Source organism: Aspergillus japonicus (assembly GCF_003184785.1).
Source record: "Aspergillus japonicus CBS 114.51 unplaced genomic scaffold BO86scaffold_47, whole genome shotgun sequence".
In the NCBI taxonomy this organism is placed as follows: Eukaryota; Fungi; Ascomycota; class Eurotiomycetes; order Eurotiales; family Aspergillaceae; genus Aspergillus; species Aspergillus japonicus.
In genome coordinates, this window is record NW_020291684.1 from 61,690 (window position 1) to 124,976 (window position 63,287).

Here is a 63,287-nt window from a genome sequence, read left to right on the forward strand (position 1 = left end):
TAGTTAGCTCTTAGGTAAGGTAAATGGTGCGCGGTTCGACCCCACATCATGTGACACCTCCCCCTCTCTCCCCCAATTTTGTCTTGTGACTTGTGCGGGACTGCTTTGCCACTGGCACAAGCTGAGAGTGTGACTGACTGACTGTCTGACTGACAGACAGTCACTGACTGGGTGTTCCTTTTGCCCCCCCGCCCCCCACGTTAAGGGGCTGGCAGAGCCCGCAGGAGAAATGAATTTCCACCGGGCGTTCCGTATCGAGTCCAATCCAATAGCTCCCAAACAGCTCTCAAGCTACGCCACAGTCAACGGGTCGGTAGTTACAAGTGCGCTACCGTGTCAGTTGAAATCAGAGAGCGTGATCTCCTCAAGTTCCTCGGCTATTTTCTGTTGGTAACGACGTCAGCTCTGGACTGAATGCGTCTATTTTTCTGGGGGGAGGGATACCCTCCCTCTCCAAACCTGCTATGCTGCCCTGCTGAGTGCCCTTTGCCCATGGCGCCCCGCGGCTGTTCCACCTGGACGGTTCGGGGCACTATTTGCTCCCTATACCTTAGGCGACCTTCTCGTCCTGGTTGAACATTTCTGAAGGTCATCCTGAACATGACGCCAAATTGACGACAGATCATCCCTATAGAAGAGATATCCCGTTTCTTCATGTTGCCTCAAATACGTAGGGAGATCATGGGATAGCGGGATCCTTATTTTCTCTTGTTTCATTTTTTCAATTTCTTTCATCATCATTGGCTTTCCCTTGATCGTCATTCGCAAAGTCCTTCGCCTTGGGAAAAAAAAAAGATGCGGCGGAGAGTTTAAGAAAGCATCGCTTCTGAATAGTGGACTGGGCTATCGTAAGCTTAGCCGGGGCCGAAGTACCGTGGATGTACTGTACCCCGTAAAATCCACCCATAGTCATGCCCGCCATGCATCGGCGCTCTCTTTTCCAGTAGTAGGCTTGAAGGGAAATCAGTCGAGAGAGTAGCGGGCTGGGGGCGCAGCTACGTGGCTCGCTCTCCATCGCTATTGTGGAAGGATAATCTGCAGGACAGGTCTGGCAGCTGAGCAATTTGGCCGAACTGATCATTGACCTGGCAGCTGTTGCCCACTTTTTTCTCTTTTCTTCTACAAGCACCGTTTCCACTTCTTCTGGAGTATTACCCGGTAAAGTATACGAGTTACGTGGTGGAGAGTTAGGCTAGGGGGAACGAGGAAGGCAAAAGGGACGCCCAAACGAAAGTGCAATAGTAATAAGCTCACGATGTTTAGCTAATTACCAACCTAAATTCAGAGAGGGAAGTTAGCTTCAGGCTACCCTTCTTCTTCTTCTTCTTCCCCGGGGGCCACGCTTCTTGGGAGGGAGGGAGCCTGGAGTGGGCCGGAGGTGTTGATATAGTGTATGTAGTAGGGGACGGGTGCAGGCGCCGGCGCGCGCACGCACACGCCGATTGACATTATTGTCTGCATTCGAGAGACAGACATGAATATGCACGCAGAAGAAGAACAGACGCAGTGTTTTGTAGGGTCCAATTATTCGGTCGACGATCTTGCTTTGACACCCGCCGATCGTGCGACTTGATCCAACCGATTTCCATCGGCCAAGGGGAGGAAAACATATACTTTCTCATTGACTACTTATTACCTTGGTTTGGGGTTTAGAGAGCTCGAATGCATGTATGTACTGTACTTCTCCCCTCCTAACATGAGGCTTTTACTCCCGTACATGGAACCATTCACCGTGAATTCTCCACCGGAAACATTGTTGTTCTAGGTGCTGACCTCTTCAGGCACCGTGATTGATCCAAAGGGATCCCGGGGTCCAAATGACCAGAAGATTTTAAACGCCATGCAGATCGGCTCTTTGCTCAACTCAACGTCTCTTGCGACTAAATTCGAGTGGGATATCCGATATCCTGCGAGGCTTACCCCTTCCTTCCATGGAAGGACTCGAGTTGGTAGGGTCATACACAATTTACTTCAGTCTAAATACTCCGTAGACACGAGATATCGCATCATCACGACGGCGGCGGTTCCTCCCCCCACCCCCCTTCCCTCCTCGGATTTCGCTCGGCTGTTTTCACCTACCACGGGGAAATAACGGGGAGCGGAGGACGAAGCCACCGTAAGAGATTCAAACGAAAGGGTGCTTAGAAGAGGGCAAGAGAGAAGGACAGGCCAAAAAAGCCCAAATAAGCTAAACGAGAACCGATGGAGGAATCTCTCCGCGTTTACGAGTAGCTTGAACGGTTGCGGTTGCGGTTGCGGTTGCGGTGGTGCCTTGGACTTCGCCTAGAAAAGATGAAACCAAATCTTACAACCGCCCATGTGAGAATCTCCAGGGTGTTGTTTAGTCTGTTCATTCAACCTCCTTCAGACCCTAACCTAAAGACCTAGAACCTGCCAGGTGGGAGCATCACATGATTACACAACGTGGGCTGACAGGCGAGGCGAACCAAACAAGAGATGGTTGTCAGCTAACCAACTCTCTGGTGTTCTCTCTCTCTCTCTCTCTTTCTCCCCTATCTTCATTGCTGTTGCTGCTCTTCCCCCTCCATCACGACAGATTGGGTGGCGATGATTGACTGATTAGACTGATTGATTGATGATAGTGAATCGGGCGGATCTTCTGCATCCCAGTTCCCCGAACCACTTACCTGGAGATCCGCGACGAAGGATCGTAGCTTGTGGCGTCTTCAGTCTCTCTGATTATACCAAGTATGGAAACAACGGATGTTTTATCCCCGAGGTTTTTCTGTTAAATCTTAATTTTCTTGCAGGGCCCCGTGACGTGAAAAAAAAAATAAAAAAGGGGGGGCGCGTTAATAGGAAGGCTAAACCAGATAGCCGGGTAATCTAACACCAGATCAATCTATAGAACGCCTGATAGTAAGGAGTAGTATTGAATGTCCGTTGGTGCTACACAATCATTCCTTCCCCTCTCCCTGGGGATATCCATGTTGGGCTCTTATCATCCATCGTCACTAATGACGAGAGAATTGACAGCTGGCAATCCTCCTATCTTGTGACTTATGGCTTGGGTTGGGAAAAGGGAAAAGTGGATGGTGGAATGAAGCCACTGTGATACTCGACGTATCTGGTCGCTAGCTGATACACAGACACACACACACACACACACATCAGCTAACGAATGGATCAATGTGAAGTAGATACGTCGGTTGGTGATTGGCATTTGGAACGATGCCTCAGGCTCGTGGGTAGGTACGGTAGTAACTTTGGCCCACATGATCCAAGCGTATGTACCCGTACTCCGGGGTTCTCCAATGCCTGAAGACAAACCAGGAGCAGAGAAGGGGGAAAAGAGAACATTCTAACCCCGGCATTGACACATAATTGCTGCAGACTGCAGAGGGGATAGAACAACAACAATATCCTTCACCTCCACCAGAAAGAGATAAGGTCAGTGCTATTTAGGTAGGTAAGACGATCAGCCAGATCGGAACCGCGGCGCTCTTCCCCGGTATGCGACTCCGCCTGGGGGCATTTGAGATACTACATACCACCGGCGAATACTTGCAGAGTACGTATTGCGTCGCGTACCAGCAAGGTAGTTTGAGGGGGGAAGGGGATTGTGCTCAGGCCATTTCAGCCAGAATGATTGTCCCAGGATACGTTGATAGATCATATGGCATCGCAATGTTTTTTTCTGTTGTCGTTGTTTGAAACAAATAACATACAGCGAGGTTGAATGGATAAGAAGATCAGGCAGAGATGCCTCGGGATCAGATCGAGGCCAGCTACGAAACCAGCTACCGACGATATTGGCCCATCTTCGGGAATAAAAACGTGGCTAGACCCAAGTGTCAAGGGTAGAAGGTCCACGGGTCTATGAAGCTGGATATGCACCCGAAAACTAGGTCCGTGGCGAAAGTAGTCGACAAAAACAGTGACAGTCAGCAGACACCAAAATGGCCACCGAAGAGGGCAGGTGAGAGATGAACTGTCAAATGCCCCTGATGAGGCGAGAAATGGATTTAGGCAGTAAGTGCCTAGAATTGACAGCGACAGGGGGGTGTGTGTGTGGAAGGAGGGAAGGGGACAATGAAAGGGGACTGAAGGGGACTAGAAACAATGATGGAAGTGGCTATATTCATTAGGTCTATCAATAGTGGTACTGTAGGCGAGTTGACAAGTGCGGAGTGATATCAGCAGTATCTTGTCTAAGCCAATCGTTCGGGATCCATGTTTGGGGGAAGTCAAGTGACCCAACGGAATTGACGGGGTTGAACTCATCCAATGTAATAATGTATGTATGTATATTCGGTACTCCGTCGTTAGGTTAGTTCTGTTAGTGAACGGAGGTTTCCCTCGCGACCTTAGTCAGCGGTAAAGCTGGTCACAGGACAAGGTGATCTTTTTTCTGAACGATTGTCTAGAACATCCCCTGCGCGGTGAGTGCTTTGCTGATTGTGATACGTAATGCAGTCACCTTGGATTGATTTGTATACTGGGAGGAAGTATTGAAATATCTTCCTGGCAGGAATACCTGCCTCTATCGCTCGAGAAGGTATGCCTGGAGGGTGGGAAAATCTTCCTTCATACTTCATCCGGTACCGAAATTAGCGAGAGAGTCAAGCCTCAGTCGGTTGCAGCCAAGTACAAACAAGTACAGTACTTGGAGGGAAGCAGAGAGAAGCCGCCGCCGCGTTCACCGGCCAAAGTTACCCTTCTGGTGGGAAGAATTGAGTATCATTCCGAGGTCGAATACAAATGGGTAACAAGTTCGTACTTTGTTTTCGTAGCCCCACTCCGGAAACAGACCGGTAAATTTACACTAGTCATGACAATGTATGAAATACCAGACGCGCTGCGGGGGTACTCCGGAAGTACCACCATTACCATTCCAAGAATGGAAAAATGCAAGAAAATAAAAATGCAAAAGAAAAAAAAAGAGAAAATCTATTTTCTTTTCTGAATTATGAGAAAAACAATCACACATTCACACACGCCCACCCACCCACCTGGCCTACCTACTATGTACAGTACCTACTCTCCCGCTCTCTCCATACATAGGTTCCGGATCACGGAAATGGAGGGAGGAAGAAGAAGAAGGAGGCGCGCCTAGGATCCCTTCCCTGTACATACAGTACGTACTGTACAGGGCATACAGTACCTACTTCTCGTCTCTTCTCTCTTCTTACCGCCATCCCCATTGAAACAATTCGTTTCCCTCGGTACTTGCTGTACAATACTTACTGTACACCTTTCATCGGACTTTTCTTTCCCTGTGGCCAACGTCCAACTCCCCCATATTTCCATACTTTCCACATTTTCCCATATTTTTTATTTCCTTCCATTTTCCCCTTGTACCATTACCAGTTCATACCGAATTACTGTTCTCTCCCACGCCCTCCTCTTTCCTCCCCTCCCCCCCGTCCCATAATCTCAAAGTCTCCACCGACCCGTCGTTTAACTATCTTCCCTTTCCTCATTTTTCTCGCCTGCTCCACCGCGTACTAAGTTTCTCCTCCCCCATATTCCTACGGTCGATTTTTCCCCTTCTCTCTCTTCTCCCTCTTTATTCCCTCCACGCCTCTCGTCGACAACCTCGCACCTTCCCCCATATACTCGACACCTCCTCCCTTTTGACCGGCGGCTCCTTTCGCGACCCTCCAATCCTCGTTCCCAATTGCTTCGACCATTCGTCGTTGCCGGTCTCTACCTTTCTGCTTCGACTATACCCGGACGGGAAAGAGAATTACCACCCGGTGGCAGACTCTCTATCCGAACTCGCCTCCGACCGTGCATCTCGCGCCTGATCATATCCCGCACCACAATCGCTGATATCTAGATCCGCTGCTATTTCGAAAGGCAGCTGGGGCGCCATCACTTGCTCAATCGACACTGCAATTTGATTGCGGACTTTCGAACCGAGAAACTCGATCCCAACGACATCCTGGAGGATCAGGGAGCTTCAATTCGCTACACTTCGCGCCGTACGACCACGCTCGGGGGAGACGGCGACCCCGAAAGTCCCTGGACGGAACAAGGAACACCTCTCAACTTCAACCGATTTCGAAATTGTGGCGTCGTTAAAATGCCTTCGCGTTTATCAACCCCCGTTCTGACAGTGGATACGGCCAAAATCCACAAGGTCGACACCGCCAATGCACAGAGCTTACATGGAATGTGGATGGGTAAGCACTGCCGGTCTTTACAACCAGTCTACTGTGTGATGGCTGATTAGGATCTTCGCACCAGTATTTTCGAAATGCGCCGACTACATGGAAGAGGGACGTCGACTGGAGAATCTCAGCTGGAGACTCTGGACCCGCGAGACATTTTGCGTGGAACCGGAGACTAGCAGCGATGCCTCGGTTTTGCCACTCCTTCGCACAGACACCTCGGACATGCCAGAACTTTCCGCCAGTGTCGAATCTGCCGCGTCCGACCAGGCTGACAGGATTGAGCAGCACATCAAGCGATCGAAGCTTGATCTCAAGCCTGCAGTTGTTCGTGAGGATTCAAGCCCTCTCTTGAGTTTGGCTCGCGGGAAAGAGAAGCATATCACATCCGAGGGTTTGGAACGTATGGTGCTGAACATTAAGGAGAAGAAGAGCTTGGAGCCTATTCCTCCCCAATCGATGACCACCCCCTTTCCTCCTGTTGTGGATATCACCCCACGCCCGTCCACTCCCACTCCTTCCTCCCCTACCATCTCTAACGCGAAGCGGACGCCCTCACCGCCACCGTATCCTCTTCACCAACAGCAGAACCAGTCCACGGAGTCGTGCTCCACTACAGCGCCCGAGGGTAACGAGAGCGACAACAGTGCCTGCGCTGCTGCTTCCGACACCAGTGTCTCTTCTTCCGGCATTATCCCCATGAGATGTGAATTAATCAAGTCCCCGAGCATCGTCCGTGGATTCTCTCCTTCGCTTGTATCCTCATCCTACCGATCGCAGCCGAGATTGGCACCCGAGCCTGGACCAGCCAAGCAATCGGGACAGCTTAAGCCTATGCCCTTCAAGAAGAAGGGCGGCATGTTCACACTTGGTGGCTCCTCTGGAGACGACGAGAGCTCCTTTGAAGATCGCATCACGATGCAAGGTCCTCACCGGAGCTCCCTATCGGACGAATTAAGCAAGCCCTCCTCGAGCAACCAAAGTCCGAAGAAGAAGGTGGCCTCCTTCAGAGACGAGAACGGAATCATCAAGCCCACTCGGGAACGGCTCGAGGAGCATGAGGACGCTATTGAGACTGATGATGAAGTCTCGGAGAGCGCCATCGAGGATGACTCTGATTCTGATTGGGAGGATTCGGTCACAGAAAGCGGCCGGTCCAGTGTTGAGGAGCGCGAACTCTTCCAACGCGTCGATTCTCGACCAAACCTCGTCTCCCGTCGCTCGATGCTGACCATGATGATGCATCAACCCACCAAAATGGGCGCAGCATCCCGGTCCACCCCGGCTCTTCAGCGGTCCCGCCTCACTTCACCCAACGGCCCCTCCATTCCGGCTTCACCGCCCGACGACGACGAGGAGAGTCTTACGATGCGCGGCCCCGATGTTCCTCGTTCCAAGCCGATTGTCATGAAGCCTACGCCTCAAGCCATCGCTCATTCGCCCCGCACGACTCGTCGGAACATGCTGGCTACTGAATTGACGGAGTCTCTCCGTCGCCACTTGCTGTGGGAGCGTCAGCAGAAAAGCGCCACCGCTAATGCGTTTTTGAAGCGACGCCACACCGCCCACGATATGGCCAATTTGCAGGAGTATCCTGGTCCCAAGGACGCCCAGAAGGGTCAAACCTCGGGCCAAAATGCAGGTCCCGCAACTAAACCTGCCAGCCAAGGGAAGGACAAGACCGGCTCTTGGAATCACTACACCGACTTTGGACCTTGGGAATACCATGTGAAAGGATGGTAAACACTTCCCTTGGATCTTACGATCGCTATACCTCGATCTTCGATTATCCTTGAATTTTCTGTCATAACACATCCTCTTATCTGGTGGATATTGTTCATTGACAGTGATACCCGATCATCGAACGCCTTTTTGTTTTTCTGTTGTTGTTTTTTTTTTGTTTTCACCAACATGTAAAGACCATCGATTGATTATCATCCTTGTGACACGTACCATCACGACTGCATTGCATATTGGCGCACTTCGGAATCATCTGGCCTTGCGTTTCGACCTGAACATCTTTTCTTTTGGGTCATTGCTATTTTGCTTTTGTTATCTTTACGTTGCATTGTGTGGCTGTCTGCTATCCTTATACACGGGCCACTGGGGGGATCAAGCGTCTTTTACACAATTAATCTTGTTGTACAGATGAACTTCTCTTCTACGGCGATGCACAGTCGGCGGAGACACCTTGAAAAAAAGGGTCTCTACTTTTCCTCAACTCTTATGCTTATTTTGGGTGGAATTGATGCGCGAGCGGTCCATTGGATTCCTCTTCATCGTTGATCCAGGCGGCGGAACAAAAAAACTGAATTGCGTTTTTGCATACTTTGAAATAGCCCGTTTGTTGATTTTCTTTTTTTTTACGCCTCGCTGATACCAGATACCACGTTCCCCGAATTTCCTTTGCTTACCTGGCCGGCTCTTGAGTCGGCCTGCACATGCCGTGTACGCTACTTGATACTTTTTTTTTTCTCATCTACCCAACCGCTGTGTATGGAGCAAGCTCCAAAAAAAGAAGCAAAATTTGGAATAAAAATTCATAACAAAGAAGAGCAACGTTTCCGAGAAGTAAGACATTTGCGTCGTATGTTTGATGCGTCGAGCCCATACAAGAATGCCATTGTTTGAATGAGGAGGTGGTTAAGTTTACTAGGTAAGTTAGATCTGGACAAGGCATTAGGTAAGTCAGTCGTATTCATCACCTTTCTGTCCCCCCTCCTTCCTGGGGCACAGACCTGGCCAGCAGCCCAGCAGCCCAGCTAACTATCCTATCTGGGGTTCCTCAAACCGTCCGCTTTCATTCAGGCAGGTAAGGAGAGGCCGGAACCTAGATCAGCATGTTACTGCGTTAGCATATTGCTATGTAGCTGAGGAGAATCAAAAAAGAAAAAAGAAAAAAGAAAAAAGAGGGGCCAGGACGGGCCAGGCGGGTGTGCGTGTGTTCTAGCCATAGCCATAGCCCATCGCAGCCTACATGTACAGTACACTACATATAGGTTACAAGATCAAAGCTCCTTGTGCTTGTGCCTGTGCTTACTGATGATTATACAGAGTACCGCCTAAGAATTGACTGCGACCATAATAATAATTAATCATTATCCCTGTCACGATCTAGAATCCGCACAGATCGCTTCTTCACATGCCGGGCGCGCGCCTCCCCTGTCGCCTCGCCGATATTACGATCCCACCATCTTTTTTTTTTGGTGGTGTGTGGTTCTCGGAGATATTCTCAAAGGACTTTTTTTAGGATTAACAAGGTAGAGGAAGGGGAAGAAGGGAAAGGAGGGTGCGGGATCAGTGGTTATGAATGAAATTGGGAAGAAACTCGATGTTATTTGTTACTTGAGTCAGTTTCGTTGAAAGAAAGTCAATCTTCCTTTGGTGGTTGGGTTTCGGTGGTTCGATGTTGCTGCCGTGGACCTCCCCCGGTGTTGCCATATTTAGGATTCTCTCTCTTCCTAGTTTGGGTACTTACCTTCACTCTGGGGAAGTGTTGTTCGGGCGGGAAATGTTGAAAGAAAGATACACTGATGATGTATTCTAAAGTCTGGGGGAATGACTCGGTGTAATTGACTGGAGGCGATTTCGGGGAGGCAGCAGTTGATGAACTGTCATTGACATAAGGGTATGACGGGATAGAAGAGAAGGTGAACCATAACCTCAACACACTGCAGATCGACAAAGTAGAGTACGTGCGTACGGACGGAAGAGCCGGTCGGGGAATTCACGGAGATGATCGTGTTTTTTTTTTTTTTTCTTTTTTGGCTTTCCTGGGTCCAGGGAGAATTGCGATAAATATAGTAAGTACTTCATGATGACACGGACAGGATACAGTGGTCGTCGATGTGATTGATGGCATGTCGGTGATGGCGGTGGATGGCTCTTCGGGAAGCGACTATCATCATTGACTTCAGTTTCAGACATGTTCTTTTTGTTTTCTGCTGTCTTGTTTTCTTGTCGGAGTCCACGAGAATTAAAATTGGATATTTGATCTTGATGAAAGTCTATCGGATTGTGGTGTGTTACTATATCGGTCGCAGTTCCAAAGTCTTGGTATATCAGCTGAGGGGGGGGGGACCGTGGATGGATTGCACCCCTTTTGATATTCGACCCCTTTGCGTCACTATGTCCGTGTCGAGTTCAGGGGACATACTGGGGTCGATTCTCGGGGAGAGAAAGCATCTTTTCTTACTCATTAGTCCGTTGGGTATTGTGGAATGTGGCAACAGACTTGACACTGACAAGCATGTGCTTGTGCGTGGAGAAGCATATGGGGTAAGAGTTGAGCTGGTTGCGGAGGGAGGGAGGCTTGGTCGTTCGTGGTAACTACTCGGTAGGTCGATACTATTACGACTACCTACTAGTTAATCATAGTTACGAAAGGATACATGGCCTCCAGACTTTCGATTCGATTCTTCTGTCGAATATGAGGATTTCGACAGGCGATCGATGCAACCACAAGTTCTAGACTCGAGGTGTAGGGCGGGAGACAAGTCATCTGCGTGCGTGTTGCATGGAGTAATTCCCGGGGAGCGCACAGAGATCACTCTGGGACCAGATCCATTGATCTACCTGGAGCCCACCATCTTAACTCATCCTTCTTCCTTACCCGGTAGTTGGGACTGCTCATGGTCATCGTCTCATACGTAAGTATTTTGTACTGTTGTACTATGCACATAGCGTAAGTCCCTTCATAAGTTCATAGTTCATACTCATAGTTCATAGTTCATAGTGACCTAAGCGGGGGAGCTAAATTTGATGTCCGCGTGCGCACTGACAATCTTGGTTGCTGAAGCACCCATGACGTAACCCGGGATCATTATTAATTGCTCTGCCCTGCCAACCAGTTTAAACACACCGGATCGCTGTCGTCCGTTTTCATGTCTTGAATTGCTGCTCGACTTGATTCAGGTCTCTTGGTCGTAGGGAAGGACATTCGGTGACTGTATCTCGTCTGCGTCTGAATATTGATAGATCCACTCAACGGCTGTCCTCTCTGAGAAATCGACTTCCCAATTGAACAATCAAACAATGGAAAAAGAAATGCAAAAATACAAAAAGCAAAAAGCAAAAAGCAATAAAAAAAGGCACGAAAAGCAGAACCTCGAATCAGAGGGCACAGAATCTCTTCAGGAAGACCCCACATATTCCTGGAATTCCCGATGGCTCTGCACCAATTGATTGGCAAAGGCACGAGGAGGGGAAGGTCCGATTCTGCCCGAAAACGTGGAGCAGCCGACCGTGCATCGCTTTGCGGCTGGTTGGTTTTTTTCTCTCTCTTCCCTTCTCTGTCTTCCAGACCAAGCCGGTGGACCCCGAGAACCCCAAGATGAACCACCGAAACCTTAGGCTGAAGGGGAGCTTTACCTGATCGGGCTTACCGTCTCGCTGCAAAGGTCGGGGCAGCGCGACTTTCCTCAGCTGGACTCGCTGGACTCGTTCACTCCTCCAGTCTCCCTCGGAGTCCCTCCAGACCTTATCCATATGTCAGTCTCAGAACCAGGTCTTCTCCTTTCATTGCGGATCAAATTACCTTACCAAGTGGGTCTTGTCTCTTGAGATCGGGCAGCAAGATGATTCGTAGTCGAGGGGCTCTTCTCCTCACCGGTTACGATGCATCTTGTTATACAATAACACCGTATCAGCCCTGACAAGATTGGTGGTAACCGACTATGTACTGTACGGTCGTACTGTACTACTAGGTACACCTCTCTTCGTTCCCTTCTCTGTCTGGGGTCCTGGAATCCTGAGTCAGCAACCTTCCGCGACCGGGAGGCCTCGCGGTGTAACTTCACCACAACCTTAATAGACACGAAACAATCTTGTTTTCATCTTGACTTGATCCAAACCACGAGGCCGGAAGTGGAGCAAACAAGCAGTGCGCCCATAATCTAATTCTTCGAAGAAGTGTATGAACTTTCCGAAGTCAATTACGTCGTTTCCCACTCTGCCCCTGGAAGAGATGTCATCGCGAACCGGTTCCCTTGACTCCGTACTCTCTTCCTTTCCTTGCAAGGCAGGGAAAAGTCAAGACTCGGACCGACTCCTGCTTTCAGTTCGGCATGCCGATGCACATCATCTCTTCCTGCATTTCAGAATGGGGTATTCTCGGCGCAACCACACACCACTGCAACCGCTGCACACACTTTATTTTCCTTGTTATCGTCTTCCCTCGGAGACCTTCTAGACCGGGCCGACCAGATCATTTTTCTTTGCCTCCGACGGAGTACATCGCTCCTTGGGCCCTGAACGCGTGACGGGGTCTCGGAGGTGGCCGCGGCCATCACCATCACCAGAAGCCGTAATCCTTAGCACCGCCACCTCAAACAGAAGTAAAACAGCCGCTCGTTTGTCGCATCACACCGCCGACAAAACAGTCCACTGTCCGCTACTGTATCCAGGTACTTCACCACCGGGCCGGTCGCGCGTCCTTTTCTGCCGTATCACGTGGCGTAAGCTCCTGCGTCCACCTGTCTTGGCTCCTTCCAGTTTCAAACTTAGTCCTTTGCGCGCCTCAATAGGAAATTTTGACACTATACAAGACTTACAAGCTAGGGGACTTCTAATTGGAAGCAAGGAGCCCGATTCGAGCGAGCGGGCCTATCCCGAGAGTTGGGCAGCATTGGCATCTTCAATCTTCTCATACCACTCGGTCGGACTTGACTACTATTCTAGTGTAGCCCACTTGCAATCTACACTACACCAGCCACTGGGGTATGCCGCGTTATGTCTAGGTCATTATGGTCATAGCTTGCACAACGAATCGGTATTGTTGGATGGTAAGGGGTATGTCTGACCCTGACTCGATACCAAGCCAATGTACGGGGCTCTCTGTCATCACTGGTAATACTATACTGATACATGGAGGGCTTCAGATACAGAAACAATGGTAAGAGCATGGAGTATCAAACACAGATCTTCTTAGATGCCTTCTTTCAATTTGCCAACCTACCGCACATGTCCGCAGTCTACGTTCAGACAAGTTCCCTCATTCTTCAGAATTCAAATTCCGACGTCAAATACTGAATGCAACCTATGTGTCAATGACTAGCAACCAAAAACCTGTTACCGAAGCACACGCCAAAGCAATGATTCGATGGCCCCGAGCCGCGGGATGATCACATGAGCCGAACATCCTTCATTCCACCACCCATCCAACACCACCTACCACCAACTAACCTACTCCGTAACTACATCCCCCCGAAACTTACACCTACCACTCTTCATTTCAACCTAGTCTTTCCTCCTCCGCATCCGATGGTCCTTCCGAAAAGATGCGGAAATTCTAAAATACCGCGGGTAATTTCGCTGAGCTGAGTTGCGCTTACTAGATCTCAAGCATCTTCCGCATAAGGCAAAGCAAAAATCGTACTACATCCAGGCTGCCCTGGCTATACCCAACCCTCGGGAAAAAAAATCGACTACGCAGTCAAGTGCGCCCTTGGGCGAATCAGAGCCCCAGAAACCCAGCATTTTTGACTTCTTCTGGGTCTGGGTTTTTCGTTCCATATTCAGGTCGGGCATTCGAGAAGTTTTCTAGAAGAGGTTTAGGCTTGCAAATCGGAATACTAAATCGGCTTAGATCGGTATTTATGCTTTTGCTTTTTTCTTTCTTTTTTCGTTTCATGGGTATCAAGCCGATGCGGTACTTGCGTGGGGCGCTGGGCAGCGGCTCGCAGATGGCTTGTCGCGGCCTTAGTATTACCGGATACCTGGTACCATCCATACCATCCATCTAGTACTCCTGGGTACAGTACAAGCGGTCACACACTTTTACTGGTATGTATTAGTACGTTGTCTGCGACTTTTCCAGGAAGAAGGATTGTCCGGATACAGCTCCATGGCTGAGGATTTTCTGTCCTTTCGCAATGGGCCAATGGAAGGCGAGATAAATGTAGTTTCCTTGTGTATAGCCAGAAAACCGTGGATGATCATTGATGGTCAGTCGCATCAATCGTGCCAGATGCCTCCCTCACATCCCGGTAGTTACTGTCCGTATAGTACTCCGTACAATTACTCATATTTACAGTTGCTGCTGGGGGGCTTGCAGACCGCCCTCGAGCGGTTCCTGGGAGACCAGCCGGGCGACGGCGGCGGCGGCGGCGACTGGCCGTGTATGCCCGTGTGTGTTTATTTACTACTAGCAGTTCAGCTGCATAAGCATGCATGTTGATTGACACGGGTGACCTAGACGAGAAGCATTGAGATCTCCCTCCCCCCTCTCTCGCACCTCGCCATGGTTGCCTTTCGATTAAGATAGTTTCCTTTTTGGATCGATATTTGCTTATTCCGGTCCGGGATGATTTGCTTTTTCGTCAAAGCTTTGCGGCAGACCATAGCTAGCGTTGGCGTTTTCGTCGGTGACTACCTAACTTATGGACTGGTCTATACTTCTGGGTTGTTTCTGGCACTGATATCATTTTCTTCCAGTTTCTGTTTCTTAAGTATGGAGGTATCAGACAAGCATTGCACAGAATCCGGGAAATTACGTAGTGGGAGAGAGGGTTTCAATGTCAGTTTCTGGGGTGAAGGCTGATGGGAGGGGGGGGGAGAGGGGAAAGACGGAGGACTTTGCTCCGAATTGGTGTAGTGAGTACAGCAGCAGCAGCAGCAGCAAAACCCCCGCTGCTTTTAGATGGAGTCAGTCATCAACACACAACAAACTAACTGGCTTGCATGATAATTGCATGTCTGACATTTGTACTGTACCTGTCGAGACTCGAGAGGGGCGGCCAACCTTTCCCCATTTTCAATGGCAACCGCTGGACTGAAGTTCAATGTAACAATAATTGAACTCGGGGGTAATCCGTGAGATCGGTATAAGGATGATTTTGGAGGGTGGATGATACACATTGAGGTGCGGTGCGGGTTGCTATTCTTCCCATTGATTGACTCGATGATTGGTGAGCATTGAGAAGAGGGACTTTGTTCGGGGAAATCGGATCTCTTCACCCGCGCGTTTTTCTTGATCACCAACTTTAGATTTGCGCCCTGTGTGCGCCAAAACTCTCTCTATCTTGAGAACCTCTTCTCCATCGGACTATGGCCGTAATGTACACCCTATGGGCTTTGTCTGTCCGGCTAAGATGAGTTGCTTCCCTCTCTTGCTTAAGGTTGAACTACGTGTACAGTAAGGACCCTGACCGGCCTCGACCAAGGGGATGTATGTGTGTATGGACGGAGTAATCACGGAGAAATAAATTCCTCGACTTCTCGACTTCTCCAAGCTTACTTCTGAATGTCGAGACGGTTCTGGACCGCGGGCCTTTTTTTTTTTTTTCGTGCTGAAGGAACAAGCTGGCAGATGAATTGCGCTTTAGAAATCGAACCACTTACAGCCTCTCGATTTTGCCTTTTCGTCCCTCTTTTTGCCGGAAGGAGTTTTGTCTGGTGACCTTTCGTTGAATCTTGGGATCTTGCATCTAAATGGATCCAGGCTGAGGGAGAAAAACAATCCAGCATAGACCAACCATCCGTAGATCTCAACCGTCCAGACTTGGTCGATTCCTTTCTCCGGGTTGAGGAGCCACCGGCGTGTCCTCTGTCCTGTACTGTCTAATCGAAAACATCGATGTCTCAACATGCGTATACGCGTGTCGGTCGTTAACTTAGTCCCCACATGGCCACAAGTACTTTGCACTGTACAGTACTTACTCGTTATTCGTTAAAGTGTGCCTTTTATTGTTGTTTGGATAGCATCGAGTCAGCTGACTCGGGAACCAGGGTACAGTACTTGCGTTCCACGTCGAAGGTCATGTACGGCACCGATCCAATTCCTCATACTAAGTGTATACTAAGTCTTCAGTGGGTCGATACTTCCGGTATTCACCTACCTATTCATACTAGATACACGGTACAGTACGAGTAGTCGCTCAGATTGATCCCACGAATCATGGTCGAAGAGAGCCCTGTGCGTGTTCCGGGAATGAGGGGGAGGTGGCGGCGGGCGGGGAACAATTCGATGACACAGAAAAAGGAGCCCTAAACCAGGCACGATGATTTGGCGGGGGGAGATTTTGGAGGGGTGGGAAGGGGGGGCAGTGTATGAGTGAGGCTTTTCCCCTTCCACCACCCGCCAGCAGGTTTAATCTCGAGATACCGGATTTTCTGGTGTTGTGGCTTGTGGATTGGTTCGGTCGGTCGGTCGGTTCTGAAGGTCGCAAACTACTCCGTAACTAAGCTAGCTAGCTACCAAAGAAAAGAGGTCACCTGTCGGGACTTTTTAGTGATACGGAAATGCAGCCCATGTCGTACCTGCCAATCGAAATCGGGAGTTTCTGTGGTCTGGAAGGATTTCCAATCCATCGGTACACCTGCGGGAGGGGGGGCCAGAGAGGAGGGGTGAAGGGGAGGGGGTGTTCTTTACTTCCAGTTGGGTTTCTCAAAAGTTCTTGTTTTGATTCTGTATTGAAACTCTCATTTACAAACAGAGGTACTTGCACTGTACTAGGTACGGAGGGCTATCTCCGGATTACTACTTGTGGTTTTGCTTGTCTGTCTGTCTGCCTGTCTGTCTGCCTGGCCCTAAGATCTACTGGAAAGGAAGAGAGATGAAGTCACCGATGATCGAATCGATCATCGTCATGTACAATTGGAGTGTTGCACCTGCCAGTCTACTTCTCGCCAACCAGACTGTTTCCTTCTCTATCATAACTATCTGCAAACGCATTGGCCGGGTCACCACTGTCCACTCTGTCTTTGCCCATTCATTCTTCATGCCACAACGATGCTACATGATGCATATGCAAGCCGGAGAACCCGACTCCCCACCTCCTGCATGCAACGGTGTTGTGAGTTCGGTGCACGGAGTGCACACACTACCTAAGGCTCATTTCGAGCGGCAGATGGGGGAGGGGGCATAGGGGCCATTTCTTTTTATCTTTTGTGGAGTCAATATAGCATTGCTTGTGGCTTGAAAGCCATTGCATCTAGACCAAGGCGTCATAGAGGCAAGAAGAAGAAAAAAAAAAGCAAAGTTAACCCATTAAAATGGTGGTGGTCAGCCAGCTTATCCAAAAGCATGTCATTTCATCTTCCATGCAGCATGAAGGTCGAAGCTCTCCATTAAGAATGGGGTGTTTCTTCCCTTTTCGCGCCTCAAGGTGGGTGACTACAGCACGATCCTGAATGCTATCACATAGCCAAGGTGGCAGGGACGCAGGCATCATCAGATGGCCCTCAATATTCCGACAGAAACAGTGGACAACGCAACATCGGTCGACGTTTGGGGACTGCGCAAAACAAAGTGCATCCCTCTACGTGGCAACGATCAATGGTGCACATGAGGGTGACTGCAGCATGGACTGCTTTCTTGTTGATAGCGTTCGCCTCGGAATCATTGCCTGTTCCAATCGGGGAGATTGTCTTTTTCTCGTGGCCGGCGTTGTATGGGATTAGCAATGCGTTGCCTATCTATCAGGATTGGATATTGCAGAGAGAGAGAGAGAAAGCATTTGCAACAGATTCTCAATTCGGCAGCAGTTCATGACCACTGCAGTCCCACTCCACGTCAGAGAGTGGAAGAAGCTGCGGTGGTTTCTGCTGCTTTCTGACAGATCGATCCACTTCGTTCACTAACTATGGTCACAATTTCCCCAGACTTCTTTTCCCCGCGATGCTTGATGATCGTCGCCTCAACGGACGTTTCGAGATTATCGCATTAATAAATGATAGATTTCAGAATGAAAATCAAGACGGAGCATATCACGGGGGTAGAACAGATGGTGACTCGATGATATCAGCAGCCATCACGTGGTCCCCATTCGGCGTCATTTGTACTCCCCTCCTTGACCTTCTTTCTTTCCTTCTCTCCCCTCTCCTAAACAACCTCAGAGTACAACAACAACAACAGCAACAGGAAACAAGAACGCCTCCCAGCGCCTCCCGTCTTCAAACCGAATCAGGTACTTTTTGTGGCTGCAGCTACTGGATCCCGGCTCTGTCGTCGTTGGCCAGGACCTGGCGACTTGTCGATCTCCGGGTCACCAGATCTCTGCGTTGGCAGTTCGAACATCGCGACGAGAGTGGGTGAGAGCAGAGCCCTTGCTCCCTAACCCCCGGGCTTCAACGCGCAGACAAAAAGTCGCCGTCAAAACCCATTCCGTACCAGCATTTAATCTTGCTTAGCGACCTTTGCGCCGATCGATACGGCATCTGTTCCCTTGCCCCCCTTCTCGGCCATTCCTTCGATCTCACGCGTGATCTCTTGGACCTGCCGGGGATGACAGGATGCCCTTGCTATTGATTTCTTTCGACAACTTACCACTTTCTTAGCTTTCGCTTCCCTTGTATACCAGCCATTGGGGATTTCAATCCCGGTCTTTCACCGTGTTCTCGCGCCAGATATTATCTAGATAGACCATGAGGTCAGCATCATCCTCCACGTCAACCAGACGATTGCGCAACATCGTCCCGCGTCATGAGCCTCTCTATAGTTCCTAGAGTCGGCTGGCTCATCTACACCGGTCTACATACTTCAAGTACCCTTTCCATTTGGCCTAGACAACCGCCGCCTCGGTTTCTAGATTAATGCGCCATTCGTATTCCCAGGTCCAGGCCTGGTCGATCGGCGCCTATTCCTTGTCCTTCCCCTCTTCTCAACCTCTTTACCCATGCTCGTCACCTCCCATGTGCAATATACTCGGTTGTCCCAATGAAGTGTTATAACTATAGTGCTCGAGCTTCAATCTTCCGACCTTCCACTCATTAAAGAACAGCACCAAAGAAAAAAAACCAAAAGATAACGAAACCGATCAATCCCCTGAGGATGGCTAATCATCCAGCCTCTCAGCAGACGTTTCTTCTCCCCGCTGTCTTTTTCTCACGTCACTTTCTTCATTTCTTTTTTCGTTTTTCTTTTATTTCTTTTCGCCGTCATTCCCTTCCAGACCCGTAGATCCGCGGAGTGAGGAAAGAAAAACAAAGAAAAAACAAATCCCCTGAATCCGACATATCGGCCCGCAACTTTTAAGGGTCACACGCCCTGGAACCAAACAATTCTTAATTTGACATATGTCGTGTGTCGGACAATTGTTTTACTCTTTTTTCCTTCGCCTTCTTCCCGCGGATAATCTTTTGGAGAGCGTTGGCAAACACTGTCCCATAACATCAGCCTCAAAGAGGGGCCTGGCTGGCTAAAATTAGCCGGCCGTGTGCGTTAGTTATGTATGGCATGGCTGTATAGTAGGGATAGATTGATGTAGAGATGAAGATGTTAGTTTTGGTAATGGGTAGATGAATGACTGACCCCCTGGGCTCTGTGATTGTTGCTGACATTCACAGATCGTGCCACCTCCCACTCCCACCAGAAACAGTCAAACCGAGCAGATGTCTGCCTGTATCATCTGGCATCATCTTCATAGATCGTAGCAGTGGCTCTAGAGCTACGGAGGGAAACAAGGCCGTCAATTCATAGTCAGAACGAACTGACTGTGGACTGCTTGCTTGCTTGACCTTCCAGACGAGAGTAGCAAGCTCGCTTGTTTTTCAACCCCAGAATCTGTGATTGGTAACCGTGCCATTGCAATCATGACCTGTACTCGAATATTTAATGCCACCGCACGGATTGACTGCCTGCCTAACCCCTAGCGCTACCGCGTGTGCGGAGGCTATAATCTCTCTCTCTCTTCCTCACCCTGTGACCTCAGCCTGGACAGGTACTACTAGTACTAGTACTGCTCTCGTCTTCGGCGCCGATGAAGGACAGACAGGGAGCGGAGGGATATGCGACTCTGGTTGGCGTTCTCGGGCGATGCGTCGGACAGGTGCGACGAGGGTTTGTGGTTCCGGAGGAAGGAAGGGGGGGGGAGGAGGAGGAGTAGGAGAGAAGTTCAATCCCTTGTTGGTGGTTCTTTACGTTGGGTGCTTTTTTTCTGGTGTTTGGCGGTGTATCTCCTACTGCTTTTTGTTATCTATCTTGATTGGGGAGTGATAATGTAGGGGTTGCGTGAGAGATATAGGAGCTTGGTTTTGGAGGGTAGGAGTGGAGGGAAAGGTTTACTGGGTATGAGGACTCGATTTGCGAGGGAGATAACATGGGACTTTGATTTGGGAGGGTGGGTTCGAGGCAAAGATTTAATGGGTATAAGGACTTGATGCTGGTGGGTTGCGTAGCTGGTATGGTATGTCTTGGGATGATATTTGTTCGCTGGAACGGGGCTGGTCCCCATTGCTAATGTATGGTGGTTTTCTTATGGTACATTGAAGGCGTTGGTCGGTATTACAAAGAGTAAGTAATGTAGTTGGCGGAGCTGAAACAGCCACGAAGAAAGAAGAAAGAAAAAGAGGAGTCATCAATCCGTCAGGTCAGACACACGAGAACTCTCCTATGCCCGTGGTGTCCTCAAGAAAGTGAGAGGGATAGGAAAGAGCAGCAGTCGTCTAGATTGCCTTCTCAGACCGACGTTCCCAGTGCACCATGGCTGGCTTCAGCGGACCTGAGAACATAGTCGAGTAGTCGGTTCCTGGAACTCCCTTCTTGCCCTCCAGGTTGTAGACCCGCAGATGGCGCACAAAGGTCGCAACAATCGTGGTCAGATTGAGGTAGGCAAACTTCTCGCCGATGCAGCGGTGACGGCCAGCTCCGAAGGGGAGATAGGGACTGGCGGTGCCCTTGGAGACGGCGCCGTAGCCGTAGTCAACCATCTCGCCGCCGTCTTCCTCCTTCTCAACCTGGTCGTCCCAGCGGCGCGGATCCCACTTGCTCGCGTTGGGGAAGAACTCGTCGCTCTGAGCGGTGACACCGGGTGACGCCAGCAGCACATGGCCGGTGGGCACCACCATGTTGGTACCGGGCACTGGCATGTCGCTCTTGACCTTGCGCATAATGGAGTGGATGGACGAGTGGAGACGGAGGGTTTCCTTGATGACACTCTTGTGCAGGGGCAGCTTGTCGATGTCCTCATACTGCAGCGGGGCGAAGGTTCCGTCCGCTTCGCGGCCGAGGTTGGAGACCTGTTCCTGGTAGAGCTCATCAAGGTATTGAGGTTCGGAGGCCAAGCGAAGCAAGATCCAGGCGCTGATGGAGGCACTCGAGTGCTGGCCCGCCAGGAGCAGGGTGATCATGATGTGCGCGATCTCATGGTCCGGCACCGGCTGTCCGTTCTTGTACGTGCAGTGCATCAAGTTCCACATCATGTCGGATTTCTCCTCATCAGGGTTCTTGCGGCGTTGGTCCAGAATCTCCGTGTAGATCTCGCGCATGCGGGCATGCGCCACGTCCCGCTGGCGGTTGTGCGGCAACGGCGCCCAGGGCAGCATGAAGTTGATTGGACTAAAGCCCTTTTCGAGGTCGTGGTAGAGGTCGGCGAATTCGGAGGTCAGTTTGCTGCGGACTTCCTCCCCTTGCAGGGCGCGCGCTGCGGTGTAGATCGTGAGCTCGGACATGGCGGCGGGGACGTCGAACACCCCGGAGCTTCCCTGGAACCAAGGCGAGGTGCGCAGGAAGTCCAGCGTCTCCTGCTCAATCAATTGCACGTGCGATTCGAGCGCGGTTTGCGTGAGACCGTACTTGACGAATTTCTTCTGTTCCATGAGCTTGGAGTTGGGGCAGTCGTACACCACATCGCGCCCGAACACCGGGGTGGTCAGTGGGGAATACACCTCCTCAGCGTTCGCGTCCTTGAGTTTCGCATTGAGGATGAATTCGTTGCCTTGAATACCGAGATACACCGTGGTCTTTTGTCCCAGCAGCACAAACGTGAAGATATCGCCGTACTGTTCACACCACCGTGGGTCAGCTCGTACAGGTACGGTAAATTGTCGCTGCGGAGGCACTGACCTTTTCTCGGTTGGAAAAGAAGAAGGCGTAGGGGTCCATGCCATAGGTGATGGTATTTCCCAAGAACGGAATCCAGTGGAAGACCACGGGGGGCTCATTCTTGTTCCGAAATAGCAATTGGCGCAAGACGTTCAGCGCAATGATGATCACGAATCCTGCGGCCGCGTAGGCGCTGGCGACAGCAAAGGATGTCATGACGGCGGAGTGCTCAGAGTTGAGTGGATTCAAACACAGAGCAGAGATGGTTAGAAGAGGGAAGAAATCATCATCTGGACGGGAAAAACAAGAGTTGGAGGGAGAGATGGAGATAGGAGAGGAAAGAAAGGCCAGGTCTTTAGCGTCTCCAAATAATCCAGAGCTCTCTGTGTTTATTAGTGTTATCTTATTAGCCAGAACTGCCAGGCACCAGCAGAGCCCCTGATATTGCTTGACCGACCATTCACTGGCCAGTCAGGGAACAAAGAGCCCGGCATGAACATGGCCCCAGAGCCGGGTCAGACCACTGGGACTGTGAACAACAAGAATAATATTAATGGCTGTAAAACATCGAACCATGCTTGAACCGCAGGCAAGGAGCCAAAAAGAGTGCCTTTGAGGGGGGAGATTTGGAGACCGGGCCGACTCCACAGTTGCCTGTTTGGGCCATTCTCGAAGCACATCCATCGTATTGAATACGCCTTCTTGTCATTGGTCTATGGTGATTGGGTGCCTGGGGCCATCCACTACTTCGTAAGGTAGAGAGGGGTCTGGCCGCGTACGGTGCCTGAGGCGGCAACAAGCATAAACTTCTCCATTGAGTATACAAAACTTAAGCCAAAGAAAGGGCTGGGTACTGCAGGACTAGCCTGTGAGGCAAGACACTCAGATTCACTCCTCTCAAATTGTGGCAAGCAAGTGAGTCATGGCCAAACTGTATGACTCGGCGGAGATGATCAGAATGAGTAATCATGATGATGACGCTGTGCCAGTCCCATTCGAGACTAGCTTCTGCGGAGCTTGATCGCCGCCGCCCTGTCCATATATCTGTGGAATGGGGATGTACATACAAATGTACCACAGTCCGTTATTGTACGTACGACAACACATCTGCCTGCCAGCTAAGACTAAGATTGTCCCGGGCATATATCATCATCTGTCAGAATCGAAGAACAACCATGAGCACCACGCAGTCCGGGAGCTCTGGCACTGCCACCTCTGGCTCACCCCACCGACCCATCTCAAAAGCAGAAGCATCGAATCCCAGAGAATTCCAGCTCAATCAGTTACGGCGTCGCTTTCACCCACAAGAAAGCAGTGATGACACGGGCACGACGGCAACATTTGGGCTCACCCCCTCTGATCCGGACTTCCCTTTCGAAATGGACAAGCTGCAGTGCATTCTACACGTCCCTCTAACTTACCCCACTCAAGGACGGCCCACGATCAAGGTCACCAATCCCGAAATGGGAAGCGCATTCCAAGAGAATGTTGCTCGAGGCTTCGACGACATTGTCGACAGCGCCATCAGAAGCGGCAGCCGTGGGACGCTGCTCAGCTACATGAACACTCTAGATCGACATCTGGAGCGCTTGCTGACGACTTTGGAACGGGGGCCTACGCTCAAATTTGTGCCTAACACGACAGCAAGTAAGCCACAGTCAGCGGCAGCTCAGAAGCTGACAAGAGGTATGGAGTCGCTAGCTGTGTCTCCGTCAACCTCTCAGCCTCGGACCCAAATGCTATCGACCCCCAAGCCTGCTCCGGTTCCGACTTACACCGCGGCAGAGAAGGCCCAGGCGGAGAAGCGACGCGCAGCTGAGACGAAACAATTGGAGGCTCGACTTGGTAGATTGTCCTCTTTCCAGAAGCTCAGTAACGGTCTCTCTTTTCTTATCCCCATTCAGCCGGCCAAAATTGATCGGCTACCTGTGCCCCTCCGATCTGTGAAGGCTGTCAAGTTGCAGGTGCCTCAATTGTACCCGCTTGAGCCAAGCGCCATCGAACTGAACAGTATTGAAGGCCCAGAGGCTCGAGCTGTCGAAGCAGGCTTCAGCAAGTGGGTTGAGAACAACCTAAACCTAAACCTGATGTCGCAGGTCAATTATCTCACTAGCAACATGCTTAATTTCGCTAAGACGCCAGTGGAGAACGCTCCCGCTCCAGCTGCGATACCCGAGATTCCAGATTCTAAGCCATCAGAGGAAGCTGTAACAGGTCCGCCGGTTCCAGAATCCGTGGCGACGGACAAACCGCATGTCCGTGTTGTGCCCCGACCTCCGGAATGGAACGTAGGTGGTGACAGTAGTGCTTCTGAGGAGACGGATTTCACCGAGTCTGACGAGGAACCTACGGAAGACGATGAAGATGGAGGCGCTCCTGTTCCCGACCTTCCCGAGCCTACCAATGTTGAACACGGCGTTGCTCTCTCCTTCCCATTTCTGGAACTTTACGGGATTGAGCTTCTAGAGCTCGTCGGTCTTTATATCACAATTAAATGCGATCGATGCAAGGAGACGATGGATGTGAGAAACATTCCACAGATCAAAGACAAAAATGACGAGCTGTCTCTCAAAGTGGAGACATGCAAGAAGTGTGCGAACACGATGAGCATGGGTAAGACGATCCTCTCAGCACTTAACGCTTTGGCTCAAAGGATGCTCATTTGGTTCGGCAGGATTCCGCCGTCAGTTGATGCATCCCACCGCGACCCGAGCTGGCTATCTGGACTTGGATGGTTGCACTGTAGTCGATCTCCTCCCTAGGTAAGCAGATACTCTGCTTTGAACGGAGTCCTCCCTCTGTCATCGCCTCTATCATACTAAAGGAAATGCACTAACAACCGCTGCAGTAGCTTTATACCCACGTGCGCGGAATGCTCGACGCCATTTCCGAGCCCTGGAATTGTGGCAGTTCGTGGCGAAAGCGCAATGGCCAACTGCCGTCAATGCCATCGCAAAATGGGTACGTGTATCTGTGCCAAGGTCACTTAGTATTCATTATACTAACCTGCACCAGTTCTCAAGGTCCCGGAGGTAAAGTTCCTCAAAGTCGGGTCTGCAGCATGTAAGCATTCCATGCCTCGCATTCAGGATCAACTTCTCACACGCCCCACACAGTCTCTTCTCGTGATCGTCCCCCTCCCCGCAAGAAGGTATGCTTCAAAACCCAGGTATATTCCCAATGAAAGCATACTAACACCAAATCAGCCCAAGGAAGTCCTCGGCATCGTCGCCGGCCAAGAACTCCCCCGTCGTGGCCGGTGCTCGCATTACGGGAAAAGCTATCGCTGGTTCAGGTACGCCATCGCCTAGCACCCACCCAAGAAAAACCGAAATAGTGTCCATGCTAACATCCTCCGCCCTACAGATTCAGCTGCTGCGCAAAGGTCTTTCCATGCGACAAGTATGACCAGGCTCAAACCCACCCTGCCGTCCCGTCCACATGCTAATCAATCCACAGATGCCACGATGCGGCCACTGACCACCCCAATGAACATGCAAACCGCATGATCTGGTAAGCCAGCAGCCAAGCAAAATTGAAACCCTCGCAATCAACGCCTCGAAGCTAATCGTCATACAATAAACAGTGGCTTCTGTTCCCGTGAACAAATCTACCGCCCCGAGAACTGCGGGATCTGCCGCGCCGTCCTGATCGGTAAAGCCGGCAGTGGCTTCTGGGAAGGCGGCAAAGGAACCCGGAATAAGACCCTGATGAGTCGAAAAGGTCCGTCGCGCGCGTTCTCTTTTGATTCCTCGGGGTTTACATGCCCCTCTTGTGAGATGCTCTGCTAACGCCGCACCAAATCCGACATCATATAGATCCACGCAAGTATAAGCGTCGTGGCGGCACGACGCCTGGCGGCTCGTCCAAGAAGACTTAGGGTGCTCGGGCTTGAGGCTTTTGGTCAAAGAATCCTCATCCTGCTAAGAGCTGGAGAGCTAGCTGGAAAAGGAGGCCCTGTGCAATGAGACACTTCGTTTTGAGGTGCTTGCTTGCGCTATCCCCCTCCCCTTCGTCTTGAACTGTCCTGGCTTGTCCGTGCGCTGGAAGCATTTGTTCGTTCTCGTCCCTTCTTCGCTTGGGTGGAGAAAGATGGAGTATTACGGCATTGTGTCGGATGACTACCGCTTCGGATTTATGAGAGATTATGCCGGGCTGGCTAGCTGCTGGCAGGCTGGCAGGCTGACATCAGGTGTCTTATGGGCTGGCTCAGGTACGTTATTGCCTCTGGGCAGCAAACTGCGAGACAGGTCATGGTTGACGAGACTTGAGGGCGGGGAACTTCCCGGGGAAGCTGTTAAATATGAAGTCGAGGTGTCGATGGAGGTGGCCATTTACGGAGTGTCAGTTGTGTATAGTGTGGATACTACCTATCCAAATATTCCCAACCTTATGGAACCACAAGTGAGACTCCGAAAATACTCATTCACTGCCGCTGTACAAGCATAACCCAAGGTAGTTTCTGTCCTTCTCACATGCCAGAGCCTTGAGCTGTACGTAGCGCGTACGTAGTAAACAAGCCTGAGAGACCCTGGTTAAAGGATGAGCAGATAGTTTTCGCGACGCACCTTACATCCAGCTCCTCTACTCGTCATCGATACTTCTGTACGAGCTGCAATATTAGCCAAAGCTTCATTCCAACTAGCAGAGCAACCAGACCAGCTTTCTCTCTTACAGCACCCAGAATCAATCATCTTTATATTGCTCAGAATGCTTCTAAAATGAAAGTCCTGGGCAACAACAAAGCTTGCTAAGCACACACCCCTTCACCTTCGCCAATCCTCCTATACCCGTCAAATCGACAAAATCACCCAGGGGAGCGTACACCCAACCCAGAAGCGCATACACAGACAACAGAGTAGGACAAGCCATGACCGTGTTATATATGGCTGTAGCATTCACCGTCACCCTGGTGGCAGGACAGATCGTATTATCACACTAGTGCGTATTGTCGTACCTGCGTATAAAACGCAGCAGTGCCTAGCAGATTGTCCGTACCTTGCGTCGTGACCGTCGCAGGCAGGGTATCTGTTGAACGTGTTTTGTTTCTCTTGTTTCTTTCTTCTTCCCTTCTCCTGTTGTTCTTCATCTCTCTCCCCAACTACAAATTCTCCTTTACGTTCTTTAACCTTGAACTGAGACTTACACAGGGCTGTGACAGTTGGCACACTTTTCTCGATAGTACGGAATAAGAGAGCCGTGCTCACAACGACTTGTCAAGGGTAAAGATCATTCGAGTTCACGTCCTGAAATCAAGACCCTCAGATAAAGGTGCCGGGTGATGAGCAGTGTGAGCCATCACACAGGGTAAGGGCTATCATGTCAAACCGTGGTAAGTATATCTTTCATAACCGAGAGAGTTCTCTCGATAATAAGGGGCTTTCTGCATTACCCCATATTCTTGTGGGATCTCTATCCTCTTTCAGCTTTGAAACTTGCTTTATATGCGTGTGATTATGTTGTTGGGACCGTGGGGTTCTCTTTCCTTCTGAAACTGAGACAACAACAAGAGATATCTGGATCATAAACAATGGTTCTGAATCAGATAGTCTGGCTGAGGGAGAATCTGATATTGCAGCCTCAATATCTTGACTAGGAGGGAGCCGAATTGATTGTCGGAGACGAATTATGCTAACTTATCTCGAATCAGAGAATAGACCCCATGCGCTCAGACGCAGACCATTGCCTGCTGTCCCGCAGATTCTCGAAGGCATCGAGCTGGAAGAGGTGGTCGACTGTCTGCCATCAGTTCACCAGGTTCTCAGAAACCGTGAGACAACCGATTCAGGTCTAGGCGTTGTCCAAAGATCGTCCAACAGACCAAAGCAGTTGGTGAGAGCATGCCTTTATCACTTCAGTCAGCCCCATTCTTCGTGATAAGATGAATGACTTACAGTTTCCCTTGTATCAGACGGTGGATGAAGCCAGTGTGGAGGCATTCGCAATCAACCGTTCCCCACATGGACAGCCCGCTAGAACCACGAGACTTCTTCCACCTCCATACGGCTCTTACTATCCACCCAGAGCTGCTCCTACGGTTACACCTTCCACTCACCCTCTCCTCCAGCAGTCTCCAGCATCCACCGCGGGAGGATCATCGAACCTGACGTCCGCACCGGCTGCTCCAGTCATCGTGGTGACCGATCCCGATGGTGATCAACGAGCCCTAAGCACCGAAGACGAGTTTCTCTATCCAATCCCTCTTCTGGGGGACGCATCAGCTCAGCCAGGTATTCCTCTTCCCCATGTAGCCGAAGAGCCCCGCGGACAAGCTTATGACATTTTAGAGGAGTTCCGGCAGAGGGACGACAATCCTCCGCCACCCCGCAAGTCCACAGTGCAGAGATCCCGCCTGTCCCCATTCTGGCAGCCTCGGCCCGTCCGCACTTACTCGTCGTTCGCCGGAGGGGGGTACCCGCCAGACAACGGGATGGGCTTTGCGAGTCGGTCCCTGTCCCTGTCCCCGTCCCCTCCCGGCATTGAGATCGTGACCGCGTTCGAAGACCAACCCGCGCGGACGGCGAAATGCGATGTGTGCGATGGCCGCAACACCTCCGGTATGAGCCGCTGTACGGTGTGCAAGTGGCAGTGTTGTCACGATTGCACCATCCGCCATGGCCTTCGCAGAGCTCACATTTGCGGGAACGTTTTGCACGTTGCGCCGACCACGCGGGAGGAATTACTGCGGAGCAGCACGGAAACCAGTAGTCGATCGACAGGCAGAACAAAGAGAAGGAAGCAAGCGAAGAAGGCGGGTGGTAGTGGTGCAAGGGCGAGTGCGCATGCGCATGCGAGGAACAATCGCGGCTTGGAGTCCCCGGTCAGCACTTCAGACGACGGCTCGAGCGTGGGAACAGCCACTGAGACAAGGTACCATGTGGAGACAGGTGTGTTCGAGAATCCCCATCCACGCGCGAGTACCTATCAGTCGTTCGTCGACGGGGACGTGATCGTACGAGATTTCGGAGCAGTGACGGAAGCAGAAGGTACGGCGGCCGAGGCAGGTGCAAACATTCGCACATTTCCCAAGCCCAAGCAGGCTCAGCAATTCGTCAGTACAGTGCATCCGAGCTACAGCCACGAGTGTATTTGGGGTCCGCCGCCTGGCCTCGATGACGCCTTCACCGCCAATGCAGCTCGTGTTTACATCTCAGCCACTCCATCGGGAAGACCAGAGTACAGTGATCAAGATATGGAGGATGCTGGCGAGCTTCTTACCTTTTCAACCGCGGCGACAGCGATAGAAGATGTAAAGCGAGGTATGCCCCCCTCCCTGGAGGTGAAGATTATCACAGTCCGGTACCCGATGTCTAACAAGGTATATATCTTGCAGCCGGAGGTATCCCAGATGAAGGTAGCATAATCGAAGACGCGAGCGCGCTGACCCAGCGGGAGATTGAGGAGTATAAGCAGAGCCGTGCTTCGGAAACCCTCGCGGGTATGAATCCGACGAACCAGCATCAGGGACTCGCGAAGCACGATGCTGTGCAGGTCGAAGCGGAAGATACTGTGGCAGCCCGCACTGCTGCACGTCCCATCTACTTCCCTGGTTCCAGTCGCTAAGCGTAAGTGATCCCATCCCCTCGTGGAAATTCAATTCTCCGGCATGGATGCTTGCTTATAGTTCCAAAGCAGACACTCATCTTTCCCGTCAACGTCGCCTATAAATTGGAGAAGCAGTCGTCGCCGAGCATGCTAGATCTAGTTTTCGATATAAGGGCTCTTGACTAGTTTTTTGGTGGCAAGGGTGTGGCTTTTGACCGGAGTAAAAATAGCTCGGGGATGGTAAAGGAGCGGTGGGTGTGGGAGGAGATCCTATCGGGTTTTTAGCGGTGTACATCAAGTTCTGAGTTTCATCCTGCAAATCTTCAATATCGCTACAGGATCGAGTGATGATGCGCAAGATAGCACTGAAAATGCAATGTTATTGTACAAAAAGAAAAACAACAAGAAGCTCCGAAAGTAGAGAGGACGATGGGTTATAAATACAACACAAGAGAAAATCAAGGAGCCACTTCAAGCCACACTGTGGCAGGGCCATACACATGCATTTCTTTCGTCAACGATCCCCGCAATCCCCATTCTCAGGGATATGACAGAGACATGATCTAGGCCTTCTTGGCGCCGGCACGAGCAGCCGCATACTGCTGTCTCAGCTGGAGTAGCTTAAATGTCCGGGTTGGGCGCCAGACACGGCTGCCCAGGACCAATACCCAAGTGAGCAAGAGAAGACTTCCCGCCTGGTGAGCGGAGGCCAAGGGCGTGGGGACGAGATAAAGAAGGGTCGAAATACCCAGACCGACCTGGCAGAAGGCGAAAGCGACCACGCCGTGAACGCCTCGGCGCGCCGAGCGGCCCATCACGCGATTAACCCTAGGGACCTTGCTGTAAGCCCACAAGGCCATAATGCTGGTAAATGTAGTCATTGCCAGGATACGGTGGTCAAGCTGGACCAGGGAGGGGTTCTCCAGCATGTTGCGCCACCAGAGATCCGAGCGATCCTCACGCTGGGAATAACGTGCGTCCAAGAGTTCCTCCTTGGGAGGGGTAAGTCCATTGCCCATGTAAGGGAACTCATTGTAAATGAGACCGGCGTCAAGACCGGCGACAAGGGCACCAGACATGGCGGTAACGAAGACCAGGAGAGCCACACCGGCCACAGAGCGACGGAAAACCTTCAGGTGCTTGGAATGGAGTTTCTTGAGCTGCTTCAGGCCCTTGTTCACATCGGAGGCGAGGCGCAGAGAGCGCAGGATAGCAAGACCGTTCCAGAGCATAGCAGTGTAGCAGACGAAGGCGGCGGCAAGATGCGCGGTGAGACGGTACTGGCTGACGCGAGGGTGGCTGCCGGGGGCGAAAAGGTCCTCCTTAAGTCCAGACGCAACCATCCACCAACCCAAAAATCCTTGGAAACCAATCAGGCCTGCGATACCAGCAAGGCGCAGGGCCATTGGCTTGCTAACCTTCCTTCTCGCGACAAAGTATATAGCCGGGAGCACGAACGAGATGCCAACGAAGCGGCCCCAGAGACGGTGAATCCATTCCATGTAGTAGATTGACTTGAATTCGGAGAGCGTCATGTTCGGGTTCAGAAGCTGGAATTCGGGGGAGGCACGGTACTTGGCGAATTCGGACTCCCAGTCTTCGTCGTTCATGGGAGGGATGGATCCGGTAACGGGGCGCCATTCTGTGATACTCAAACTATACACCAAGTCAGTGTATGCCTCCGCGACCGATCATTCACAAGACACATACCCTGATTCCGTCAGCCTAGTAAGGCCTCCGAAGACAACAATACCAAAGACACTAGCAGCACTAGCCAACAGCCAGTAGGCTACCACCTTGTGGGTGAGGATAGGAAAGAACCGTTTCGGTGCTTGCTCGGGTGCGGCGGCAGAGGCAGCAGACTGAGCCTGGGCGGGTTGGGCGGACTGCGAGGTACTGGCAGGCTTGGGAGATTTGGCAGACTTGGAGGACTTGGAGGACTTGGAGGCATAGTTTCTCAGGCTAGAGGCAAAGGCACCCTTGGCTCTGGCGCGCAGAGAAATAGTGTTGACTGCACTGCGAGCATTGTCCGGCGCAAAGAACTGCTTGCGCAAAGCGGACGTGGATGCATAATTCTGAGTCCTGATGAGGCATGGGCGGCAGGTGAAGAATTCCTTTGACAATCGGGGGGCAAGACTCCGCAGCAAAGGTGCGGAAGGCCCCAGGAACGCCATGGTGACGGGTGCCAGGAATAATTGGGACCTGATATGGATTGAGTCGGGGTGTTGATGAACCTACAGGTAGGTAAGTTGGCGGCCGATCAAAAGATCTCGGAAGGCGGAGGCGGAGCGGCCGAAAGGCACCATCCAATCAGATAAGAAGGATTTGTCGCGAGTCAATCAGCCCATAGTTCGGCACTTGTTGACAGTTACTGGGCATTTAAGATTAGCAATTGTTGTCTTATCGAAGTTGTGGTTAATGTTACTTATAGAGTGGCTGGTATTGACTCTAGTATCAAATTGACCGTAGCAGAGCTCTATAGACAAGGGTACTGTAAGCAAGCTTTCTGGCCTCAGGCACAAAGTCTTAGACCTTGTATAGTCCCCTTTCGACGGAGTACGTAACGTGGACATAGTCCTCCTAATCTATATTTGTCTATTTCTATTTCCATATAGACTATCCGCAATCCACAATCCACAAGTCAACAACCAACCCAGAGTAACCCTCTTCCATACCTAACCAATTGCTATTAGAAAGCCACATCCTGGCCCTTAACAGTAACAAAACGACCACCAACAGACTCTCTTGTTGCACCATCGATCTGAGTAGACAGCATGTTAGCATCGCCACGACAGATAAGAAGCGATCAACCACAAACCAGCTTGACTATTCCGTCCGCACATTCATCGACCTCACTAAACGCAGAGTCCAGTCCAATACTCTTGGCAGCAGCATTGCCCATGGCGGTCTTGACGAATCTGCACACAACCAAGTCAATAAACCACCAAAGCAACACTAATGCCCCGGCATCACCTGGCAAGGATATCCCCCACTCACCCCGGATGAATCATAAAGCTCACGAAACTCGGATTCTCCACATGAATCTTCCTCGTGATCCAATTCGCCGCCGCCTTACTGGCGCCATAGCCACCACCGGGAAAGTACTCCTCATCCAGCCCCGCAATGCTGCCCATAAAACTGCTGATCGTCACGAACTTTGGTTGGTGTTGCTGCTGGGAACTTTCGCCCAGCAGCTTGAAAACCGCCTGGAAGAGACGGAGTATGCCGACGGTGTTGACGTCCAGGTGGCGCTGGACTTTGGACAGCGGGACGTCTTCCAACCGGTAGTCGTCATCGTAGTAGCCCGCATTGGCAATCACGACGTCAAGGTGGTGGATGTTCTCCGCCTCTTGAAGGTATCGGATGGCTTCGTGGGCGTCGGTGTCCGATTGAGCGTCGATCTTGACTAGGAGGAGGCGGGATCCTTCGCCGGCGGGGAGGGCGAGGAGCGTTTGCGCTGCATCGGCAGAGGGATCGCGCACGGCGGCGATGACGGTGCAATTGGGACGCAAGACGAGGGTTTTGGCAAGGCCGTGGCCGATCCCTGTCATATTTCGAGTGCACATGGTCAGTATACAGAAAAGTGTGTGCGTCGAGGTGCAGTACCCCAACAACAGCTCTAAGCGGGCACGAGGCAGTCGTGGCTCTTGCTTGTAAACATACCTCGACTTGCTCCTGTTATCAGATAAATGGTCGATGTCATGGTGATAATGGGCCCTGGTGATATATTTCTTGAGTGACTTGTATGACTCTATGTAGTAACAGTAGAATAGAAGATGTGGGCTAAGAGCACGTCTTATGGAAGCATAGGAATATGGCTTATATACTTCAAACCCTCAGCCGACTAGCGTTCTTATGGTTAGGCTGTTTTTAGATAAGCCACAGATTCGCACCCGCGAGAACTACACCAGGCTCCATAATGGTACGCCTGAATGAACCGTCTCGAGACTCTCAACCCTCATTGCGAGTTCGTCAAATCTCCTTGGCAGGAAAGGCTTATTCGCAAATAGTTCCGAGAAGATACGCTCGAACTAGGATTACATGCAAGGAAATCGTTGCTAAAATCGTTGAAGCACTAGTTCTTTTGTTTGTACATACAGTACATGCCTTGATGCCAAGCGCAAATCCCTAAGACCACCCAACATTCTTTTCCTTGAGGGTCATTCATACTGAATCATGACTGATTAAAGGTCCCAAAAGAGAGGGGCACAGAAGAAAGCAAGCAGATCTTGAGAGAAGTGAAACTCAGATAAATGTGGGATCACATCTGAAGTTGATGTTCATGTCTAATCTTGATTTGGAGAAACTAGGTATGTGCAAAGTAGACGAATGCAAAGTCAAAGGAAGAAGCCTACTCCCAAACGTTGGAGAACAGATCATCAGCCCCGCCAAACCCGCCAGCCGGTTTGGAGGAGTTGGACGTATTAGATGTGTTATTAGAGGTAACGGTAGTCGAGGAAATCGGTGCCGCACTGGTCCAACCACCGAAGTCCTCGTCAGCGGCGACTGTGGGGGTTGGCTTAGAAACCGCGGCCGGCGACGTCGGCGCGCCCCAGCCAGCGCCAACATCGTGGGCAGTCAGGGTGTCCGGAATCTTCATCATTGAAGATGCAGCAGATGGAGTGGGAGCGGGAGCAGGCGTACTCCAGGCATTGCCTCCCCAAGGGTCAATGCTGGATGGCGGAAGTGCGCTGGCAACAGAGGCCGTTGGGGGCGAGAAGGCCGGTTTCGGTGCTGGAGCAGGCGCAGGAGCGGGAGTGAGATTGAACGCGGATTTCAGTTCGTTCTGTGGATTGGGAGCAGACACTGGAGGCGGGGGTGCAGCGGCCTTTGGAGGAGGGGAAGAGAAGCCGAGCAAATCATTTGAGAATGAGGACGACGGTGGGTTGGGTTTAGATGGAGCAGCGGAAGCGAAGCTAGTGAATCCTGAATCAAAGCCATTGGAAGAGAAAGACGCATTCCGGGACTGGGGCTTCGCTGGTGGCAGAGTAGGAGAAGTAAGGCTGTCGAACAGACTGCCGCCTCCTCCAGTACCGATGGAGAGAGTTGGTGAAGAGACCTTCGGAGCCGCGGGGGTAGACTTCATGCTGGCGAAGTTTGCAAGATTGGCGAATGGCGAAGGCTTCTCGGCCGGCTTGGCAGGCGGGGGAGAAGTGGTGGAGGGGATGCTCAGCCCGCTGAAAGCATCGGTCAACCCACCGAAGTTTGAAGATGAGGCCGACTGGGGCGGCGGTGAAGCCAGATCGCCAAAAGAGGACGTGCGCTCATGCTGCATCGGGCCAGGGGTTGGCTTCGAATAAAGGGACAGGATGGATTGCTTCAGATCAGGGCGAGACATTCCGGTCGAACCAGTAGGTGTGGACGCAGTGCTGGCCGGACGGCTAGTTGGCGCAGGCTGTGTGCTGCCGAAAAAGTCGAGTCCCAACAACGAATCTCCAGGACGGGCAGCAGGCTTAGCAAGGGGTGCAGACTGAGGCTGCTTGGGAGCCGCCCTAGTTGCAGGCTCCGTTGTACTGGGACGCGCGGGTGGAGAGATATCGTCACCGAAGAGGTCGACGGAAGCTTGAGGACGATGATGGACGGCAGGTTGACTAGCCGTCGCCACCCGCTGAGATGCGGAGCGCTCAAGTTTGGCCTTTTCCTGGACGACTGCGAGGGGCTGACGGACACCGAGGTCAGTTATCGATCTAATACGTGGGGTAGACTCCTAGTCCCTTACCACGTCGTCATCACCATCGCTTAGGGTCGAGGGATCAGGCATTGGACCGTCCATGACCCATCTCTTCGACTCATACTTGGTTCTGATGAAGTTCTCAATCTTCCTGTTGTCGTGGTGTTTGTCAGTCACGATATCTCCGCGAGCGATGGAGGGGTTCCGCTTACGCTTCCGAGGGGACGTGGCCGGGCGCCAACTTGGCTTCCCAATATCTGTCGATGACAATTAGCTATCTGTAAAGTCAATGCGATCCCAGGGAGAGCGGGAACACGAACTTGTTTGCTCTAGCATTGCCCCATTTCACAACACTCTGAAGCTGTTCATCCGTCCATGAATCCAGATCTACGGACTTGACCCGACTGATGTGCGTGCCCATGCCCCGGTGAATTCCCGAGCAACGGATACAGATGAAAATACCCAGATTCCATGATGCCCACCGCGGGTCTATAGTTAATATATGTTAGCCTTGCCGAGAGTTTCCAAATTGCCTTGCATTGAGTGTACAGTGCCGGGTGAAAGAAGAAGAAAAGGGCTAGTGACCCAAAAGTTCCGGAAGGTGGTCACATACGCTTGTTGCGCTTGCAATCAGCACATGTCTTGTTTTGTTCAAGTTTCAGCAGGCTCTTGATGACCTGTTGGTTTTGAGCAGCCTGAGACGGCGTGGCGCGTCGAGACATCACAGCGGAGGTCGCGATATCAATCAAGAAGCCGGGGTAAAGTAACAGCACTCGATAAAGGAGTTGAAAGGGGAGTTGAATCGGGGACGTCAACCGGCACCAAGTGGCGGGATGCGGTGGGCGTCGGCCTCAGGCATGAAGGCGGTAAGACCCAACTTGGTCTTCTGCACGTGCCAGATTAGCTTTGGATATTTCCGATATCACATGACACATAGATCTATAGCTACAGTGACTCTGCATTTATCCAACATGCTTCAACCGGACTTATAGCTTTCTATGAGTGTGCAATCCTACGAACCGCTGTACTTTTGTTACTGAACGCCTAAGGAGTTATATCACTCTCACCAGCACATGGTAACATACTTCTGGATCTCCAACGGCTATTCCCCGGTTGGAAAGCGCAAATACAGTACAGTACCTCATCTATTCTGATGGATATCTACCGCACTGTAGCATAATATGACTGAGATCTTAGGTGAGCTAGAAGGGGCGAGAAGATTAGGGAAAAGCGGTAGTATACAGAAGCCATGATGTTGACCTTTCAAAATACATCAGAGTCCCTTCTGACAGGGGCTACTTTTTGCAGTCGATAAAGTTCCGATTTGTGAGAAAGCTCTCAATCAACGGAACAGTATAACACTGTCTCACAGACTCCAATCGACCCAAATCCTGGAGCTCAAGAGCAGTAGACCATCACTCCAGACTACCATCGCCCACGCATCGCGCTAACGGATATGTCTCACCCAAGCAAGTCGTCACCACTCCCTTAACCCAGGACAGCGTTCCTCCCTCAAGGTTGAAGCTCGCGTCATTGAAGGAGTCGGCCTGATAATACTCGAATTGCCCGCTCCCCGGCTGGCCCGTGAAGACGTAGCCTCTCTTCCGATGGGTCAAGGGGTTGCTCACAATCGCGCCCCACTTGTTCGCTGGGATGGTCATGGTGACGGTGCCAGTCACGGTGCTGGTTGTCGTCTCCTGGTAGCTGATGCTGGTGGACGCAGATAGGAAGTCCTTAACGAGAGTGAAGTCGGCGGACGTGCCTGTGGTGATGCTATTGGCGATGGACTGTCCAGCTTGGATGGCCACCGTGGCGGCGGCCTGGTTGGCGTGCACGATGGTCGACATGGCCACATCCCATCCGAGGAAGTCGAGGTCAGGGAGCGGGATGATGAGCTCCGTGTTGGATCCGCGCTTTGTGATGTTGGATGGGGCTGCGTTGGATTTGATCAGCCGTGGGAAGGTGCTATCGGTTGCCTCCGGAGAAAGGAAGGTGAGGCCTTGCAAGTGCGAGGTCAACTCAGCCTTCTTGACGGTGGTTGTGGTGCCATTGCTCAGGAATATGACCGCCTCGTCGGGGCCACAGACAGCTGGCTGGGAGGGAATGGCCGTCGCAAGGCATAGCGTTGCAGAGAAAAGTGGAAAGAGAGGAAGAACCTTCATGATGGAATGGAGCTATATGCGACGGGAAAAGACCATGAAAGGGACAGGCAGTACAATCTTGACTGAGCTGCCTCTTTGAGCAATGAAGACCGGCAGGTATTTATATGCACGCATTGTGCACACAGGTAGTATCTATCACGTTTATCAATTCTCATAGAAAACCATACACTGGGCCATACAGAATATGGTCCTTACCGACCATCAGAGTAACAGAGTTCCATTGGAGTGCCGCTGGGAACGATCAGCATGCGGTCAATCCTCCGAAATAGGCCCGAAGAAATCAGGGATCGACAGACGTCGGATGCGAGAGATAGATTGAGTATGATATCAGACACTGCATGATGCTCGACTACACAAACCGCTCCCGGGCCCACTCGCGGAACCTTAATAGATGAGTTTGTTTCTCCGCCATTTCAACGGTCCCGGAAGTATCGGGTGCAATTGTTCGTCCGGTGTTGCAGCCAAGTGATCGTCGGTCTGGACTTAGGCTGAGACAGGAGACCCATGTTTATACATAGTTCTCAGCCCCAGTTAGGCGGCAGGAAGGTGAGACTTGATCTATCAGCGAGGAAGAACGAGTCTGAAGCTCCCCGTTAATTTTCACAAGGACACTTTCATGGATATTGTGATCATCATCGTCGTCAGGGAGGAGGACCTTGGCAAATAATCTTGACATCGAGAAATATGCTCTAACGAGTGGTTGCAACTCAATCTGCGGAAGAACATCGGAACATTCGACCATGGCAAAGGATTGCTGGATGCGAACTGTGGTGATTTTCAGTGATTGCTGGGATGGTGGCAGGAGACAGAATAGTCATATATTCAAGGACGTCCTATTCTCCTATGCGACAGTTGCAGAGCACAACACAGAAATCACCTGGTATCTATCAGCCTCTCTGCCTATCCTACCCCAAGCTATCCTCTTGCCAATCTGCACCACCCAACGGACCAATGAAGCAATTTATGACTCTGATCATGGCTATCATGGCCACGGGGTAAGACCAGACAATTGCCCTAAGCCTTCCCAAGAGTCCATGACTAATTTTCGACAAGAGCCGCGGCCGACCTCCACTACACGGGGCTTTGCTACGACTCTCCCGGCCAGGACGTGGTAAGTCGAGCAGCATCACCATCTCCTCCAACTAAGGGCTTCTGGACCTTCTGACCCGGGATGAACAACCCATAGAAAGTATTCAACAAAGCCGCCACAGAGAAGGCCTGCACATATTACAAGAATCGTAATACCGGCAGCAAGCAATGGGACCAGTGCCCGGACTGCACTCTCGAAAACGACCAAAGCCTGCTCTACTACTGCAAGTCCGAGGGTCAGCACATCGGGGGTGATGAATTGTCCTATTACTGTGGTCTCGCCGGAGCAGCCGGTAGTCTAGCCTGGTAAAGGGTGGGCCATTCGGATTGATTTGTTTGTACAGTACACAAGCCTAATTAGGTTGTACACATTTGCGATATATTGCCAAAACAACATCATACAACTGCAGTAGTGTCAGAACATCCAAGAAAAATATAGATCCTCGCCGAAGACATTTTCAAATCCACTACCCACAGGACAGCCAAAAGCTCTCACCAAAACTCCCCCAAACCCCCCTTCAACACCTTCACATGCCGCGGGAATACTCATTTCCCCTCTTTTTCCTCCGCAAACCTCAAACTCACACTATTCACGCAATGCCTCTCATCCGTGGGCGTTGGATACCCCTCCCCCTTGAACACATGGCCCAGATGCCCGCCGCAGTTACTACACACGATCTCCGTGCGCTGCATCCCAAACGAACTGTCGGTATGTCTCGTCACGGCCCCCGGCAAGGAATCAAAGTACGCGGGCCAGCCGCACCCGGACTTGAACTTGTGGGTCGCCTGGTACAGCGGCGCATCGCACCCCGCGCAGTGGTAGATCCCTTGCGCCGCGAAGTGCTGGTCGTATTCGCCCGTGCCGGGCCGTTCGGTGCCCTTCTCGCGGAGGATGCGGAATTGTTCTAGATGCAAAGAGGAAGTGGTTAGTGTTGTTGGGGGGGGAGGGTGGCAAGGGAAAATGTTTGGGTTGGGGATACTGAGGGGGGAACAGGTAGGTAGTCGGATATTTACCTGGACTGAGCACGGCGCGCCATGCGTCGTTACTGCGCTGATCGGGGTAAGACATGCTGGCGCGGTTTTCGGATTTGCTGCTGGTTGTGAAGAAGGAGCTGAGGAAGGGGATTGCGGGGGCGGCTTGCAGGGTTCGGGAGCCAGAGATGGAGAAGGGAAATAACCGGAAAGAGGACGAAGAAGATGAAGGTGGATGGGAGCGGAGGGGTAGATTGAAGGTGCGGAGAAATGTGGCCAGGCGCTGGAATCGCATCAGGAAACGGTGGAATGATGCAATGGAGAAAGCGGGTCAATGAAAGGCTTGTTCTTCTCTTTCTTCGTTGTTTTAATTCTTGACAAGAACAAGAACAAGAACAAGAACAAATTTCCGGGGATGGTCAAAGAAGAAGAAGAAGTAGAAGAAGAAGAAGTGAGTTCTAATCCATCTTATCGATCTTCTGAGCAGATGGTCGCCGCCGTCTCCAATTTGCCGCAGCTTTTACGTCATCCGCAATGTGGAGTAAATGAGAAACATGACATGCGACATGTTCATATGAGACGATCATAGTACTCTTATATAATCATATTTTTATTATACATGCAGTAGTCAGAACGTCGTATGTCCTATCTCAAGATTATATGTTCCTCTAACCCAGATTCTAAGTCGAAACACCTGAAATTTCTCCCATAACGCCTTCCGTGCGGTAGATAGATCCAAGCGCCAATAGATGAACAACCCCAGGGTATCTTCGCAAGAACCAAAACATTGCAGCCCCAGACAAGAATCTATCAACGTTGTCTCATGACCCCGACGACCGTCAGAGAGCCCTCGCCTACTTCCACCCTCCATCCGTCTCGAACCAACATCTTGCCAACGGCCGGACCTAGGCGGGATGTTCCATCGTGGCTGTGACGACCCTTTCCGGTGACGATGTTGAAGCCCCCCTGAGTCCTCTCATAGCTCGACCCTCCCATGAGCCTAGTGTCACCCAAAGATTCCCACCAAGCGGAGACTCGTTCGCGGCTGATGCGGACGGCATCCTGCACAGACACCCCGTGGAGGTCAAGCCTGTTCGACGTAGACTGTTGGTCGACGAGAGCGTCCGCTGCAGCCGCAGCATTGCGCTTCGCCAATTCCAGGTGATCTCGGCCAACGGAGGAGTAGTACGCAGCAGCCCCTCCCATCAATCGATCAGACTTTCCACGCCTATATGCCGTGGACGCCTTGGAAAATGCCTCCGCTCCCGCCGAAAAATGGACGTGTGCTGCGCTCTTCACATTTTCCAAATTATGGGCGAAGCGCAGCCCGGGATTTCGTGGTTCAGCCACTTCATCCTCGTCATCCAGGGGAGGAAGGGTCGATGTGATCTTGATCAATTCAGACAAGGGAGCCCGTGATGTTTCAGGCACAGTCAGCATGACCTCAGCTAGCTCTTTGGCGGCAGAGGGAATTTGCCGTGTAATGATGAGTAGTCCCGCAGATATTTCAGTTGTAATCGTAGGGAACTGCTGAGTTATTTCAGACACCTGGGCAGCCAGCAGTTCATCTTTCTCAACGGTATTCTTGCCACCAGGAGCATGTATCTTGGCAAGTGCCTGGATCGTGGTTGGTAGCGAAGCCCCGTTGGCATGGTACGCTGACCGTATCCTTTCTTTTGGGAGAACCGCCGATGTAAGCGAGTAGATGAAGTCGACATCCTTCTCGGCGGTTGCCCATATATTTGAGCTGGTGGAACTTGCCGACAGAGGCTCGCCGCAATTAGAGGCCCGAGCGTATTGGTCCCGTGCAAGGGCCTTCCCCTTCGTTTTGCGCCTGCGACCTTTTTTTCTGACTGCTTCGGCACCCTGAAACCCATCCACGCCCTTTGGAACTGCGACTGTGATGCCATCCTCATCAGGGATCTGCTCATCAAAGAAGACATAGTTCAAGAGCTCATCCATGGCGCGATCGACATCACCACCGGCCTTCTGTAGTGTGTGCTTTATGGTAAAGCGATCTGTAGACCGGAACATCTCCGACAGGTAGGCGATCTTGTCCTCATCGGTCGCGCCGTGAAGCGAAAGCGTTCCATCTGAGCGGACAATATACGAGACATGATTCTTGCGCCCAGTAGCGCTGGCGTCGTCGAGATTGAAACCAGACACGCCAGAAGTCAAGCTGGTAAGATCGGTCTCGCGCGAGGGCATCGTATCGGTGTGCGATGGCGAGCGCTCGCACGCCCCATCCATGTCAAAGCCGTTGCTATCCGGACTCAATCCGCTGGTCCCAGAGGGATCAAAGGGCAGATCCTCCTGCTCCCAAGCGGACAATCTAAGTGCGTCTAGTGTCCCACGAAGTTGTTCCACTTGTGCTTGATCCGTTAGATCGAAATCCAATGCAATCGCCGTAAGTAGAGCTGGGTCTAACGGAGGGCAGTATGTCTTTTCAAGCTCCTGAGCAAGCAAAGAGTCATTAGCTATTTATTGTCGGTCACCACAAACGCAGACAAACGCAGACGCGGGGTTAATGAGTGGATATGCATCTCCGCGGTAAAATTTACCTGTAGAGGGCTATTGCTTTGGTCTGCCATGTTTACAGATGTTGAGACACAGACAGGTACCTGTTATTTCCTTTCAATGCATTGGTCTAAGTGCACAAACCCGATCTCCTGGTAATCAGTTTGCGAATTAAGAAGCGACAGTGTGTTGAGGGGCACCGAAAGAAGGATGACTAAATCAAATGTTTGACATCATCTGGTCCTTCCGCCTTCGTTGCTATGCTGTGTTATCGTGGATCACGTGCTTACAAACCGAGGCTATCGAATGACTACCCAAAGGGGAGATGCATAGATCACCCGGGCCGTCCGTCTATCCGACTACCATAAAAAAGCGCACGGCTGAGCGAAGGCAAGCAGCACACACCAGCCTATCAGAGCTAGTCGGACATACTATGAAATTTGGAAGTGTGAATAGTAACTAGAAAGTTCATAGAAGCAACAATAGGACGGCGGAAGTATTTTGAAACAATATGTGCAATCTAAAAGCCTCCGAGTGGAGAAATATGGTATAGTCTAATTATCGTTATAGCGTGTGTTTATCAGCTCATTTGTACTTGGCCATGAACTCGGAGTGGAACTTCACAATCCGCTGGGCCCAGTCAGTTCCAGGAGCCAAGAATGTCGTGCGGAAGTGCAGAGTGTTCTCCTTCTGTCCAAATCCGGAACCTGGAACCACGCAGATACCGGTGGCATCAAGGAGCTGCAGGCAGTAGAACTCATCTGCAGCCCGCTTCTCTTCAGCAGCAGCCTCGATGGCCTTAGGCGGGAGGTTGATAGTGGGGAAGAGGTACATGGCACCCTATAGATAAGTTAGAGGGGTTTCGTGATCTGTGAGTATATGGGCTGGCGCTTACCTGGGGTTCTTGACACTCGACGCCCTCCATATTCTGGAAGGCTTCGTAGAGGGCCATAGCACGGCTTCTCAGTCCATCCTTGATACCATTGTATTCCTTCTGGTACAGCTCGTAGCTAGGCTCTCCCTCCGTAGGAGGGTTCACCATCAACTCGACCAGGCACTGACCGATGACGGGCGGGCATAGCATGATGCTGACATACTTGTAGATCTGAGCTGCGACCTCAGGGTCGAAACCCACGAGCTCAAAGTAGCCACCGCGATGACCGCACTCGCCAACCATGCCCTTGGAGACACTGTGCAGGGAGACCAGCTCCACATTGTCGTACTTGCCGGGCACCTCCTGCTGCAGCTGACGGAGTCTCTTCTTGAAGGAAATGAACTCGCCAGTGAAAACATTGGTCTGGTATACCTCATCGGCAATGACCACTAGTCTCTCCTCAGCTGCAACGTCGAGCACGCTCTTGATGTCTTCGGCACTGAGAGAAGCGCCGGTAGGGTTACCGGGGTTGATAACAACGATGGCACGAACGTCAGTGCCAGCGGCCTTGGCCTTTGACAGGTTCTCTTTGATCGCATTCACATCGGTACCCCAGGCCTTCTGCTCATCGAGGAGGTAAGGAACACACTGCGCATCCAGCAGAGACAGGGTCGCCGTGTACAGGGGGTATTGAGGGATTGGGACAAGGACTCCAGCAGAGGGGCCATCACAGATGATGTTGAGGATCGTGCTCACACCCGATGAAGCACCAGCGGTCAAGTAGAGGTCCTGGGAATTTGCAGGAAATCCATCACGCTGCTCGATGAACTTGGCCACACTGTCCCGAATGACCGGTGCACCCTGGCTGTGACTATAGGCACCAACGCTCTGAACGTCCGCAAGCAAAACCTTAGCCCGGTCAATAACATCCTGTGGGTATCCAAAGTTGGTTCGAAGAAGTTCCGGGTTTTCCAGCAACACGGGGTTCTCAAGAAGACTCAGGACTTGACGGAAGAAAGTGATGGGCTTCTGGTCCAGCTGTTGCGGGTTACCGATGTTGGCGAAGATGACGCTCTCGAACGGCAATGACTTATCCCCTTGAGCCAACCTCACGCGGTATTCCTCTGCCTTGGTGGCAATCTCACCGCGAACGGCATATTTGGCAGCCTTGACGTGGGGGTTGATGTTGTCCAAGGTCAAACGACGGGAGGAGACGGCGGTCAGAGTGCGTCTGGTGGTATGGGCCAATGTCGTTTGAGTCTGCATGGTCGAGTCTGTAATGTAGGGTAGGAGGTAATTAGCAATGATGGGTTGAGAGTTGGGCAAGGTCGTAACAAAGTGGTTTATCCTTCAGGGATGATATTGTCATCCATTTGTATCCGGGGGGGAGAAACAACCCCAGTACATGCACAACCGAGTCATAGATGTCACGGGATGCGCGAGACGTGGGCGACTGACAAGACCCGAAGATCGATCGGGGAGGGATGGGAGGGCGTGTGAGGGGTTAGGTACGGTATATCGCGCAGGGCAGGTAGTGGTCACCGCCGAACATGTCCAATAATAGGGACAGCGGGCATAACCACTGAAGGCCCGAACGGAAAGCCAATACAACAACAACCAATAACGAATAGCGGGCACATAGAAGACAAACTGGAGCAATCGACTCACCCGGGGAGACTCTGGGGATTCCCGCGGCTAGGCTTACCCGCGAGGAGAAAGGGCGCGGGGCTTGTTGATGGCACGACAGCCATGCAGCACTACTCGGCCGGGAAACTGAGCATCGCAGCGGAGTTGCCCGCAGGTGCGAGGCAAGTTTAAATTGCCAGCTCATGATCGGATCTCAATTTGCTCAAATCAACACCGAGATCAGCCAATGGGACTGTGTAGGCACCTCTCCACCGACCGTTCGGGTGAACTCGTAAGGGGCCGAAGAGAAGAGTCAGGGCCTAGTCTAGGACTAGGTAGAAGAAGATGTAATAGCCTGCAGTGTCGTGACTGACGGTTGACTGAGAATCACAACAATAACTCGGGGTTCAAGACCCCAAGCAAGAAAAAAAACGCGGGAAATCCCCCCGGGCGGTGAGAGTCTCGGAGTCCATGATTAATGAGTCAGCTGCCTTATCTTAAGTTAGCTCTCTTGATCTCCACTCTCTGATAGGAATAATCTGATAGGAAATCCAAAACACTGCGATGCGGTGATGGATGGTTGAAAGAACCGATCTATCGGTGGTCTTTGAAGGAAGAAGAGAAGTGCAAGAGGACAAATACCGTACCCCAGGTACTAGACGTTAGTGTCACGCTTGTGACATCAGGGACACCCTCACTCTCTCTTGTTCCACCGGCCAGCAGCGAATCCCTGGTCAAGAATTAATTGGCAACTCATCATCCCACACTTGCACCGGAGCTTCCCGACCGTCGGCAAATTTCCCGAGACAAGAAGAGGATAGGGCAGAAGGAGAACCGACTGTCTTTCAGTCAATTGAACTGAAAGTATGCTCTCCTGTCGAGTGTTTATTTTTTTCCCTTCGAGAAGCAATCTCGTCAATGTGTCTCCGATCCACACTGAAGCCATTAGGACTGGTCCATTCTGGTCCCTGTTCGAGCTGAAGGGCATGAATAGATAGCCAACTCTCCCAGTCTGCCGACGCAGTCATGGTGGATACTAGTACCACAATCCATCTTTCACGACCTACCATGTGGACCTTTCGAAGCCACATGGACTATTGATTGACTGTACTGTACAATCACGAGCAAATTGTCAACAATGTCTCCGGCTCGATACCAGTTTGCCGATCAATGTTCGAGGTCATGTTCTCTCGTGTCATTAGAATTATGATACACCAGCCTCGCTTGCTTTGGCTCTAACATGGTTGGATGGTCAAGTTGGTAAAGGAGATGATATAGATAAATCACTGAAACCTCTCATCTACATAATCATGAACCACATGGCGATTGACAGAGCCATATCTACGACTTAGCTGCGTTCACTACCCCTCAACCGCACGGCCTGGCCGTATTTCTGCAGCTTCGTGATTAGGGCATCACCGTGCTTGACCACATCCGCGTACTGCTTGTTCTTGTCATCCGGTCTGTTTGTTTCAATGATACCATTGACCCGGTCAATGGTGCATGCAATGCGGTTGCTCGCGATGAATTTGGCAAGGTCCCTGCAATCGCTGGTTAGCGCTGCTTACCCGAGCACACTATGTGGGATACTCACCGATCCAAGAAGTCTACCGTCACACCAAAGTCGCTCGCCATGCTGTTCAGCCCAACCACGCGATAGCTTTGGAGAAGCTGTTGGTATGCACGCAGTCTCATCTCCCTCACAAACCAGGCGCGGTGTTCGTACAAGTAACGATCCTGGGTAAGGAAGTTGTCTTCCACAGCCGCCAGAGATACGAAGAAGGACCGATAGTTGCCGGTGTAAAGACTGTCAACCAACTGAGCAAGAGGTGTGAAGTCGACAGGGGTTTCAGCCTCCGCTTGGACACCAGAGCCGCCACCCAAGGCAGTCAGGTTGACTGCGGTCGTGGCGGTACCGGGGGTGACCCGCGAAACTGTAGCATCCTTCATATCTTCATCTTGAGCGCCGGGTCCGGCTGATGTCTCGCCGGTCAGGGCAGCCAACCGGTCTTCACCAGATCCGAGGATAGCCTTGATCTCGGGTGCGTCCACAACCTTAGCCTTAAAGTCAACTCGTTTCAATGAATGTGAGCCAGCCAGGACTGAGTAAATGACCAAAGCAGAGTAACTGCAGAGTTCATAGCTGGTGAAAGTCGACAGACTGTCAAGCAAAAGAGGCGCAGCCTCGTTGTAGGAACGGATGGTGAGTAGGTGTAGACCCTTGTATGCCTTCAACCGATTCCGTCGATCCCAGTCACCACCGCTCTCAATGAGCGTGTTAGCTCTTTCGATGTTCTTCTTAACAGACAAGGCATCTCCGAAGAAGAGGCCGATCCGGATCATAGCGAGCATCAAATCAATCTTGGTACCGAGGAATGTCGTTTTCTCGAGGAGGGTTTCATGGGACTCGAAAGCTTTGTCCTACATGCTTTTGCATCAGCATCACAACATAAAGATAGTATTGATGACTCTGGATTGAGAAACACACCTTATCGCCCACCCGTGCCCAGAACTCGGCACGTTTTCCCCGTGCGGCGAGCACCTCGGTCTCTCCGGCTGCTTCTTCTGCCTCGTCCTCCTCTTTCTGGAAGCCCTCCAGCTCTTTCCGGTTATCTTCGACCAACGACTGGTACAGGGATTCGTCCCATGGGAAGTCGATTTTCTGAGATGACTTCCGGGAGGCAAGCAGGTTCGACGTAATCGCGGACTTGACTGGGTGCTGCATAACTCCCTCGCCAGAGTGATTCAGAATACCTTCGACGGGATGAGCAAGATGGCGGTAGAATGGAGCCATCTTTCTCTCTGTGATGGCATCTTGGATTTTCTTCAGTGACGTCTGTCGCACCGTTTGGGAGCATGCTGGGTTGGAGATGTTGAAGACATGTTGGGCGAGGACGAGATCGGGGTACTTTATGTACTGCGGATCAGACCCCATGCTGGCGGTGAAAGTATAAGCAATAAATCGGAGATGATTTAGGGTGATATAAGGCTGGTGAGAAAGCTAGATAGAAGAGGCTGGATGTTCGTTGTCCAAGGTACCTGTTGACAAGATGATGGACGAAGGCGGATACATCACCGATGGAGCGTAGCTGACCCGAGCTCAGCTGGAGAAAATATTCTTCCGGTGCCGACACCGCTCTCCACCCTCATTCCGGAGAAATCGACCTAACTACCATGTACAGTACTCGTACAGTACTTTAACTGATTCCAATAGATATGCCCTCATTTGATGCTTGGTCTGTACAGATTGGTGATCATTGACTGCTGAAGTTTTATGGGGCTCAGAACGCTATATCTGACTGACAATTTGCCTCGAATCACTTTTTTCTCTCCCTTGCGAAGCAGATAAGAAAACAAAGCTCAAATCACTGTACAATAACAAGTTATATTGATGAAGACAATGAAAAGTGACCACAACATCCGCTAGTGGTCAATAGCACTTACTCTGAACGGTCCATGTTTGTTCGTGGCTCTTGCTTATTCTGGATTGCTATTTTTTTACCACTGCATCTCTATGACTCCCGAGACCCTAATTCCTGGTCATGGCAAGTATTGTTCAGGATTGGGATACAATATATATGTAGATGAGCCCGGAGCTTGGTGAAGAATGATTCTCGTACTCTGTACACACCTGATCTTATTGATCATTGATGCCAATCATCGAGCTCAAGCCTATATCTGGACAGATGCCTTATCTATCCAAGCGACTCAAGTCTTCATACCAGCTCTTAAGCTACTGTATCAAGACTGATGTTCTACTGATCTACCAGTGCAGTTCATATAGGCTTATCGGTGATTGTAGCTTATTACAGCCACCAATTTGTGGTTGGTCTTCTTGCCAATATACTTGCATAATCGCAGGCTTTCGTTCGCAGCTGAACTAACGCTAGTTGTGCCTGGGGCAGGTGAGCCGGTGAGGGAGGCCCTATAAGTACAATCACATGGGAATCAGACTATAGAACCTAGCTAGTACTCAACGATGGACCACCGGAATCCTCGAAAATAACATGCGATTCGATAGGATTCGACAAGACACAGGTGGAGCGTCTTTGACTTTCCATTTTGGATCAGTTGGGCGGCTGAAGACGGGGAAGGTGAAGGGAAGCTCGAAGTGAAACCCCACTCTTCCACCGCTTAACCCGCAGTATTCATGCGCTAAGGCCCGCTAAGGAGGAGGGGCCATTCGGAGTACATCCTGGCGATTTCGCTAAAGGTTCGAGTAACCTGGATGGATGGTGGCACTGGAATAGCATGGATCTGGTAGGAATCCGGATCTTGGTCTTGATGTACCCTCATCACGAGCGTCTTTTGATTCCCCGCCTGTAAAGGGGTTTTTTTTCTCTCACACCCTTGGTCTTTTTCTTCACCCTTCCTTGTCTTCGTATCTCCTTGTTATTTTCTTTTTTTTTACACAGCTCGAAACTGCATCTATACTATAGTTGGGGACCAGCCTTTCAAACTTGCACGTGCTCAATTACCCTTCTTGCATCGACCTGTCCTGCAACGGACAATTGCACAACGCCCGAAATTGCCCCTTGCTTAATTCAAACATCCCTTTCTGTACAGAACCGTTTCCCTGCAACAACACCAACAAAATGTCGGACGACAAAGAGAAAGGAACTGTAGAGTCGAAGACGAATATCGAGGCAGATGTCCAGGCACCAGTCGATGCAGTCTCAGGTCTTCGTGAGGTACCTTTGGATGCAAATCCGGAAGGCAAGAGTCGTTGGGAGCGCAGTTGGCCCACCATTGCCTGTGGTGCTGGGCTTTTTTCTGATGGATATCTGAATGGTGTATGTGGACTTATGGCCCTGATGCATGACCCTTTGCTTTCACCGACTTGATGCTGTAATTGGCTTTGCTGACCACGTCTTCAGATAATCGGACCCGTCAATACCATACTCAAGAGACTTTATCCGACTGAATATGCCAACTCGCCCGCAAGCCAGAATGTTTCATCAATTACTTTTGCGGGAACCGTGGTTGGCATGCTGATATTTGGATATACAAGTGATCATTGGTCACGAAAATGGTCGTTGATGATCTCCACTATCATTCTGTTCATATTCGCTGCTTTATGTGCTGGTGCATACGGCTATAACAATAGTCATTATGGCCTATTTGCCGCATTGACAGCCTACCGTTTCTTCTTAGGAATAGGAATTGGTGGGGAATATCCAGCAGGAAGTGTGGCCTGCGCTGAGAACACCGGTGAACTGAAGGAAGGTCATCGAAACCGATGGTTTGTCATGTTTACCAATTTTCAGATTGACTTTGCATATGTCATTTCTGCGTTGGTTTCCATGATATTGGTTTTGATTTTCACCGAAGATCACCTACGTGCAGTGTGGCGTGTTGGGTTGGGATTGGGTGTAATTCCCCCTCTTAGTCTGATGTATTTGCGGTTGAAGCTTGAAGAGCCCGAAGAGTTCGACCGAGAGCGCATGCACACTTTCCCTCTATGGCTGATCGTGAAGTGAGTACCATTTCATCATTGTCATCACGTTGTTCCATCTCCCCCTCCAGCAGTTTTCCATCAATTACCCAAACCACATACCTGTTGACTAATTCCTGGGCAGGTTCTACTGGAAGCGCTTGGTTAGTTCCTCTTTCTTTCTCTGAGGTAAAAGGTGGATGGCTAACCTCAGCAAGGCTGTGCTCTCCCTCATCTGGTTCCTGTATGACTTCTCTTCCTATTCCTTCAGCATTTACTCCTCAGACTGGCTAGCCATTATCCTCGGGGATAGTGCTCCCCTTTGGAAGAGCTTTGGTTGGACTACCTTGACCTACACGTTCTACATTCCAGGATCCTTTCTTGGTAGTCTATCCAGTGACTGGATTGGGCCCCGCAACACTTTGGCTATTGGCGTACTTTTCCAGGGCATAGTCGGGTTCATCATGTCCGGCTGCTATGAGTACCTTTCGACCCCAAAGAATGTGGCGGCGTTCGTCGTGGTATTCGGGTAAGGCAATTAGACGACTAGGAGTTCTGCACACCCACTGACATGGCCCGCTAGAATCTTTTCCAGCCTTGGAGAATTCGGTCCCGGTGATAACATCGGCCTTTGCTGTGCGAAAAGCAGCGCAACCGCGGTCCGTGGTCAATTTTATGCCATCGCTGCTGCTTTCGGAAAGATCGGTGCTTTTGTGGGCACCTATGTGATTCCAATCATACAGAAAAACGCCCCGAACCCAGTCCGCAGTGGACAGGATCCGTTCTTTGTCTCGAGCTCCCTGTGCATCTTCAGCGCGGCTTTGGCCTACTTCCTTCTGCCACAGATTGGCCAGGTATGTGATTACTGTTGGGTCAATGCCATCTGGTAATAGTGGGTTGGATTCTTGTCCTAACCTCTCTTTGCTTCCCCTAGGACACAATCACCGAAGAGGATGCTAAGTTCCGTGCTTATCTTGAGTCCCATGGATATGACACGAGCCTGATGGGGACCCAGGAGAGGCCCGAGGAGCAGTAAGCTATATTCTTGACCTTGCACTGACCTTTCAACGCGTATGGTGGGCGCACCATCGCCCAGCAAAAACCTTGCCCACTGAGCGCCATCCATTCCTATGCCTGCAAAATATTTGCAGCCCATTTGACGCCCGTTGCGACATTTAATCTTGATGAGCCCAAGCGACGAAATGCAGCGAGCCGGTCCACACCCCCAAAAATTGAAGAGCGAACCCCAAGCAGCAGATTGAGCGAACGATGCCCAGAAGCGCGAAATGGTAGATGATACTTGCTGCGGTCACCGCAACAACATTGCTCAGACCGATGATTCATGTATTTATGGATATAAACCTAATGACTATCATGTCCTCCATGTAGTATATAATTGATTGCTGACTGACTTTGAATAAACAATGGCAACCGGACGAGCTTTGATACTTCGTTAGGCCGTTCGAGCGAGGTCTAGCCCATAGCTGGGTGGTATAATTTTTGCCGTATAACAAAAGTCACCCCAGAAAGCTGTGGAGATGACAGAATCATGCCGTTATAGCTTCAGGGAGGGAAATGATGCTAATTGAAAAGCCGACAAAGGGTCTCGTGATCCGAGCACACATCGCGGTAGTTTGGTTGCCAAATATTAGTCTTACTACCGTTCGTTATCAGAAGCACCGAGCAACCGAGGTTTGTTGAGTAGGCGGGCAGAGCACAAGACGAACCCTTCTCTCCCGCCCGTCGATCCCCGGTCATTTACCGACCCCAGCATCCATCATCCATTCATCCCACCCTCCCCCATCGCTTCTTCCCCAGAACTTATTCTTGTCCTCTCCCCCCTTTCTCCGTCTACTCGTTGCTTCTCCGTGTGACGTGTAACATTGATCCTCATACCCTCCGTCTCTCATCCATCAGCTGGCCTGTCCTCTCTCACATACCGCTTATCTCTCCACGAGCTGACAGCTGCCGGACGGAATCCATCTCACCGCTATCGGCCGACATCCTTCTCTTGATCTCAACAACGCACAGAATCTCATCTTGAAAATGGTTGCTGACGCCCTGGTCTATCACCCTGCTGTGGCGCATTATTTGCGCTTTGTCGCAACAACTGGTATGTGAGATGCATCCATTGTACAGTGCTCAGACATGCTCTATCGTGTAAAGCTCGGAATTGGAGAGCCGCAAGTTTCCGACCTCGCTTTCACATCGTCTGTTGACTTGAGCATTCTTGCTACCCTGGCCTCGCGCGTGTTCGCTCTTCTTTACCTGGTTCTAACGATTTTGATTTTGAATCACAGTTGGTCGCGATAAGATCCTCCGCACCCTGCAATACTTCTCTCGTTTCTATGCCTGGTACTTGTACCGCACCAACCGCCCGCAGTCCGCCATCGATCCCTACAATGCAATCAAGAAGCAGTTCGGAACCACGCGTAAGATTCTCCGAATCGGAAAGTTTGTTGAACACTTGAAGGCTGCCGCGCTCGCCTCCGACAACAAGAACCCCATCGACCCAGTACTCCGTTACCTTGCGGTTGGTCGGCAGCTTGGTTATGCTGGGTACTTGTCTCTTGATACCATCACGGTGGTGGATGCGATTGGTGTCCGCAAACTTGCTTCCGTGAAACGCCTGCAGGACTCGGCCTATCGCTCGTGGATGGCAGGACTGGCGTGCAGCGCTGTTGCTAGTTTGTATACCCTCTTCCGGCTGAGGGAAAAGGCGAAGACCCTTGATCTTAAGGAAGGCGAGGGTGTCGTGGAGGCGAAGAAGCTTGAAAAGTATGTGAATCCGCAACGAGACTGTCTGGTCGGGTTTTCAACCGAACGCTAACATATCTGTCTAGGGAACGCTCCACGGCTCGTATTCAGCTGATCTCCGACTTGTGCGACTTGACTGTTCCTGTGTCTGCTCTTGGCCTTGCTGCACTTGATGATGGTCTCGTTGGTATTGCAGGAACGGTCAGCAGTTTGATTGGTGTCTGGTCGCAATGGCGAAAGACTGCTTAGACAACGGATGCTAAGTTTTCTACATGCAAATGCTTCAAGTAAGCGTGGATTTGAGGTTAGCCGCTCAATCACCGGATCGTCTTCCTTCGTCCAAGTTTACTTGCCACTGAAAATGCGTGCTGAGTAAAGGTGTGAAGCCACGGAAGATTGATGATTCATCGTCGAACATAGGAAAGCCTGGGTTTTATGCACTGGATGGATTTCCAGTTGAGATTCTGCCCTGCAATGCAGGTTTCTGTTATTACGATGTGTAGCCTAAGATTTATTCCCCTTTCTTGCGGTCAAATGAAGCTTTGAACCATGAAGCCACAAGAATCCTCCGATTCTGCAATTTTAACAAAATCGTGTACATGTTGTCATTTTCCGTCTAATGTGTATATATCATAATTACTTTGACTTGCTCCTGGCTCACTGAATATGGTGGAAATACTGCAGCGGTCCAGTTTTGCAGTCCGCAAGGTGCTCGCGGGGTTGCGGCTACTTGCAGCCGGTGACTCCTGACTGACTTGGGTCTCGAAACCATCTTGTTTATCATCAACAATTTCAGCCCGACACTGGCTGAAGTCACACGAGACACCCGGCAGGCGTTACTTCGGCTGGAGCTTGGATGCTAGATGTGCAATCTGTCAGAAACCTGAGTGGCTTTTATCGGAATCTGCGCCAGGACACCCATGGGGTGTCTTATCCAGACATTCTACGTCTTTTGATACTAACACACATGAGAGTCAGTCAAGTCTCGTCAAAAAGCGATACTCAACGTGCAAATGGACTATTGAACAAGAAGAGTGATATATTGGACGCCAAAACAATATCTCCGAAGCATATCCCGCTATCGCAAGGCCTCGGTGTCATCATCAAATTTTGCTAAGTTGATTATTTGTCAATAAGTAAGACATGGACCTGAGACGCAGGCTGTCATTCTCGGTGCAGGCACACTTACGCAATGTGGTTTAACTAGATTCTCCCTTGACTCCTTGTTTCGCCCTGTGATCCTTACTAGAACTGAAATGTGACACCGCCGATTCGGGCCACTTCTATGCACTCGAATTGCAAACCAAACAGTCAGATTCACAGAGGGTTACGCCACCTGCCGGCTTGGCATATACCTGTCCGATTGAGAAGATCTGACTATCTGCCATCATCCCTCTCCTGATTGTGCTGAATCGATAGCCCGTCATGAACAAGCAGGCCTTGGGATATCTCCATAACAACCCGAGAGTCTAATTCATGCCGGCATGTACGCTCACAGCCTCTTGATAACAACTGGCATGACGAACTACGCACCTTATAAAGAAATACGCCGATTATGGCGAGCAAGCGCGACCAAGCTTTGCCGCAGCATTGCTTCCTGCAAGGGAGGCGTATGGCGACCCACAGCATTCGCGCCAATCTGAGTGTAAAAGATAACACGCAATGCCCCTCGATTCTTTTACAGGGATATCAGAGGGCAACAGGTCTAAGTGTGGTGCTCTGTAAGCTGTTTGCCCTAGGATCGTCCGCGCCGCTCATCAGATTCAAGTTGAATTGTGGTGCCTCCTTGTACATATACCTCTTGATGCACATGCTATTTTCAGTTGCTTGAACATTGAGACCCGCTTACGCCAAAATTTCTGTAAGAAGCTCATTCTTTTCGTCAGACACTCTCTGTTGCTGGTCGAACTATAAAGGTGCATCTCAAGGCACGGGCGCCATGCTGCATCCGATTCTTGACCTCAGCAATTTCAATATTGTCGTCTCTGTCATAGGTGAGAAGAGCCGAAACCAAGTAATCTACAGAGCGCAACCACTTATTGTGACAAAGCATTTTATATTCTCATTTTCGGATATGTTTCGCTCAGAATTAAGCAGAGGTGGTATCTTGGGGAAGCCTGTATGAACCCAAGGTTCGCACTGATATATCCCGATACTGATCTTCAACTAGTGCCAGCCTTTTTGATTGGTATCTCGCTAGGGCCGATCGGCGCTAGGTTCCTGAACATATCTCAGTGGGGAGGAGGAGATGATGATTACCGCAGTGACATCGCGTTTGTAAATGCCACTCAGATCAGCTACTAATAGATCGATACTGATAGTAGCAGAACCTGACACGCCTGGTGATAGGCATACAGTTGGTCAAAGCTGGATATCAATTGCCCAAGAGATACATAAGACAGCGTCTCTGCGAATTGGCTATATGTCTTCTTCCGCTTATGACTATAGCATGGTTTGCAACATCTGCATGCATCTTGCTTGCGATTCCCAGTATATCTTTTGTATGTTCACTGAAGCTTCAACAACCGGGATTGATATATCAAACTGTGCTGACCGTCTCGTGTGTAGCTGTCAGCTCTTATCATAAGCGCTTGCGTGACTTGCACGGATCCTGTTCTATCTCAAGCCATTGCGAAAGGTCCCTTTGCAGATAACTATGTTCGTCGGCCACTTCGGGAGTTTATTTCGGCTGAGGCAGGGGCAAATGATGGCTTCGGTTTTCCATTTCTGCTGCTTGCGCTTTCGTTGCTGCGTTACGCAGAAGCGCCTGAAAACACCGCTAGCCTGGAAGACTTCGATCTGGAGCGAGGCATCCCCGATTCACTCGGTGCGACGAGCGCAGGGCGCTTTGGCGGAGGAGTCGGCCCTGCGTTGAAACATTGGGCCGTGGAGGGAGTCTTGTACATGATTTTCCTGGGTGCCTCCTACGGTGCCTTCGTCGGCTTCACTTGCCAGAAGCTACTCAAGGGCGCATCTAAGCGAAGATGGATCGACAATGAAAGCTTTACCCTGGTCCCTGTGGCAATCGGTATGCTCATTGTTGGGACATGCGGCTGCTTTGGGTCCGATGAAACACTTGCCTGTTTCATAGCTGGAAGTGTGCTCAACTGGGACGGCCTTTACCAGGATGAGATGCAGGCCCGGCATGATTCATTCAATTCGACGATCGAGACTTTGCTGAACACTGCAGCTTTCATGTATCTTGGTGCGGTCATGCCATGGGACCAGTTCCATCGACCCCATGACACTGGCATCTCCATCTGGCGCTTATTTGGACTAGGCTTTTTAATCCTTATCTTTCGTCGTATTCCCGCCATAGTCACAGGATACAAGTTCATGCCCAAGGTCTGCAGTGATTGGAAAGAGGCGTTGTTTTTGGGCTATTTTGGACCGATCGGTAAGCAGCGCTCGCCCCCAGGATAACGTTCTTTCTCAGGCTCAAGTTACTTGGCAGGTATCGGTGCTATCGCATATGTGGAGTATGCTCGCCGCCTCTTTCCTTCCCCAGGCGAGAGTGACACTGAGATTAACAATCTGACGGCCGCTATGATACCTGGTAAGACTATAAATCATTATTCACTAAGAATGGTTCACATCTGACCTCACTCTGCGCAGTTGTCTACTGGTTGGTGCTATTCTCCATCGTTGTCCATGGCCTGTCGGTACCTGCGCTTGATGCGCTCTACAAGTTTTTCGGAGTGTGCAAGATCCGCGACCATCCGGTCGCGATTGCTCTGCTCTCGGACAACGAAGCCCTCCCAAATAATTGCTCAATTGATCCTCAGCGGCACTCGATGATTGTCAACAACCGCTTCTCGCGGCCGTCTGACAGCGATACTGAAGGGCAGAGCGGCCAAGTACGGAAAGAATCAGGAACGATGACGCGACTAAGTGAGGATAGTCCGCTCAATGGAAGCAATGAGCATTTGGATATCCCTTTATTCAGCCACCGAGCAGGAGGCTCAGTCACCGTTCGGGCCATTGTCTGATAGAATGCTATATCCTACTTGATCGGACGGGGAAACAGATGGAACGAGAGACGCGCATTCGTTCATTCATCCATGCATTCATCGTGCCATGCCAGCTCAACCCATATCGGTCCATATTATGTCCCAATCATCAATCATTTGCCTCTGGCTCTGATGCTGACATTCTGTCTGCGTGATCTCGAGGCAAATCCAAACGATCCCGCGAGCCAGGAGGACGACTTCAGACGGGGCAGGTCTAGTGGCAGGCATAAGAGATGGAACAAGAAACTATACAAGCTGAATTCCATACCTTTCCGCAAGAGCCGCAGGTCTTCTTTTCGCCAGCGATGGTAGCACCGCACGAGGGGCAAGAGTTGTGGCCCATTTTTGCAAGATTCGTTCTGTTTTGGAGTCGGTGAGGGGCTGTGGTTGGATGTGTGAGTTGACCTGGTGGGTTTGATTGCACACAGGACAGGGACTTTGGGGCAGCGTACCTTAGAGTTGAAGGGAGATCAACACTCGCGAAGCTGTGAAATGCAAAGCGAAGCGACAGAGATGGTGAAAAAGTGAGGATAACAAATAAAAGGCTCAGGCTTGAGCTGTCATTTGTTTACCCCGCCGCGTGATCCAGGCTGATGTACCCGCTTTCCCGCCGTCGTGATTGGCTGTGGTGCTGAGAAGGTCGGACTCAATGTGATCCTCACCAACCTCAACCTCAGGCTAACATCATGGATAACATCACCACCCTTCCAGCGAGCTTCTCCATGTCGTCTGCGATTAGCTGATCCTATCAGATCGAGCAGCGCCCAGTGTGACTTGTGGTGTACTCCATGGAAATTATTGATATCTTCTAAGGATCGCGTCGAGATCATCTGTGTGCTTATCACTCGATTTGATTTGAGATTGCACATGCAAGAGGCACTTTGACTGCATTACTGTGCAGGAGCTCTGTGCCTAGGCATGCGCAGAATAAAACCTCAATCCGGAACCCCCCGCTCCCACCGCAGTCAAGGGCGTGTAGAAATATATATCTATCGATCTCATCGGAGGGTCAGAGGCCTTAAGCTCGCAGTCTCGCGCTTCCGCTGCATTCAGGACCTTCCCTACATTTCTCGCACGAAAACAATGCGTGGTACACGCCTATCTTTAGCCACTGGACTATGGAGCCTGCCTATTCGAAGCCAATGCAGGCCCAGCCAGAGGATAACTGCAGCGGCTATATCTTGACGTTAATGTACGCGAAGCGCAAACCGATAATGTCACAGTACGGTCCATCTTCAATACTCTCGTTGCTGCTGCACCTCATCTTCGACACCTGGAATCTGGACTCGTATATTCATGGCAGTCCAGCGCAGACTTTCCAGCCGGTCTCTCGCCGTGGGCCGACTTTGACTTATTCGTCGAGCGTCGCCCTTGTTGAACCTGCTCCACTCCCGATGCTTTTCGAGATACCATGCATATAGCAATATCGACGCTGAAGGGACCTCACCTGGCCGTTCTGGGCTCGATGATCACAGTCACCTCGACGAATTCGGCCCCTATGGGAGACGTTGAGTTTGGCAAGCACGGGCAGCAGATGTGAGGGTTCCTTAGTGGAATCTCAAGATGAACAGGTGTTCCTCAAAAAGACAAGTTAAAGCCTAAGATCATGGTCGATCACGCAGAGATAAGCGGGGAGATATCTCGTGACTGCATGCTGAAGCTGCGACCATGCTCTCACATAGTCAGGTGGGTGCCTTGAGATTATGCTGGAGGCATGATACGAGCTCACACTGCAGGAGAATATCCAAGACTTCATCGCATGTCCGTTCTCTGCAAGTCTTAGTCTGATCGCTCTTGCTAGCCCCAATGTATCTTCAGGTCAGGCGATCGTAACCGATGAGAGAGTTCTTCAGTCTAGACTCCCCCGGAATTGGAGCCAACCAAGCCATGCCAAAAATATATCTTCTATCTCCACAAAACTCGGCAAAGCTCCACTAAGCCTCCCGACTTCCAGAGTCTAGAGCTTCCCGGGGAAGGACTGTGGTGAGTTGTGACTCAGCTACGTAAGTTCAGCTAGCGTGGTTGAAAATCTGTATCCTCTGTCTCAGGAGGATCGTTGAAGATAGTTGGTTACGGAGTTGTCCTACGTGTCTGAATCCACAAAGCAAGCGACAATAGTACAGTAGCAGTGTCGTTGTCCAGGTACTGTATCTACGGAGTAAACACTGCTCGAAACCGGTAGTTACCGAGAGGTTCACTCCGTACTGCATGCAGTCCCGGGCGCATTCTTCCCCTTTCCTAAAACTTCCGGCCGAGGGGGACTTTCAATGTCCCCACATCCCGCTAACTGGGGGAAAGGGATTGCCTCGGGGAGGTCGGGGAAAGACGAGCACGTGGATGATGGTTGTTTTCGGGAATAGCCTCGTCTTGGCTTTTGAAGGAAAAACAAAAAAAAAAAAAAGGAACTTTTGTCAATCAACGTACTCTTGAAGCTCTCCTGCTGACTTTCTCAGCTGTTGTTGGTTCTTGCTTGGCAGACAATGCTTTGTTAATTCGGGTTGGTTTAACCCGGAGCATAGATATGAGGAATTAGTTTAGTACAGGGTAGCGGTTGACGCGCGTGATGGGGGGATTTGATTGCCACGCGCCTCGGGGGTCGAGACTTTTGTTTTGAGCTAAGAGGTATATGGTATGCAGGGACACACGGATGGGAATACGTGGTGGTGCATCAATCATTTTCGTCTGTACTTGGTTGCTGGGTAGTTAGGCACATAGTATACGTTTATTGCTCGTGTGAGGAACATGAGGACTGTATACAATGTCACTTGAATGTGTCGTCATTGTTGAACGACTTCCGTTCTTGGACAGGTTTCCTAACCGGCAAAGCCGCCACCCACCAGGGCAGAACAGGGTGGAAACCAGACCGGCAAAAAGGTCGCCAGGCGAGCTGAAAAAAGGACGAGAACATCCGGGGAATTGGCCCGTGTTTTCTGCTCGGATGCGGGGTACAGATTTGAAGACCCGACCTCCCTTTCCGACCGGCTATGCCTGCCTGCCTGTTCGCCCAAATGTACCAAAGTATACCTCGACGAGTGATTTGGTCCGGAAAAGTGTTTACGGCAGTTGCACTTGTCCTGATCATACTGAGGCGGCTGTTCTGAGGGGACGTGCAGAAAGGGCGCGCCTGACCCCTGCGTGGGCTTGATCATTGATTGATGTGCTGCGCCCCAAGGGGTGGTTTACTCTATAGTCACAGTCGGTTATCCTCGTGGAAAGTCGGGATCAAAGACTTGGGGATGGGCCTGTCATGTGCGTTGTTTTCTTTTTTATTGAGTCCTCTGCTTTTGGGTGTGCGTCTGACGAGGCAAATCTCTTTAGTAGACACAAATTAATGCCTCAATTCGGGTGTGCGTGATCGTAACATGAGCGATTTACATAGCACACATGGAAAGACGGAGGTGGCTTACGCGCAATGAGCGCGGTATGACGAGCAAGTGCCTCAAGAATGGGCGCGTTTCTGATCTTTTGCTTGATCTTCCTCTTTTTTCTCGTGTCGTTACCCAAAATGGAAGGGGGACACATCCCGAAAACTTGAGTCAAACTCGAGGCACGGCAATATCTTCTGCCCACCGCATTTCACGATGGTGACGTTGGATTGTCAATCCGGAGAAGTGGACGTGTTTCATTGGCCGGACCGGGAAGGGCTTCGGAAGGCAGCTGACCCTCACTTGGCCGAAAACAGACTAGAGCCATGGAGCAGCACCCGAGGTTTCTCTCCCGGGAATTTCGTCACTCGGAAAGATTCCTGGGTCTGGGCCTGTAATTTGGGCAATTGGGGCAATTTGGGGGTGGGTGGCAGCCTCCCGGGCGGTCAGACTGTTAGTCTGTTACATAAGCCCAACGGGGCCCCTCCCCACCTTTGACGGAAGTGCTCCGTCTCGCCGAGCACAATTTTGCATGAATTTTTTTTTTCTGCCAGGCGGGGCCCTTCTCTTGCTACCCAGTCGGGAATAGTCTACGTTGATCTAGGAGAGGCTTAGAGCCCATGCCGAGAAAAGGGAGGGCTTCCTTCCCCCGCAATTTCCATCATGGATCGTATCGTTTACCCATGTTCTGTACTCCTGTAGGCTAATCGCCTCTAAAATCCTCGCCGGATGGTTGGCTATTCTTGAGTTCATTCAACGTCATCACTTCCGCATCAAAACTGTCAGTTGATGGTCTAGAGAGAAAACTGACTCTTCGCTTCCGTGGGAAAAGCTGGGAATAATCGCATTCAGCTCGTCGGACTGACTGTCGGTTTCGTAATAGAAAATGCAGGGGGCCTGTTAAATACCTCGTTTGCAGAATGGACGGCTTTGATATCTTGAGCCTGTCACACCGATAACTGATACTCGAGTACGTACAGTGTAGAGAGTACGGCTAGTCGTACCTTTTTCCTTATTTTTACCTCTCGAGCTATCACCTCAGCCCCTCCCTGTTGGCCTAGATTGAGACATTAACGCACTATCGGTTGATAACGCCTGAATTCTCATTTCTTGTTCCCGATCCTGCTGTTATTCCCTCACTTTTAGTTGGTGCATCCGCGCAGAGCTTCCGGAACCACTTCGTGCCCACATCTCAGATCTCGGAACAAGTCGGACTACCCCGAGAGGCAATTCTGCCTCTGTTTCGACTGTTTCGACTTTCCACGATAACCAACAACCGCTTCAGCCTTCAGCCCGGTCCTTAGCCCCGACATCTTCCGTGGAACTGTGGAGAAGGCTCATTACTCCAAAGATCCAAACCTCCTTGCGACCTGAATTCGCTGCCATCATGGCCCCAGCTGGAAACATTCATATACCCCCCGTTTCCCCCGTCGATCATGGTCCTCTCTACACAGATTTCTTTCAACAGCAAGTTGCAAAGCAACGAAATAATAACTATCATTCTACCTCACTAAGAAACATGGTCGCTGCTTCTGTTAACCGCACTGCGCTGCACCCTGGTGGTGTTCAGTATGTTTTTCCTTCTTTCCTTCTCTTGGTTGGGTCCTTGTCATGGTCTGCTGCTGTGTCGGTTGGGACATGGCAAGGTCCTACATGTTGTCGACCAAGGTCGCTAACTTGGATGACTATCTAGGCCAGGCAAGGGTCACACTGAGCTTGAGGAAGAACTCCACGAGCACGCCCACATCGACTATGACCGCGTTGCTATTGTACGATCCGTTGCGCCTCACCTCCCATGAAGCATAGCGCTAACAAAAACAGATCGCCAACCCTGCTGTTCCTGCTCTCTACGAAGATGCTCTGGTCTACGAGACTGGTACTGCCATCACCTCCAGCGGTGCCTTGACCGCATACTCCGGTGCCAAGACTGGCCGTTCTCCCTCCGACAAGCGTATCGTCAAGGAGGAATCGTCTGAGAATGAGATCTGGTGGGGACCTGTCAACAAGCCCATGACTCCTGATGTAAGTTCTGGCCTGGCGTATAATCGCGCATTGCCTCCCCCCTCCCCCCTCCCCCCTTGCGTGTCGGCTGGCTGCGGGACCAAGCCAAGCTTTAGGGCAGAGATCATGGCCGCAGTGCCACGGTAGCCCCGGAAGATTAGCAAAATGCCTCAAAATCATGTCGTGGTCTGAGGCATTTTCGATCTTCCGACTGCTGTGCAACAATGGTTTCCATTTCTGCCTGCGCTTGCGTTCGCGGCCTGGAGTAGATCAAGTCACACTGGTGACGTCATCCGTGTATCTTCAAGTCAAGTTAATTCGCGTCCCCAGGTCTGGCGTATCAACCGTGAGCGTGCTGTCGACTACCTTAACACCCGTAACCGCATCTATGTTATCGATGGTTTCGCCGGCTGGGACGAGAGATACCGCATCAGTGTCCGTGTTGTCTGCGCTCGCGCCTACCATGCTCTCTTCATGCGCAACATGCTCATCCGCCCCTCGCAAGAGGAGCTGAAGCACTTCCACCCCGACTATGTCATCTACAACGCTGGCTCTTTCCCCGCCAACCGCTTCACTGAGGGTATGACCTCTGCTACTTCCGTTGCCATCAACTTCGCCGAGAAGGAGATGGTCATTCTCGGTACCGAGTACGCCGGTGAGATGAAGAAGGGTGTCTTCACTGTTCTCTTCTACGAAATGCCCGTCAAGCACAACGTCCTTACTCTCCACTCCTCTGCCAACGAGGGTGAGAACGGTGATGTTACTGTCTTCTTCGGTCTGTCCGGAACTGGAAAGACCACTCTGTCTGCCGATCCCAAGCGTGCTTTGATCGGTGACGACGAGCACTGCTGGACCGACCGTGGTGTCTTCAACATTGAGGGTGGTTGCTACGCCAAGTGCATTGGCCTCTCCGCTGAGAAGGAGCCCGATATTTTCAACGCCATCCGCTTCGGATCCGTCCTCGAGAACGTTGTCTTCGACCCCATCTCCCGCGTTGTCGACTACGATGACTGCACCCTCACTGAGAACACTCGCTGCGCCTACCCCATCGAGTACATCGAGAACGCCAAGATCCCCTGCTTGTCCGAGAAGCACCCCTCGAACATTATCCTCCTCACTTGCGACGCTCGTGGTGTTCTTCCTCCGATTTCCAAGCTCACCACTGAGCAGACCATGTTCCACTTCATCTCCGGTTACACTTCCAAGATGGCTGGTACTGAGGATGGTGTGACCGAGCCCCAGGCCACTTTCTCTTCCTGCTTCGCTCAGCCCTTCCTTGCTCTTCACCCCATGCGTTACGCGACCATGCTCGCGGAGAAGATCTCGCAGCACAAGGCCAACGCCTGGCTTCTCAACACCGGTTGGGT

At 51.1% G+C, this 63,287-nt stretch overlaps 19 protein-coding genes across 19 annotated transcripts in view; 9 read left to right on the forward strand and 10 right to left on the reverse strand.

Annotated features, from left to right (window-relative positions):
* Nucleotides 1–3,920: 3,920 nt before the first annotated feature.
* Nucleotides 3,921–7,880, forward strand: BO86DRAFT_401946 (uncharacterized protein; the record flags this gene model as incomplete). Its single annotated transcript, XM_025673808.1, has 3 exons — nucleotides 3,921–3,940; nucleotides 5,824–6,149; nucleotides 6,214–7,880. The coding sequence occupies 3 exons, from the start codon at nucleotides 3,921–3,923 to the stop codon at nucleotides 7,878–7,880; spliced, it is 2,013 nt and encodes a 670-aa protein (XP_025525175.1).
* A 2,385-nt stretch (nucleotides 7,881–10,265) lies between these two features.
* BO86DRAFT_381392 (uncharacterized protein) lies at nucleotides 10,266–11,029 on the forward strand (the record flags this gene model as incomplete). Its single annotated transcript, XM_025670764.1, has 4 exons — nucleotides 10,266–10,415; nucleotides 10,515–10,786; nucleotide 10,821; nucleotides 10,988–11,029. 4 exons carry the CDS (start codon nucleotides 10,266–10,268, stop codon nucleotides 11,027–11,029), a joined length of 465 nt encoding a protein of 154 aa, XP_025525176.1.
* Nucleotides 11,030–19,668: 8,639 nt separating this feature from the next.
* Nucleotides 19,669–20,413, reverse strand: BO86DRAFT_155334 (uncharacterized protein). Its single transcript, XM_025666358.1, has 2 exons — nucleotides 20,140–20,413; nucleotides 19,669–20,036 (listed from the first exon to the last, which is right to left on the reverse strand). The coding sequence occupies exons 1-2, from the start codon at nucleotides 20,306–20,308 to the stop codon at nucleotides 19,783–19,785; spliced, it is 423 nt and encodes a 140-aa protein (XP_025525177.1). The 5' UTR covers nucleotides 20,309–20,413; the 3' UTR covers nucleotides 19,669–19,782.
* BO86DRAFT_391148 (cytochrome P450) lies at nucleotides 20,260–22,440 on the reverse strand. Its single transcript, XM_025672537.1, has 2 exons — nucleotides 21,919–22,440; nucleotides 20,260–21,854 (listed from the first exon to the last, which is right to left on the reverse strand). The coding sequence occupies exons 1-2, from the start codon at nucleotides 22,111–22,113 to the stop codon at nucleotides 20,520–20,522; spliced, it is 1,530 nt and encodes a 509-aa protein (XP_025525178.1). The 5' UTR covers nucleotides 22,114–22,440; the 3' UTR covers nucleotides 20,260–20,519.
* A 632-nt stretch (nucleotides 22,441–23,072) lies between these two features.
* On the forward strand, nucleotides 23,073–25,777 carry BO86DRAFT_420906 (uncharacterized protein; the record flags this gene model as incomplete). Its single annotated transcript, XM_025675237.1, has 10 exons — nucleotides 23,073–24,510; nucleotides 24,572–24,659; nucleotides 24,746–24,858; nucleotides 24,913–24,960; nucleotides 25,014–25,048; nucleotides 25,104–25,192; nucleotides 25,264–25,299; nucleotides 25,357–25,410; nucleotides 25,484–25,620; nucleotides 25,716–25,777. The coding sequence occupies 10 exons, from the start codon at nucleotides 23,073–23,075 to the stop codon at nucleotides 25,775–25,777; spliced, it is 2,100 nt and encodes a 699-aa protein (XP_025525179.1).
* A 1,439-nt stretch (nucleotides 25,778–27,216) lies between these two features.
* BO86DRAFT_436202 (uncharacterized protein) lies at nucleotides 27,217–29,900 on the forward strand (the record flags this gene model as incomplete). The annotated part of the gene is made up of 4 exons (XM_025675999.1): nucleotides 27,217–27,229; nucleotides 27,548–27,729; nucleotides 27,794–29,156; nucleotides 29,216–29,900. 4 exons carry the CDS (start codon nucleotides 27,217–27,219, stop codon nucleotides 29,458–29,460), a joined length of 1,803 nt encoding a protein of 600 aa, XP_025525180.1. The 3' UTR covers nucleotides 29,461–29,900.
* A 105-nt stretch (nucleotides 29,901–30,005) lies between these two features.
* On the reverse strand, nucleotides 30,006–31,616 carry cox15 (cytochrome c oxidase assembly protein cox15; the record flags this gene model as incomplete). The annotated part of the gene is made up of 2 exons (XM_025675238.1): nucleotides 30,006–31,098; nucleotides 31,153–31,616. 2 exons carry the CDS (start codon nucleotides 31,614–31,616, stop codon nucleotides 30,006–30,008), a joined length of 1,557 nt encoding a protein of 518 aa, XP_025525181.1.
* Nucleotides 31,617–32,002: 386 nt separating this feature from the next.
* BO86DRAFT_391151 (SDR family oxidoreductase) lies at nucleotides 32,003–33,206 on the reverse strand. Its single transcript, XM_025672538.1, has 4 exons — nucleotides 33,106–33,206; nucleotides 32,440–32,986; nucleotides 32,261–32,360; nucleotides 32,003–32,203 (listed from the first exon to the last, which is right to left on the reverse strand). The coding sequence occupies exons 1-4, from the start codon at nucleotides 33,143–33,145 to the stop codon at nucleotides 32,132–32,134; spliced, it is 759 nt and encodes a 252-aa protein (XP_025525182.1). The 5' UTR covers nucleotides 33,146–33,206; the 3' UTR covers nucleotides 32,003–32,131.
* Nucleotides 33,207–33,528: 322 nt separating this feature from the next.
* Nucleotides 33,529–35,898, reverse strand: BO86DRAFT_391153 (stromal membrane-associated protein). The gene is made up of 5 exons (XM_025672539.1): nucleotides 35,727–35,898; nucleotides 35,434–35,602; nucleotides 35,326–35,370; nucleotides 35,162–35,264; nucleotides 33,529–35,101 (listed from the first exon to the last, which is right to left on the reverse strand). Exons 1-5 carry the CDS (start codon nucleotides 35,833–35,835, stop codon nucleotides 33,794–33,796), a joined length of 1,734 nt encoding a protein of 577 aa, XP_025525183.1. The 5' UTR covers nucleotides 35,836–35,898; the 3' UTR covers nucleotides 33,529–33,793.
* Nucleotides 35,899–36,498: 600 nt separating this feature from the next.
* Nucleotides 36,499–37,287, reverse strand: BO86DRAFT_436206 (uncharacterized protein). The gene has a single exon (XM_025676000.1). It carries the CDS (start codon nucleotides 37,273–37,275, stop codon nucleotides 36,529–36,531), a length of 747 nt encoding a protein of 248 aa, XP_025525184.1. The 5' UTR covers nucleotides 37,276–37,287; the 3' UTR covers nucleotides 36,499–36,528.
* A 939-nt stretch (nucleotides 37,288–38,226) lies between these two features.
* BO86DRAFT_318749 (uncharacterized protein) lies at nucleotides 38,227–38,674 on the forward strand (the record flags this gene model as incomplete). The annotated part of the gene is made up of 3 exons (XM_025668225.1): nucleotides 38,227–38,270; nucleotides 38,329–38,386; nucleotides 38,462–38,674. The coding sequence occupies 3 exons, from the start codon at nucleotides 38,227–38,229 to the stop codon at nucleotides 38,672–38,674; spliced, it is 315 nt and encodes a 104-aa protein (XP_025525185.1).
* Nucleotides 38,666–39,886, reverse strand: BO86DRAFT_391154 (peptide-methionine (R)-S-oxide reductase). Its single transcript, XM_025672540.1, has 2 exons — nucleotides 39,379–39,886; nucleotides 38,666–39,269 (listed from the first exon to the last, which is right to left on the reverse strand). The coding sequence occupies exons 1-2, from the start codon at nucleotides 39,629–39,631 to the stop codon at nucleotides 38,911–38,913; spliced, it is 612 nt and encodes a 203-aa protein (XP_025525186.1). The 5' UTR covers nucleotides 39,632–39,886; the 3' UTR covers nucleotides 38,666–38,910.
* Nucleotides 39,887–39,978: 92 nt separating this feature from the next.
* Nucleotides 39,979–42,048, reverse strand: BO86DRAFT_449781 (Smr domain protein). The gene is made up of 2 exons (XM_025676746.1): nucleotides 41,898–42,048; nucleotides 39,979–41,790 (listed from the first exon to the last, which is right to left on the reverse strand). The coding sequence occupies exons 1-2, from the start codon at nucleotides 41,925–41,927 to the stop codon at nucleotides 40,147–40,149; spliced, it is 1,674 nt and encodes a 557-aa protein (XP_025525187.1). The 5' UTR covers nucleotides 41,928–42,048; the 3' UTR covers nucleotides 39,979–40,146.
* Nucleotides 42,049–42,312: 264 nt separating this feature from the next.
* On the reverse strand, nucleotides 42,313–44,419 carry BO86DRAFT_391157 (putative alanine aminotransferase). Its single transcript, XM_025672541.1, has 2 exons — nucleotides 42,749–44,419; nucleotides 42,313–42,693 (listed from the first exon to the last, which is right to left on the reverse strand). The coding sequence occupies exons 1-2, from the start codon at nucleotides 43,991–43,993 to the stop codon at nucleotides 42,439–42,441; spliced, it is 1,500 nt and encodes a 499-aa protein (XP_025525188.1). The 5' UTR covers nucleotides 43,994–44,419; the 3' UTR covers nucleotides 42,313–42,438.
* A 1,082-nt stretch (nucleotides 44,420–45,501) lies between these two features.
* Nucleotides 45,502–47,403, reverse strand: BO86DRAFT_449783 (proteasome regulatory particle lid subunit RPN7). Its single transcript, XM_025676747.1, has 3 exons — nucleotides 46,842–47,403; nucleotides 45,948–46,774; nucleotides 45,502–45,894 (listed from the first exon to the last, which is right to left on the reverse strand). Exons 1-3 carry the CDS (start codon nucleotides 47,286–47,288, stop codon nucleotides 45,702–45,704), a joined length of 1,467 nt encoding a protein of 488 aa, XP_025525189.1. The 5' UTR covers nucleotides 47,289–47,403; the 3' UTR covers nucleotides 45,502–45,701.
* Nucleotides 47,404–48,674: 1,271 nt separating this feature from the next.
* On the forward strand, nucleotides 48,675–51,145 carry BO86DRAFT_343643 (putative MFS phospholipid transporter (Git1)). The gene is made up of 6 exons (XM_025669156.1): nucleotides 48,675–49,146; nucleotides 49,231–49,829; nucleotides 49,933–49,951; nucleotides 50,006–50,316; nucleotides 50,371–50,641; nucleotides 50,722–51,145. Exons 1-6 carry the CDS (start codon nucleotides 48,949–48,951, stop codon nucleotides 50,821–50,823), a joined length of 1,500 nt encoding a protein of 499 aa, XP_025525190.1. The 5' UTR covers nucleotides 48,675–48,948; the 3' UTR covers nucleotides 50,824–51,145.
* Nucleotides 51,146–51,566: 421 nt separating this feature from the next.
* BO86DRAFT_457918 (PEX11 family protein) lies at nucleotides 51,567–53,260 on the forward strand. The gene is made up of 3 exons (XM_025677253.1): nucleotides 51,567–51,900; nucleotides 52,088–52,565; nucleotides 52,631–53,260. Exons 1-3 carry the CDS (start codon nucleotides 51,834–51,836, stop codon nucleotides 52,791–52,793), a joined length of 708 nt encoding a protein of 235 aa, XP_025525191.1. The 5' UTR covers nucleotides 51,567–51,833; the 3' UTR covers nucleotides 52,794–53,260.
* A 1,223-nt stretch (nucleotides 53,261–54,483) lies between these two features.
* On the forward strand, nucleotides 54,484–57,001 carry BO86DRAFT_436220 (putative plasma membrane antiporter; the record flags this gene model as incomplete). The annotated part of the gene is made up of 7 exons (XM_025676001.1): nucleotides 54,484–54,538; nucleotides 54,595–54,663; nucleotides 54,715–54,821; nucleotides 54,872–55,045; nucleotides 55,113–55,941; nucleotides 55,999–56,100; nucleotides 56,160–57,001. 7 exons carry the CDS (start codon nucleotides 54,484–54,486, stop codon nucleotides 56,531–56,533), a joined length of 1,710 nt encoding a protein of 569 aa, XP_025525192.1. The 3' UTR covers nucleotides 56,534–57,001.
* A 4,305-nt stretch (nucleotides 57,002–61,306) lies between these two features.
* Nucleotides 61,307–63,287, forward strand: part of acuF (phosphoenolpyruvate carboxykinase PCK1) — a gene marked incomplete at its 5' end in the record, with an annotated part of 2,493 nt that continues 512 nt past the window's right edge. Inside the window, 4 exons of the mRNA XM_025669157.1 lie at nucleotides 61,307–61,488; nucleotides 61,613–61,688; nucleotides 61,741–61,941; nucleotides 62,251–63,287. The exon at nucleotides 62,251–63,287 is cut by the window's right edge and continues 512 nt beyond it. Of these exons, the coding sequence (XP_025525193.1) occupies nucleotides 61,307–61,488; nucleotides 61,613–61,688; nucleotides 61,741–61,941; nucleotides 62,251–63,287 (1,496 nt within the window). The remainder of the gene's footprint in view (nucleotides 61,489–61,612; nucleotides 61,689–61,740; nucleotides 61,942–62,250) is intronic.

What these genes read in the sequence shown, in the direction of transcription:
- BO86DRAFT_391154 (XM_025672540.1), bottom strand. Translation starts at nt 39,631, where the DNA reads ATGCGATTCCAGCGCCTGGCCACATTTCTCCGCACCTTCAATCTACCC. An exon ending in GCGCGCCGTGCTCAGTCCAG is followed by an intron (nt 39,270 to 39,378) that starts GTAAATATCCGA and finishes CTTTGCATCTAG; the next exon opens with AACAATTCCGCATCCTCCGC.
- BO86DRAFT_343643 (XM_025669156.1), top strand. Translation starts at nt 48,949, where the DNA reads ATGTCGGACGACAAAGAGAAAGGAACTGTAGAGTCGAAGACGAATATC. An exon ending in CTGATGGATATCTGAATGGT is followed by an intron (nt 49,147 to 49,230) that starts GTATGTGGACTT and finishes CCACGTCTTCAG; the next exon opens with ATAATCGGACCCGTCAATAC. An exon ending in TTCTGCCACAGATTGGCCAG is followed by an intron (nt 50,642 to 50,721) that starts GTATGTGATTAC and finishes TGCTTCCCCTAG; the next exon opens with GACACAATCACCGAAGAGGA.
- BO86DRAFT_391153 (XM_025672539.1), bottom strand. Translation starts at nt 35,835, where the DNA reads ATGTCTCGACGCGCCACGCCGTCTCAGGCTGCTCAAAACCAACAGGTC. An exon ending in GGCAATGCTAGAGCAAACAA is followed by an intron (nt 35,371 to 35,433) that starts GTTCGTGTTCCC and finishes TGTCATCGACAG; the next exon opens with ATATTGGGAAGCCAAGTTGG. An exon ending in GCGATGGTGATGACGACGTG is followed by an intron (nt 35,102 to 35,161) that starts GTAAGGGACTAG and finishes GGTGTCCGTCAG; the next exon opens with CCCCTCGCAGTCGTCCAGGA.
- BO86DRAFT_155334 (XM_025666358.1), bottom strand. Translation starts at nt 20,308, where the DNA reads ATGGGGACCAGCCCCGTTCCAGCGAACAAATATCATCCCAAGACATAC. An exon ending in AAATCGAGTCCTCATACCCA is followed by an intron (nt 20,037 to 20,139) that starts GTAAACCTTTCC and finishes AACAAAAAGCAG; the next exon opens with TAGGAGATACACCGCCAAAC.
- BO86DRAFT_457918 (XM_025677253.1), top strand. Translation starts at nt 51,834, where the DNA reads ATGGTTGCTGACGCCCTGGTCTATCACCCTGCTGTGGCGCATTATTTG. An exon ending in GCGCTTTGTCGCAACAACTG is followed by an intron (nt 51,901 to 52,087) that starts GTATGTGAGATG and finishes TTTGAATCACAG; the next exon opens with TTGGTCGCGATAAGATCCTC. An exon ending in GAGGCGAAGAAGCTTGAAAA is followed by an intron (nt 52,566 to 52,630) that starts GTATGTGAATCC and finishes ATATCTGTCTAG; the next exon opens with GGAACGCTCCACGGCTCGTA.
- BO86DRAFT_391151 (XM_025672538.1), bottom strand. Translation starts at nt 33,145, where the DNA reads ATGACATCGACCATTTATCTGATAACAGGAGCAAGTCGAG. An exon ending in GATAACAGGAGCAAGTCGAG is followed by an intron (nt 32,987 to 33,105) that starts GTATGTTTACAA and finishes GAAATATGACAG; the next exon opens with GGATCGGCCACGGCCTTGCC. An exon ending in CGGACGGAATAGTCAAGCTG is followed by an intron (nt 32,204 to 32,260) that starts GTTTGTGGTTGA and finishes CTGTCTACTCAG; the next exon opens with ATCGATGGTGCAACAAGAGA.
- BO86DRAFT_436206 (XM_025676000.1), bottom strand. Translation starts at nt 37,275, where the DNA reads ATGAAGGTTCTTCCTCTCTTTCCACTTTTCTCTGCAACGCTATGCCTT.
- BO86DRAFT_391157 (XM_025672541.1), bottom strand. Translation starts at nt 43,993, where the DNA reads ATGCAGACTCAAACGACATTGGCCCATACCACCAGACGCACTCTGACC. An exon ending in TCGAGTGTCAAGAACCCCAG is followed by an intron (nt 42,694 to 42,748) that starts GTAAGCGCCAGC and finishes ACTTATCTATAG; the next exon opens with GGTGCCATGTACCTCTTCCC.
- BO86DRAFT_391148 (XM_025672537.1), bottom strand. Translation starts at nt 22,113, where the DNA reads ATGACATCCTTTGCTGTCGCCAGCGCCTACGCGGCCGCAGGATTCGTG. An exon ending in TCTTTTCCAACCGAGAAAAG is followed by an intron (nt 21,855 to 21,918) that starts GTCAGTGCCTCC and finishes TGGTGTGAACAG; the next exon opens with TACGGCGATATCTTCACGTT.
- BO86DRAFT_449783 (XM_025676747.1), bottom strand. Translation starts at nt 47,288, where the DNA reads ATGGGGTCTGATCCGCAGTACATAAAGTACCCCGATCTCGTCCTCGCC. An exon ending in GGGCACGGGTGGGCGATAAG is followed by an intron (nt 46,775 to 46,841) that starts GTGTGTTTCTCA and finishes AAAAGCATGTAG; the next exon opens with GACAAAGCTTTCGAGTCCCA. An exon ending in ACGGTAGACTTCTTGGATCG is followed by an intron (nt 45,895 to 45,947) that starts GTGAGTATCCCA and finishes CAGCGATTGCAG; the next exon opens with GGACCTTGCCAAATTCATCG.
- BO86DRAFT_449781 (XM_025676746.1), bottom strand. Translation starts at nt 41,927, where the DNA reads ATGGCAGACCAAAGCAATAGCCCTCTACAG. An exon ending in AAAGCAATAGCCCTCTACAG is followed by an intron (nt 41,791 to 41,897) that starts GTAAATTTTACC and finishes TTGCTTGCTCAG; the next exon opens with GAGCTTGAAAAGACATACTG.